Source organism: Protomyctophum parallelum (genome assembly GCF_964188405.1).
Source record: "Protomyctophum parallelum genome assembly, chromosome: 6".
In the NCBI taxonomy this organism is placed as follows: domain Eukaryota; kingdom Metazoa; phylum Chordata; class Actinopteri; order Myctophiformes; family Myctophidae; genus Protomyctophum; species Protomyctophum parallelum.
This window is the reverse complement of record NC_139701.1, coordinates 17396507-17458743: the sequence shown is the minus strand read 5'-3', so window position 1 is coordinate 17458743 and position 62237 is coordinate 17396507. Positions and strand designations below refer to the sequence as shown.

Genomic DNA, 62237 nt, shown 5'->3' with positions numbered 1-62237 from the left:
GTCCCAGAATGAATCTACCTGTTTCTAAAGCTAATGGTATTAAAGGTCCCAGAATGAATCTACCTGTTTCTAAAGCTAATGGTATTAAAGGTCCCAGAATGAATCTACCTGTTTGCTAATGGTATTAAAGGTCCCAGAATGAATCTACCTGTTTGTTTCTAAAATCTTTTGAAATGTCTATGAGGAAAATGAACGGAGAATCATTTCTTGGGCCCTGGCAGGGGGCGGGACTGCGACGCTCTATAATGGATGAGCCAATAGCATCCATCCAACCATTCAAACCATTATGGGTGGGCCAGTAAGAACCATCCAACCGTTTAAAGAACATTGTTTTCTAAATGGACCTGAATGGACCTGAATGCTGCTGATGATGTAAAGTAAGGTTGTCTTCTGAGTTCAACACTTACAATGTTTGTTATCTTGTTAAAAATAAATAAGATCCTTGAGTAAAACAAAGTGTTGTCTGAGTCCTCCTACATGTGTCGTGTGTAGAACAGGAAGTTGTCATGGGTTATGCTTTACATTAGATTGTGCATTACGTTCACCCACACATTATTTTTTTGTTTTCTTAAACCACATATGATTCCAGATAGGGTCAGCTCCCTGCTATTTGTCATGACATGCCCAGAATAGCGATGCTAAGGCTTTATAAACAGTAAAGCGTTATTCATAGTCTGGATTTTCGGTGGTGAGGTGACCACCGAACTACAACATGACATCACTGAGCTGGGGTGAAGAGCAAACCACCGCCACTGTCCCAGCCTTCTCTCTGTTTTTACTCACCACCGCTCAACGTTATTTCAGCTCCGGTGGTCACCTCACCACCGGAGCGGTGGTCACCTCACCATCGGAGAAGTGAAGCTTTTTGTCATATGTGTCACACACTGTTGTCGGTTTTGTCATGCTTCACATGACATCACAATATAGAATACAAACGGTAAGACGGAATTCAGTTCCGAGGACTCTATATTCTTTGTGACTCACGTCAGTGCAACCACACTTGCAATTCCCCAGAATTGCACCTTTCTAGTTGTATACAGTCTCTAAATGTTTTGTTGAATTGAACATGTTGGACCCTGTTATAAACAAGTGGAATGCTTTATTGGGTCGTCCACTCACAGTTAACAGTCTTTGTATTGAGTTGTGCTTGAAATGTACTGTAATTCTGCAAACTGTTAATAAATATATCAATCAATCAATCAATCAATCAATCAATCAATAAATCAAATAAATCAGCCCATACTAATAATAAAAGGAGGGCTGCCTGAACCAGAGCTATTGTATAACTTAAGTATAAATCCGTACAACGGTGTCGCCCCCCCCAAAATAGCCGACCTACAAGCTCACAACCAATCACTCGGTGACTTGTTGTGAGCTTGTAGATTGGTTATATTCTATGGCGCGCGACACCGTCGTACGACTAATTATATTGTGGTCAGCCAGCTTGCCTGACAACCATTTCTAGCCAATCGCGGCGCGAGGATCCCTCCAGGATATGGGATCACACTCCGCCCCGCCCCCTCCCTCTCGCATAATGTATGACGCTGTCTCGTGCTGTAAACACTGAGCTGCGTGGGGGGGGGGGGAAACCCATCAAAAAAGCTGCTACTGTACATTCAATATTAGGACAGCAGCAGCATTTAAAACGCGATTCACTTCGAGTCTCATATGCAACCAATAAAACAAACACGGTGCCGCGTCTCCCGTACGAAGTGCAATGGCTAGAAAGACGGACATTCCTTCTTACTATGGTGAGTCGAGGCGTCTTTGTTAAATCATGCTCTGTCTGCATTCTACTCAGTGTGTGTGACAAAGGATATTATGTTGTGCCTTATTGTTGATGTTATTATTATGCGCCCCCCCCCCCACACACACTCCAGTGGTTTTGATTTCTCGTTGTTGCCAACTCGCGTTTTACGCTCGCTATTAAACCCCCCCAAAAAGGGCTATACAGTAACAATTGATCTATTACTGTGTCGTCGGCTGTGTAGTGTTTTTAAACAGTTTGTTGCGCTTTTCGCGACAAAACATCAAGTCATTATATCATCATTAAGATCGTAATTCCTCCCGCAAAAATAAATTCGATTCATTGTTGACGTCTTAATGTGGCTGTCTGTGCATAGTTGAAGGAGAAAATCAGTGCTTTAAAAGTGGACACAACAATAAGCCACAACAACAATGACGCTTTTGTCACGTTCCATACTGTAGGGGGGTAAAACACAGCAAACTACAACTCCAATAATACAGCCTGACAATAAGGACAGAAAAACAAAGCCCCCAGTTCAGTCGGAGACAAAGGGATTCTTGTCAGCAAGTGGCATTTGGCTGCTTTGGGCATAATGGACATTCAATCTGTGGTCAACTTCTTTGTGTCAATTAGTCTTTTGATCATGTTGTTTACTTGTTTATCAAAGGGGTACAATCCTTTATTACTGACAGTCAGAAGCCATGCAGGCAAACAGTGTGTGTACCACAGAATGGTCCCACAAGGCTATGCTATGACACAAACATTGGATGCTGAATGAGGTATTTAGCCTACTGTAGGCTACATGAACATATAATACTCATCATTATTGCATTTTTACTGCTATTAATGGTTGTCAAATTGCTATATCATATAATTGTCTCAACTGCCAACAGTGCCAAAGGTGTTGACAGTCGTAAATGTCACCAGCCTGAGCTTTTATCCAAATTGTATGGCGCTGATTATTAGGTCTATAATATGACAACAACACGGGCATGCAGGAAGCTTGACAGTTGACACTATTAAGCTGTGTTCTTCTCACATTCGCTCATATTTTGACATGTTCAATACCTACATTACCTAGTCTGTGCTTTATGATTGTCGGGGGTGGGCCTTATAGTATCATGCCTATCATTTCCACACACTGACCCGGCATGTCACTTACTTCCCCCATGACTCCGGCTCTATGCCAGTCATGCTTGTAATCCTGTCAGTGCCCGTCCTAAAATCAACTGCAAAGGAGGAGATGCTCATTGCTCTCCTGAGGCACTCAGCCCCACATCCCCTCACTGCAGGATTTTTTTGTCAAACCCCAACACTTCTTCTTTAGGAAGAAAAAAAAAGACACAAGACGGATGTATTAAGTCTGAGGGCAAGAAAGCATAGTAGAGACACAGGAGAGATGCCCTGGCGTGCAGGAATTCATCTTAGCCAGTAGTGGTACATGTGAGATCCAGAGGCAACTACACCATCAACACCAGGCACCAAATTCCTCATTCCCTTTCCACAAGGGACCAGAGAAGGTACTGTTAATGTTTCATAGCCTGCCCCATAAATGTTGTGCTTTTATATATAGTACAGATTTTATGTTTTATGTCAAAAACAGCAGAGCAGATCTGTGTATATTCATTGCTGTTTTACTCAAAGTGTGGTGTCAAGTGATGCTCTAGAGGATTACATAGAACATAGCAAGGATTTTTCATCAAGGAACATAATTATAGTCTCTTTATACGACTTTAACAACAAGGCTAAAGGAATATCTAGCCACTGGAGCATGAGATGGAGTTTTCGCGTTGACTGCCTGTGTTCAGGTTAGCTGCTCGATTCAATTGGCTTTCAAGAGCTTTAGTTCAGTCAGCTCGCTTTGGACATTCTCAGAATTTCTTGTGCTGTCATGCAGGCAAAGAATGAATGTCCTGCCTATGCCTATACCTTCTTGTAGGGCTGGGCGATGTGGACAAAATTAAATATCACAACATTTTAGACCAAATAGCTCAATACTGATATTGTGGGGATGGCTGCTTTTACAAAATATTTACACATAGCGGATTTTGATTAAATCCTCAGATTCAGTAACGCAGTAATGCATCAAATACATAAAAATAGCATTTTGGATCAATTGGAGAGGCTTAAGTGCACATGCCGGTAGGCCAGTAAAGAGATATTACTTTACTTTGATGCAGCCTTTAAAACCAGGACGAGAAGACAACTGTTGTGCCTATGCTTTTCATTGCACATTCAAATGTTTTCTACTGGCTTGGTAACCAAGACGCATGTATAACTAGATATTTATAGAACTAACCAAAAGTTGCAGAAAGTGTATGGTAGACTTAACCTGTTCAGTCAGTCAGAAAAACTGAAAATACTTCATAATCTTTTTTGGACAGGTTTGTGAGTAACAATTTAGATATGAGTTCCATTCAACACAAAATGGTGAGTCGGGCACACTATTAATTAACAAATGTATCGCATGGGTGGCTTCCCTAAACGTAGCATTTTTCCACTGCAGCAGCTTCACAGAAAGAGGAGAGCTTTGGTTTTGAACCAAAGAATCCTTTTGGCCTCTCTCTGTGAAATTGCAGTCAGAGGATGTGGTGGTTCAAATGGCTCACTTTGCTCAGGAACAGGTACAACCGTACAGTACCATACAGGCCTTTCAAGTGTCTTGGTGACATGAGTAACATGTTTGTGAACTGTGAAGTATATGCCAGTGCCTGCTTAGTAGATTGAATGAATATTAACTGTATTCAATGGCTTGAGGTAGTAAAAATACACTATTTATGTTTGCACCAAGGATGTCATTGGATTGTCTTTGCCTTTGGAAATTTGGCCGTTAGCTGCCAGGGCGCCAGAGGCGACAACGAGGACACGTTACATTTCCAATGTGCAGCATGACTAGTTGATATTTGTGTGTGACTTGAGGACTGGCTGACATTGACAGTGATTTATTAGGGACTTTAAGCAACTACGGCAGTCCACTCCGGCAACCGGAAATTGATCAGTGCTCGATACATAAACCTGCTTGCCGTCGCAGCCCATTCTACTATGGCAGGACCTACACTCTACAACGCCATATCATAACCATGTTTATTGAAATTAGCTGTCATACATTTACACCGATTGCTCCATCACCTCTCTTATCCTGTGTAATGTGTTGACATGCTCTGAATGAAGAAATAACACTAATACCATATGTCATATTAACCATGTTTATTAAGAATAACAGATTGCTCCAGCACCTTCCTCTTTCCACTGCTGATCATGTCCAGTGCATGTAAGAATTAAGCAATATCTGCAAGTTATCTGACGTGCGACGGGGTGTTTAAAAAAAGTGTTTATGTTTGACACATGCTGCATAAACACGTCACCATGGGAACCAATGTCACCGTCGCCGACGGCTGTTTGCTTAGCGATTTATACAGATTGAGTCATAGTTGCTTAAAGTCCCTATTGTATACACAGGGGGACTGCACATTAGTCTGGCTACGTCGCCGGTTAAAGCGTTATTCATAGCCTGGATTTTCGGTGGTGAGGTGACCACCGAACTACAACATGACGTCACGAGCCACGGTGAAGAGCAAACCACCGCCACCGCCCAAGCCCTTCTCTCGGTTTTTACTCACCACTGCTCAACGTTATTTCAGCTCTGGTGGTCACCTCATCATCGAAAATCCAGACTATAAATGAGCCTTTAGACTCACCTCTCTCTCTCCTCAACGGCCTTTATTCTGGGGGAACCAGAATTAGCCGTTTTACGAAGACATAGCGTGGTGAGCTTGTAGATCTCCTATCTCTGGCAAAGAGGTTTGGTGGAGAAGGAAACGGGAGCGAATTCAAGTATAGAGGGTTTAAATGAGTAGTTCACCCAAAAAAATGACTTGTTTTCTATCAATGACATTTACACACGCCATGGAGATTGTTTTATTTTTGTTGCATTCCTAAGCAAATAATTTGATAACCGGCTGTGCAGAGGCGGAGACTCAAAGAAGACTGTCTACTCTCCATAATAATTTGTGCGGGACATCATGTTCACCTTTATCTGTCCTTAATGCTGATACTGTGCTTCTTTTAGAATATAAATTACAGGCTACATTGGTTATACATAGCATATTGTGTTTTTATTCACATTTATTTTTCTTTGATTATGTTGTTGTTACCTTTCTTAATAGACATATCGGCCTGTGTTGTTGTTGGCATTAAGGTCGGGTCATATCCACCCCACTCTTTGTACAAAGCTATTTAAATCCACACCAAAGCCAAGTTGAGCCCATCACTGATCCAGATTCAGCCACTGGTCTTGTTTCACTGAAATACAGTGACATGACCAGAGGCCCCCGCAGAGTTGGACAAGGTCACAAAGCACCCAGACGTCATTGCTTCCACATGTCAGCTTGCAGCAGCAGCAGCAGCAGCACACTGGCTGTCATTGCCTGACACTCAGAAAATACTAACACTCGTCAGTCAGTAAGGAGAACGCCCTGGGGGGGCAAGCCCACCCTGCCCACCCGTTGTATATAAAAACCTGGGCTGTGAATACAGCGCTCAAGTTTTACTGAGGGGAGTCAAAGTGTGTGTGTGTGAGACTATGTGTGTGGGTGTGTCAGAGAGAGAGAGAGAGAGAGTGTGTGTGTGTGTGTGTGTGTGTGTGTGTGTGTGTGTGTGTGTGTGTGTGTGTGTGTGTGTGTGTGTGTGTGTGTGTGTGTGTGTGTGTTTGAGAGAGAGAGACTGTGTGTGTGCATATGTGCGTGCTTGCGTGCATGGTCCATGCACACGCTTACTGTACTGTCTATACATTTATTGTAAATAGTTACAGTGCTCAGTGTGAAGCTCAACATATATTATACGCCCAGCGGTATTGCATCTGTTGAGGTCTCGTACTCATACATACTGTAACTGTACTGTACATAGGCTTAGTGCTCATGCAAACAGACACACAAAGTCAGTCATTGGAGTACTTGCACTGCTCAAAAAGAGAATATTGAAAGAAAAGCTGGAGGGGGTTGGATATGGAAAAGCTGTGGAGGAAAGGAAGGGCAGGGAAAAAGATTGGCTGAAAGCAACATGTAAAGAGGGAGTGCTTGTGGTTATCTATCCATGATGACTTGTATAGTATGGAGAAAAGAAAGTAAGCCATCTGGAGCGGCGGCCAGGAGTGTGTGTAGACACAGAAGTGCACTGCACCCAGTGCACATAAGGGGAACTCTCTGTGTGCGCGCACGTTAGTGTGACTGTCTGTGTGTGGGTGGCTCATCTGATTGAGCAGTGAAGACTTGCCAGTATATCTCTGCCCTAGACCCACGCTCATGACCCTCTCAGTCTGTCAGAGCCTTGCTGTCCTCTGTTCCTCCATGTAAATGACCTCTCTAGGCAGTAAGCAGCCTGAAACGCCTTTTGTCCAATCCTTTGTTCTGAGCTCTGTTCTTGCATGGGGACCTCAAAATAAAAGGGTTAATCTCTCAGAGTCTCTAGGAGGTCGTCATCAGGCTAGCCCTCCATCGTCGCCTGCAGTCCAGCCCGTTTCGCCATACATCTGGCCAGCTCGTCTATACCTCCACACTACATATGTTAATGTAGGATCATGTCCTCGAGACCAGTACTTTTGCGTTGGGTCCCACAGCACCAATGTGCTGGCTGGCAGTTCTTGATGTCTTTGGCAGTGTCCTGCTAGTCTATATTTGTCATAAAATAAAGTAAATTGTTTACCTGATCACCCGTCAATTCACACTCATGGTGTTTCTTTCCTCTCTCTCTCTCTCTCTCTCTCTCTCTCTCTCTCTCTCTCTCTCTCTCTCTCTCGGGTTTGGGGTCTATAAGGATATTTCCACATGTCATACTACTTTGACATGAGGGGGAGGTCGGGGCCACACCGGGGCGGGGCGTTATTTGCGGAGCATCGTAGTGAGCAACGTAGGAGTCGGACCACCCGGCTAATAATATAGTGTTTAAATTGTGGTGATTTATTTCCGAATGTAACTCGGTTTTAGTTAATCCACGGTACTTTTCCATTGCAGGAAGGGACATTGAGGGGAAATTGTGAAAATGTAATTAATGAATAGCCTAAAATAAGAACGTATTGTATTGCATGTGCGTTTGACGTGACAGAGAACCTTTTACATTTGCCGGAGCACAGCAGGCAGGTACGAAAGCTTGGATCTGTCCAGCTCCGGCACAAATTATTTCCTGCACACAAAATTCTGGTGTAGCACCAGTCTAGAGACTTGCAGGGTTGGTTTCAGGGTCCAGGATTCGCTGCCATATAATTGGAGAACGGACAATACCGTTGCATAGAAGAAGAAGCTGAGTTTGATTTGTCAGGGGAGGTTGGAGTTCCATACACTAGCCATGCATATATAAAAAAAATGCTATTGCTTCTCTTTAGACAGGCTTTTCTTGAGTATGCACCCAAGAGAGATGCAATGGAGACGTGAGGAGTGAGGACAGGTGGTGGTCATTGTCTCCACCAGGCCGAAGGCATGTGGGGAGAGTATGTTTTGCACTCCGTCCGTCCGCGTGTGTGTCCGTGTGTCCGTGTGTGTGTGTGTCCGTGAACAGCTAATCTCGGCCACCGTTAACCCGGTCGATGCCATATTTTGCACACACACTCCCTGGATGCCAACCATGAACCTCTGCCCCAAACTTTCCAGAACGGCCTGTTATAGCGCCACCAGGAGGCCGCTTTGTGCAAAACAAGTTTTCAATGCCATATTTTGCACACACACTCCCTGGATGCCAACCATGAACCTCTGCCCCAAACTTTCCAGAACGGCCTGTTATAGCGCCACCAGGAGGCCGCTTTGTGCAAAACACGTTTTTGCACAGTACACCTACAGATTTTGTCCAAACATCACGCAAATTGGTACACAGTCTCTCTAGAGCCATTCAACGAAACGGGTCTTTCAGATTTATCAGACTCCATCCTGATTGGTTAAGATTGGCTTCCAAAGTTCACAGGAGTGCTCAGTTTCAAACAAAATGCTGCAAATCATGAACACATCGCGTGATTTCCGTGAAATTGTGCACCCACATTCCCACTAGGCCGAGGACGAAATGCCACATGAACAATTTCAACTCAGCCTCAAGGTGGCGCTATAACTGGCCGAAAAGTGTTTTTACCTCTAACTGCACGGATCTGTGGATAACCTGGTGGAGACCTGTGCCCGGAAGGGCACTTTTTCTAGTTCTCTTTCTTTTCCCAGAGGCATCTCCGCAGATGAAAAATGATTGTTAAATATTATATTTGGAACAAAAAAGTTATGTTATTAACCGGTAATACCATAATCGACAGTTTCTTTAGTTTTTCTTTAAACTTTCAGTTTAACCCATTCTGACCTGAGATCAGATTCATACGAGGTTTCCGCCGGACACACACTGGTCTGATTAACCCATTCTGACCTGAGATCAGATTCTAAAAATGTCAGTCGCTCTTCGATTTTTTCAAAAATAGCAGACCTACAAGCTCGTATCGCGCCACTCGGTGGCGCGATATGAGCTTGTAGATCTGCTATTTTTCAATAGCTAAAGCATAACATGATGCCGACACCAAAATGGGTGCCCGTTCAGAATGGGTTAAAGAAAAAGTTGTTTTTTGCTGTGGAGGTGCGAGTGCACCCAAAAAGCCCTTCACTCAGGTCTAAGTATTTATGAATCAGCAGAGGGAGTAAAAAAGGAAAACCTTTCAAATGGCCTCTCTGGCCCAGCCCATGTAGAGCACCTGCAGTGTTCGAGCTGTTTGCCTGACCATGGCATGAAAGAGGCCTGTGTTTGACAGTGGAGCCAGGGTACACTGGTGCCTGTGTCTGTATACTGGATGTGTTTACGGAGACCAGTTGAGCATGGAAAGAAAGGGGGAGACAGCGTTGCAGAGGAGAGCAGTTCTGATACTGTAGCAACTGATGACAATATAGTGCGTATATGTGGGGGAAAGTAGTGCAAATGTTCAGATGTAGGCTATTTATGGATTTCACTAGTAATATACTATACTAGTAATAAAGAATCAAGCAAGCAAACACCAACGTCCACCAATCGAAATGAAATAAATAATTAAAATCACCCTAAAGGGCCTTGCAAACGTGAAGCGAGGAACACAGGCATTTGTTGCCTGGATCAACACAGGTCTCCTCCAGGTCTGTTGAAGAGGGGCGTAACAACGCAAGCTTAAACAGAATCCAGGTCTGGTGAGTCGCGGGCGTGTGCACGTAACGAGCATGTGCGCAACAACCGGGATGCTTGCGTTGGCACACCGCGATTTCTCCGAGCAAAAACGCAGGTCTCATTGAAAATGAACTATAGGTGCGTTTTATCGCTCCCCGTTTGCAAGGCCCTTAAGGCAGACTTGAAATTAGTCACGTATAAATGATCATACCACACCTTTGTGATACAGTATAACAAAGTGCAATACATGCTTTATTGTGCATAGAGAGATCTTGTAAACATCATCACCCAGTATGGTGTTTTTTGTGGTACTGTACTTACTGTCTATAATCTTTGGTCCCGCCTCTGCGTTGCTCCATGTTGTTGCCTTGCGGAGCCAGAACAAGAGCTGAGCCAGTATAACTATGACTCGAATTGATGTATGGCAGCAAGTGATCTAGATTTGCCCGGGTGCAGTGAATCAGTTTCAGCTGTAACTGCACCCATAACTCCTGTGTGAAGTCTATGCTGCTATCAGGGGGGGTTCTACGGAAAGGAGATAAGTGTGCAATTCTCTCCTCCAAAATGAGAAATACAAACTGATGGGAAAACAGCTTCTATGACTTCCCCCTGAAGCATTGAGCTTTATCACTCCATTCCGGGTTGTAACATTTGGTACCGTTCCCAGCAGTGGCGCAAGTACATTCTCTGCCACTCAGTCTCACGCTTAGACTCACTGGAAGGAGGGACGTTTGGCATTGCACCTAGTCACACATCCTTACTTTCATTCAACACCCATCGGTATGTAGGCACTTGATTTCCTCATTTGACCTTCATTAACTACAGCGTGTCACAAACATACACAAAGCTGTAAAGTCAGCCTCTGTACATCCATATGTCTGTTACTGTGGCAGACTAACTGCAGATGCAAACTAGACAAAGTGCCAATCGGCACAGGTCTCCACCAGGGCAGGTCAGGTTGTGGCCTCATGGTGGCGCTATAACAGGCTGTTGAGGAAGATTTGGGCCGTAGGTTCGTGTTGGAGGGATGCAGGTACAATGTTTTTCCATGTGTGCATACATAAGTTGTATACAGATCGATGCAGTTATAGCTAAAAACAGGAATTGGCCTGTTATAGCGCCATGCCACAAAAAATTGTGGCATGTCGTCCTCGGCCTAGTGAAAATGTGCGTGTATAATTTAACGGAAATTGCACACTGTGTTTGTGATTTGTGGCCTTTTTTCGAAATGGACGAATCGTGTGAGCTTTGGAAGCCAATCTTAGCCAATCAGGATGGAAGATGGGAAATGGTGCCGCTCCGTGTTGATCACATGACTATGGAGATAGTGTATACCGATTTGCGTGAAATTTGGATAAAATCTGAAGGAGTAATAATAGAAAATGTGTTTTACATATGTCGGCCTCCTGGTGGTGCTATAAAGAGCAGATGTGAAAAATTCCAGGCAAAGGTTTTTCCTTGGCCTCTAGGGAGTTGGCATAGAAAGTTATCCACAGATCCGTGCAGTTAGAGGTAAAAACACTTTTCGGCCAGTTATAGCGCCACCTTGAGTCTGAGTTGAAATTGTTCATGTGGCATTTCGTCCTCGGCCTAGTGGGAATGTGGGTGCACAATTTCACGGAAATAACGCGATGTGTTCATGATTTGCAGCATTTTGTTTGAAACTGAGCACTCCTGTGAACTTTGGAAGCCAATCTTAACCAATCAGGATGGAGTGTGAGAAATCTGAAAGACCGGTTTCGTTGAATGGCTCTAGAGAGACTGTGTACCAATTTGCGTGATGTTTGGACAAAATCTGTAGGTGTACTGTGCAAAAACTTGTTTTGCACAAAGCGGCCTCCTGGTGGCGCTATAACAGGCCGTTCTGGAAGGTTTGGGGCAGAGGTTCATCGTTGGCATCCAGGGAGTGTGTGTGCAAAATTTGGCATCGACCGGGTTAACGGTGGCCGAGATTAGCTGCTCACGGACACACGGACGGACGGACGGACGGACGGACGGACACACGGACGGACGGAGTGCAAAACATACTCTCCCCACATGCCTTCGGCCTGGTGGAGACAATGAGACTGGCTAGTACGGATTACTGGCAAAGGCTTTGTCTGAGACTGATGTATAATTCCCTTCCCAGTCCAATATCTGTGCCTTCAGACTTCAGAGGCCAACATGATTGTCCTGTTTTATGTAAATCTGTCATGGGAGGACATGACCGCAGCATAGATTATCGCCTGGGCTTTCATGATATTCCTGAGGTTGATTGCTGCCCAGGTGACGTTTGTTGACCGTGTTTGGCGGGGACGATTTTCATCCATGCTTGACGCGTTCCACTGCGAGGATGATGTAACAAGTTGGCCAGATATGCAGATCTACAAGAACCGAGCTTGCCTTGTACATCTGCTATTTCAGCTGTTTCTGAAATTGTATGAAGATCTTTCAGCATATTCATTCATGCAGATGAATGGAAATTATTCTGACAATTATGCAAAAACTAATTGTGATTATCTCAAATAGTCGCGATCAGGAGATTATGTAATTAATGTGACAGGCCACCTGTGCTGTCACACTACTTTTTCATGTGTGCAGTGTCCAAATAATTGCATCCATACAGCCTGTCACTCTGGTGTTCTGGCCTGCCGTGCCATCTAATGTGTGAAAATAAAGTGGCCCGAGGCCAAGCTTATACTTACCAACCCCTGAGGTGTTCTAAGTTATCTTATCTCCCACTTGGGCCCTTTATCATATTATAGGACTGGGTACTGTATGTGTTGAAAGGCAACATTATAGCTCACCACAAGTCCAGTATCGGGGCTAAGGTCATACGATTACATCATATCCTGTTCATTGGTTATTAAACATGATGCTCTTGTCTTGTCAGTTAGTGTGGGACTGACAGTCACTAAGAGTTATCTGTCTCCGTGTTCCAATGCCCACCAGGCTTTTCCCAAATGTTGTTGACTAGTACAGACACTCATTCAGCCTCACCACCGCCAGCAACGCACATCCAATTCACCTCTATTACAGTATTATATCTCTCTCCCCATCTTTCTACACCTCTCCCCAACCTCTCTCAGTCTCTGTCTCTAACTCTTCCTCTCTGCCTCTCTCCATCCTCTCCGTCTCTGTCTCTAACTCTTCCTCCCTCCCTCTCTTTCCCCCTCTCTCCATGTGCTGGTGGACTGCAGTGCAGTCTAAACAGTGGAGTCATGCGGAGCCTGGTGGTGGCCCAGCAATGCTGATGAATGTAGTACCTCCCGTGCCCCGGAATCAAATGTGTTTTCCTTTTTTCTTTTTACCCAATTTCACAATATGGTACATTAAGGTTTGTGGAGGTAGTCAGGCTGATGCACTGAATAAAAACATCACAGCAAATGACAACATTTAGTCATTTGTATTACAGCGGTTGTCGAATAAGCTGATAATAATACTGTAATTCTAATCTTTATTGTCCCTGAGGGGATATTTGTCTTCACAGATTGTCAGTGGATGCTCAGATTCAAAATGTTACTCTCTCAGTTGGTGTCTATAATTGTTTTGCTTCTTTTTTCTCTTGGTGCACAGAGAGTCCCCACAATCCTATATTGTTTTTCATGACTCTCCTCTGTAATTTTGTATTGACAGCTTCAATGGGGCTTTGTCCAGTATAATGACTGCCCTGGTTTATATAATGGCAGCAGAGGGAATGAGTTTACTGTTGTCCAACATATTGGCTAGTCTATAGGGCTGAACGATTATGGCTGAAATGGCAATCCAGATTATTTTATCTTAATATTAGGTATATTCACGATTATTGATGATGATTACTTAATGCCTGTGTTGCTTATTGTGTTTATCCGTGCTATATCTCATGGTCTGCAATGTTTTGTGTGATTTTACTTGAGCCTGAAAGACTAGACGGGGAGATGAAGATTGGTTGATATCATAACATTTGGTTATCAACCCTTGTGTGTAATGGGGAAGAGACGAGGGCAAGGTGAGCAACAGCTGACTACATTTGTTTAGTTTGAATTATTAATTGCCATAAAATCCTGATTTTCGAGTAATTGTACAGCCTAGGCTGGTCCCTTATCTCAGTGTAATGGCCCAGTGGCGGGACCACTGAAGCAACCTCCACCTCACTGCAATACAATCCGTCATCTCACCACTTGCTTTCCTTTGATCTCAGTGTGATCCACCATATGGACCATCCTATTTTTTATTATAATCTGGTCCCATACTGTGTGTGTGTGTGTGTGTGTGTGTGTGTGTGTGTGTGTGTGTGTTTAAAGCACGGTTCAGAATTCCAAAGGGGTTCTCCATTAACACTGAGTTCCACCTGGTGGCCGAAAGTGGTGGTGCTTGGGTGCCACCGGATCAGAATCTGTTTTAGTATGACGCACGTCCGGTTTTGGCTTCCACTTTGGATGCTAAATTGTTCAAAACCACGGACAGCGCCGTAGTTTCCGAGAAAATAGCATGCAAAGGCCCGTGGCTAATACAAGGGAATTTAATTCATAGGACGAGTATAGCCGTCCTTAGAATCCCGTCCTTAGATTGGCGTGGAATAATTCATGACAGGTGGGCTCTTGTTACACACTACCTAATACACAGACCCCATGACGATCAATGAAAGTATTTTGAGCTCACCCGTGGCCATGATAGCTTTAATTAGCTCTTATGAGAGTTACTGTGAGGCAGGCAAAACCTCACCTACTTGTGCTGTCGTTTTCATAGAATGTACAGGTATACTGAACATTATATTCTGATCCATAGGGCTGTCCCAAACTCCTTTCTGGGGGGCTTTGAAGTTTTTGAGCATTGCTTTGAATTAATTTGAGCATTTGTATTGAGGCGAGGAGGAGTTCGAGCATGGCCGGTGTGGATGCTGCTTAGCGCACTCCACCACCGGGCCCCCATAACTCCTGCTGCTGCTGCATCTCAGTGCACAAGATCCTGGCCAAAGTCTCCAAACCTATAGTCAGCATGAGCAGAGGAGAGGTTACAACTTACAAGTGAGGAAAAATCATTTGATGTTGGAGTTAAATTGAGGTTTAGCTCTGGTCCATACCTTACTGCTCTTGCTACCGTTGCATTTAGCCTATGGAACTGATTGGCTTCCTGCCTCGCATGAAATACAGACCAGCCTCTCTGTAGCGAAAATAAAAATAATGTGAATACCTACTCACCAATACAAAGACGGGTTGTGTAATTAGAAAGCCTACTTTCATTAGTGGACGCACTCTGAGACCACACGTATAAATGCACCTTTTGGCCAGAAAGGGATTTGGTTTTCACCGGGAAAAAACTTTTTTAGTTACTCCACTGTGCCCTCTACCGATATTGCCAAGAGAAAACCCTCAGAGAAGATTTTTCCTTCAGGTGAATTTTTTTTACACAACCTGTCTTTGTATTGGTGAGTAGGTAAAACACTATTTTTATTTTCGCTACAGAGGAGAGCATTTATGCGAGCCCCGGAATTCGACAGTAACATTAGAGCTATGGACCAGAGCTAGGGGGGAGTAAAAAAAAAAAAAGTGTGTGTGTGTGTGTGTGTGAGTGTGTGTGTGTGTGTGTGTGTGTGTGTGTGTGTGTGTGTGTGTGTGTGTGTGTGTGTGTGTGTGTGTGTGTGTGTGTGTGTGTGTGTGTGTGTGTGTGTGTGTGTGTGTGTGTGTGTGTGTGTGTGTGCGTGTTCTGTCACTATGACAATACTGTCCATCAGTGTTCACATGTTAGCCAATAGCCAATGAAAACGGTTGCTAGACTGCAGATTCGTCACACAACAGGGTGTGATTTTACTGGAACTGGGTTGGAAATTCCAACGCAGTTACAGCAAACCATGCTACCCTGCATAGCATTAGTACTTTCAGCACAACATTGATCTGAATATATACAGGCTCTTATGTAAAAGATGATGTGCCCAAGTGGGCAACGTATTCACGATAAAAGAGTACATGAATGACACAACAATGTGGTATTTATTTACCATACCTGGAGAGGTCCAGATGGAAAATGCAGCCCCTTGCGGCATCTTATTTTGGGGTTTATTGTTTGCTGTTGAAGATTGAGAAACTTTCTTGGTTAGGGTTGGCATCCTCACAGACATATTCCCAGGCTGAGATAGAGAATTTGTATCTCATGACATAATTTGCTGGCATGACATCACATATGGCAAAGGACTTACCACCATCCTCTTTTGAGGGGTGCTAGCCCTCCAAAGTCTGGCTTTTGGAAATTACATCATATGGACGTAATTTATGGACTTTTTTGAGGGGTGCTAGCCCCACATTACGTGCACACACATGGAGAGTGTTGATCTAAGGAATTCAGGAAAAAAATTTATTTTGATTGTATTGTATGAACTAAAGGTTCAAGAGTCATAGGCCTTAATGTAGCACCGCCATGGGGCTTATTTGAAGAATTTGCGGTGAAGGTTCTTCCTCGGTCTACTGCTCCACATCCAGTGTAAAGCGACTTAAAGTAGCTGGCTAATGGTGCATCACAGATTAACGGAACACATAATATCACATGATGTGATGCATGGTAAAGAAGAATCACACGTCTTACACTGGATTGGAATTTGTCCCCATTCATGGCATGTTTAGTGGAAGGGCCTAATAATCCCTTGCTGCCTGACTCACTTAAAGTGCACGCTGGTTTGCCTTGAAGTCTCTATGGTTTGTCTTCAGGTTAGGATGGCATATGGCATATGCCTCAAATAGAAAGATTCAGCTGTAGAAATGAATTAATTTAGTCAGTTATGAGTATGATAATGTGCAGTGTCTTCACTAAAATAGATAAACCATACAAGTTGTCTATCTTTGGTACATTCCAGCCTACATAGTGGAATAATAATGAGTAATATAAAAGTGTGCTCTCCCCTAAATAATTTATCTTTATTGCTCTCGTACCACAAATACTGCAGTGAGCACCTAATTCTTTGACACTTTGTCCTTGGCTGAGGAATCCGTGCACTCAACCCAGAAGATTGCCCATTTTTAGAAACCAAAAAGCAAGTGACTGGCTTCTGACAGAAACAAACTGGCTGTAGTGTGAACATAGCTATTTATGTCTTGAATGGAACACCTCTTAGAGTGTATAAAATACCTTTTCCGGTATACTTAATGTTGACCTACACATGCAGGGTCTTATATAACCATGCCATTTTTAATTAATGCACCTATCAAAACATAGATTGAATGTTCTATGTATATGTTTTTCTCATGCCAACTCTTTTATATATGAACATGTGTAGAGATTGGAACTGGCATTTATATGTGTAGTACTTCGTTTTTTTGCCTACTTTGTAAACCATTTTCAGATTCCATAATGTAACCCGTAGGAAACTAGGCATATACAATTTCATGCATTTGGGACCGGCCTACAGTACACTAGTAATTTTATATCGGTCGGGGGTTCGATCCCTGGCCAGGTCATACCACCAAAGACTCTGAAAGTTGGACCCAGTGCCTCCCTGCTTGGCACTCGGCATCAAGGGTTGGATTGGGGCTGCCTCAAACTACAGACACAGGAGATAGGCTCCTGCCCTATGGGCCTTATGGCTCGGTATGCTCCATGAGTGTGCTCCAGTTGCTCTCAGATACACCGTCATTCACCAATGTATTAGGGCAGAACAATAAGTGCAACATGAACTACTTAAATATCTTTATAATTAATTTATTTCAGAAAAGAGAGCGGGTGGAGCATGTCTGTGGGGCTGAGGTAAATTTTGAAATGAGTTTAAAGCCCAAACCACACCAATGGGTCGTGTTGCATATGGTGACCCATCAGTGTGGTTTGGGCTTTATAGTGTTTTAGTTCATATTTGGTCATGAATCAAGTACAATATTAATTTCACCCTTAAATGTATAGCCTACTAAAAGGACCATTCATTTTCGCATAATTAGCTCACTGTCTAGAAGTCATACAAGAATGAATCATAATCAGAAAGATTGTCACACCTTAAAAAATACTTTACAGTAAAAGAAGGGTGAAATTAATTTGCCAGGGCTCCTCAGGGCTTAGTGGCCTTGTGGTTAGAGTGTGTGCTCCTCTATTACGCTTGTCATGCGACCTCAAATACTACTGTATGCATGCACACAGATGGGGTGATTGAGGATCTTGCATGTAGTTAGTAGTAGTAGGGTTAGGGTCAAGTGGGGACGCCTTCCTCTGAGCTCTGACCCAGATAAAACTTTTTAGATCTGTCTGATGATTTATTGCAACCCTGTATGCAATATTGTTTTTCTCTTTGCTGCTGCTTCTCAGCATGTTCATCACCTTTCAGTGCAGTGATGATTCAGGTCCCCCAAATGAATGTGTATTTGGCCACGGTCGATCTGAAAATATTTTGTGCCACACAAGATTAGCATTTTTCCTCAATCCTATATTATCTGACTCACATATCCATAGCAATTTACAATCGGTGTGTGCAGATCGTAATTCTAAGAAAGTATGTCTTGCTCAGAGACTGGTATCTAGATTGATTTTAGGATATTACCATTATGGGACGTTACTGGAAGGACTAATCCACATTAGTGTTGTGTAAAACGTGCTGTAGTTTGCAATGGGTTTGCAAAGTTTTATTTATAATATTATAAATAAGCAGACATTCTGTACAATCTTTAAAAAACAACAATGGAGCACACAGAGCACCGGGTAATGTCTAGTTAGTTAGTAGCACAGTTTGATTGATGTTCTCTCACTGATCGCTGGTATGTCAACTGAGGTTCACTTGGTTTGATGTGTTTGTCTATAGCACTGTGCTGCCCTGTGCCGGTGTGAGTATCGTATTCAAATGCTACATCACAGGTTCTCCACGTTTCTAATCATGCAATTATCTGCTTGTCTTACAGGTGAGCCGCGCAAGTTTGACCCAACCTTCAAAGGACCAGTTCATAACAGGTATTGCATACAATTTACACCAACATTTTTGAGCTGTGCACACAGCTCCTTTAAATGGCTGTGTGTCCATCTGTCTGACTGTCTGTTTAGAGTAGGACCTATTGATTCACACTAAGCACTCACCCATTGACAACTGCAGAACTTTGAGAGATGACAAATAATCTTTCGTAATGAATTCCTACATTTATCAGGGATCCAAACCCTGTAACTCGGTGAGTGTGCAAATATACAAATAAGTGCTAATAATACTCCTAGTACAAATGGACCGTATCCAAGCAAGTATGTTGTATCGGAAAATATGTCATGAAGTCACTGTCTTCCGAATCTTGGCTCTTTTTCGTAGGATAGTATTATTATAGTATTTTGTGCATAACCTTGTCTGCAACTCTGCACACAGATAGATTGAACATGTGTCATGCAGCGTTAATAGAGAGTGAATCTGAGCGTTGGCAGCTCACTCTACTCAACCTCCTGGATCAATAATGGCTATTAGTCATCCTGCTAGCTGGTGTTAGCCCAATGACACATGTTATGTAGTTCACATATCACTGTGAGATGACACGGAGGGGGTATAAATGGTGACCACACACTGTATTCCATCAGCCAGCTTAGTGTCATCCAGACAACGTTTCCATATTGATGATGACCTGACGAAGATGTAACTTAAACATCTTAACGTTGTCACTTTTTACTTGCACCCTGTTATTAAACTAAGGGCCTAAATTGTCTGAGCTGCTACAGTGCCTTTTTGTTAGCATGTAACCTGTCCTTCTTCTGAGATGCACCAGACTGGCCTGCCATAGCAGGCTAGAGGCGTGGTTGGAACTCCCTTCAACGTTTCCATATTATTGCATAAATGTGACAGAACCATTGCCTTAAGCGCCTTGGGTAGTGCAGTATGACAGGGTCAAGGACAGCTGTCATATTGCCATCGTACAGACGTACATTACAGTGACTTCTGCCAGTGCCAAACAGTTTGGGCCATGTTTGTGCAATCAGTCATTACTGTACATCAGTATCATGGAATATATGGCATATAGATATTATCAGCTCCCTTTGGAAATTGCCAACCGATGTTGTGTGACAGTAGACTGTGTCCATTCTCCCTGGAAAGGCAAAAATCTGCACACAATTTTTAAGCTCCAAAAAACTTACTTGCTAAGACAAATATTTGCCTGATGAAATCCTAAAGGGTCCAAACGTTGGCGCCAGTACTTAAAAACAGCGTGCAGATGTTTTTTCGTCTCCTTGATTCTCGCCTTGTTGATGCCTTGATGTCCAGCACCTGGCCTAAATACAGGCCAGGTGCTGGATAAGATCTTCTCTGGCAGGGAGCAACGAGCTCACAATACGTCACAGTGTGATACATGAGCTTGTGAGTATAACTCACCTTACTCTTCATTTGAAGAACACAAGATAGCTATGAAAACAATTGACTGGCCAAAGACACTTAAGTATGGCCCAGGCCGTAGCGTAACGGTCTGGGCACCGGACTGGTGATCCAGTCGCGGTGTGCCGCGGGTTCGACTCCCGGACCCGACACGGCCTTTACCGCATGTCATCCCCCCATCTCTCTCCCGTTTCCTGTCAGCCTACTTTCTATCCTTTAAAAAATCAATAAAGGCGTAAGCCGCAAAAAAATATCTAAAAAAAAAAAAAGACACTTAAGTATATTGCTCCAATTCAATAAACCAAACGACCTCTGTCGTGGAAATCCACAGGTACACTTCTACATTTGTATTTGTACCCAAGAGCGAGATGAAATCACCTAATTTGTCTTTTGTCATTTTTTATGTTTGCAAGCATGGAGAGAAATGTTACATCCAAAGTGTCTAAAATGGATCTCTCAGAAGGAGAAGGTCATAAGGGGAGTGCAGAATGCATGAGATAAGACACGCCGGTAGACAATAACATCTTTCTTTCTGTATAGCCATGACAGATTGCAATGCCGTCATAAGATAAAGTGTTCACTGTTCACAGTGGACAAAGTATTTTGTCTGCACAGATTAACAGTTTTAAATGATCTTGGCAAGATGTAAATCCCATCGCACGTTCCCATGTTCACCCTCAGTTAAAATAAATGTCCCTTCTAATTCTTTGAAGATCATTTTAAAGAGATTTTTTTTTTTTGCGGCTTACGCCTTTATTGATTTTTTAAGGGATAGAAAGTAGGCTGACAGGAAACGGGAGAGAGATGGGGGGATGACATGCGGTAAAGGCCGTGTCGGGTCCGGGAGTCGAACCCACGGCACACCGCGACTGGATCACCAGTCCGGTGCCCAGACCGTTACGCTACGGCCTGGGCCGAAGATCATTTTAAACTATCTTTATTATGTTGTTCAGTGCATGCTCCACTTAGGTTGCATTCTCACCTCTACTTCGGTATACTCGATGCGAATGGGCGGAGAAGTTGCATCATTCTTGCATTTTTATTTTGCTGCATTTGCGTTCACACTGCGCTTTGTCCTCATTCGACCACGTCTATCCACGGTAACGTGACATCTTTGCGCTGTGTAAAATATTCCCTCTCCTCCGTCTCCAACAGTGTTTAATCCTCATACTCCTCACGTTTCATTTCCTTTATTTGATGCGATTGCATTCACACCTGCAGTGAATCGAAGTCAGGTGCGCTTTGAAGCGAAGCAAAACCCATGTTTTTTTAGAGAACTAGAATGCGATTGTTTGATCCGCATTAGACTTCGAATGAGCCTTCAGTTCAGACCTGCCAAACGAACTCACTTTCCGACACTACGCAGCATGATTCGTTTTCGGCTCACAGACCTTTCTCTTAATGATAACTGGGAGAGGAACTGACTCCACAATTGTCTTGTTTTCTTGCACAAGCACACTAACCACAAGCGCACTGCCTAAAATTAAATCTGTTATTGAGCAGACCAGACAGAATTGAACACACTGTGGAACTAATTCTACCTATACATTATATATATTACCGTATACTTCTTACTGCCTCACTGTTGCTGTTGGAGAGGATACAAATAATATGTGAATGAACCACAACTGTACTACTCACCCATACTGTATCAATGCTTGATCTTGTCTTATTCTACAGTATAATGCAATATAAATGTTCACATCACACTCTTGATTTGTCTACAAATTGAGTCACTTTCTTACTACAACACGTAGAAAAGGTTCTAAAGGAATCTTGTGTTCATCAGGCAAACTTCTCGTGCACTTGCTCCAACCAATATATTTGCTGGCTACACACACACACACACACACACACACACACACACACACACACACACACACACTCAAGATATCTTGCTCTCTTACTGCTCATAACGACATGGAGACAGTCTGCCGGTGAAATACCAGAATGGTACACACACAATGTTCCGTCAGCTGTGTCACCTTGGCACTTGCAGAGTTAGCAGCCCTGCAAACACAACAGTGACACACAGCTTCTCATGGCACCAGCCAGCCAGCAGACAGGCCTGCCAGCAGTCTCTCCTCTCTCCCCGCACAAGCACTTTGAGGATTCACAGCTCTGCCAGCGCAGCACGCGAACCGCAGGGTGGCATGCACTTTGGTCATCACATTTGAAATGGGATTCGAGGAGGTGGAGAGTTTGGGGAGCGGTAGATAGAAGATGGAAGTTTGGTTTAGAGGCTGGTCGTATTTACACAGCCAGCTTTGCCTGGTTTCTCTGAAATAACAAGACAATGCTTCATCAGCCTCCCTTCAGCTGTCACCTTCTAACGCCTCAAGGGTGGCTGTATTAAGTGCTGTACTGCTATGCTTGCACTTTGTCATAATGAGGCAGATGTGACTATACTATCATGAGGTTGGATGCAAAGCGGGCCTCATCGCCGCATGAAGGACGAGGAGAGTTGATTGTGTGGCTTTTGGAAGCTATTTGACGTACAGTAGAGGGAATGGAAGTTGGCGTTACCCAGCCATGGCAAGTTGGCAACCTTGACAGCTTTTTTTCGTGTGAAGGGAGATGATTCTTCTACCATGTCTCCTAATCCGTCTACCCTAGCTTCTACTAATGATAATGGAGGAACTGCTTTCCTCTGTTTCTTTGTGTTTTCAAATAAACCAAGATTTTTATCAGCTTGCAGAGCTGATCTACATTTACTGATGACCGTAGTGAACACTTTTTCATGATTGGCTGCCTCTAAGCCAATGGGAGACTTACCCATAAAACCCATAGTCTGAATGGCATAAAAACCCATACTCTGAACGCTGCAACGTGAAGCCGTATTGGCTACTGTTGTGTAAGGGGTTAACACCAGTGGCGTTGGAGAGCCTATGAGGACACTATAATGCTGCAAGCTGATATAATATGACTTGAGGCATTTTTCTTTCTTTCTTTTTTTATCATTCTTTGAGTCTGTCTGGGCCATTAAACGTGATTTAATTGATGGTTCCACTGATAATGGTGTTTTTTCCTGAAGGATGTGGGAGTGGGACTGATTGTATATGGGTCAGCCATTATCAGCGTCATAGGATGGGTGGCCAATGTCATCTGCGGTACTATCTTAGTTGTATCAGACGTCCAGATTAAGTGCAGTATGGTGTCTGCTGGCTTGACGTAATTCCCATGACGTTGGGGATGTTATTTACCACAAAGAAAGAAGAGGACAATTAAATGCATATACTGTTTGGACAGTACTGAGAATCTCATTCCTCTGTAATGCTAAAATAAGTCATTCTCCAAAGAGCAATGCATGTGTCATTCCAATTGCATTTTGCATATACTGTACACTGCAGTATTAAGAATTGCAATTCACATCCTCCAGTAACATCATCGATGGGGAATACAAGCTAATAGAAACTGCAGGCTTTCTAGTCCTGAAAAGTTGCAATGTGAAAATGGAAGCCATCGTTCTCACGACAATGAAAATCTAAACATTTTTGTAAAAAATCTTGTTTAAAAAGAATCTGCCTAATGATGATGTCACTGGAGGACGGTTTCTAAACTTCCCACAGCCCTCCTATGACACACAGACTGAGTAGAAGTGGGAAGTGGGCGGGAACCCCTTTTGGTGTTGGCATTATGTTATGCTCTAGCTATTGAAAAATAGCAGATCTACAAGCTCGTAGCGCACCACCGAGTGGCGTGCTACGAGCTTGTAGGTCTGCTATTTTTTTTAAATCGAAGAACGACTGACATAGCTTTTTCAGAAAACTGTCAGCATGTAGAAGACATTTTTGGAATCTGATCTCAGGTCAAAATGGGTTAATGGAACTGCTCTAAACAAACACATTGGTGTCTTAATAGAGGTGCATTAGTGTCTGCGTTTCTCACTGATTGGAATAGCGTTATCTTTCGTAGTATAGCATTTATATTCTGTGTGTGCATCAGCGACTCTGGTTTCCCACGACCATCTGCTATCTGCTGTTTAAATCATGAAAGTGTGTTCGCGGGCAGAGAGGCACTGTGCACATATGTGGCGTCTGGGTAAAATGGTGCCACCAGGCTGCATGCAAAACGAGTACAAGTGACTCTTCAAATAAATGAGTGAAGTAGAAACACTGTGGCATCTGTAGGCCCGGGCCGCCTCTTGACATTGGCTTTGCTCCTCTGGTTGAAAGGAAGGAACTGGAGGCAACATGAGTCCAAAGTCAATTGGTGTGGCACGCTGTGTAGGGTGTTTAGTATATGTGCTGTGTGTATGACTTTGCATGCTGACTTTGTTTCAGGGTTTCAAGTGAGAGGGCAATCAAATTCTTCCCAGAGACAGTGAGATGGAGATAGAGAGAACAGGACATATCAAAGCCTTCCTAGAAAGAAAGAGTGGTTGGCTGCTCTAAGGAGGGAGGGAGGGAGGGAGAGAGGGAGAGAGGGAGAGGGGGAGAGGGAGAGGGAGAGAGAGAGAGACAGAGAGACAGAGAGAGAGAAACACAGAAAGACGGCGAGAGACAAAGAGAAACACAGAAAGCGGCGAGAGACAAAGAGAAACACGGAAAGACGGCGAGAGAGAGAGAGAGAAAACACAAAGACAGCGAGAGACAAAGAGAGAGACGGCGAGAAACAGACAGAGGAGGAGAAAGAGCCAGCCTTCAAACTAGCTGTCAGTGTGCCTGTGGGGACAGTTAACTCTGGGGAGGATTCAGTGTCTCATTAGAAAGTCAATGGAGCTCTGTTATAGTTTCACTGAGAACTGAGCGCACAGATGGCACCTTGTCTTGCCTGGTGGCAAATACTGCACTCACGTTTAGAGTTTTACTGCAAAGTCACATGACCTTGAGTGGACTACAAGTGTCCAATTAATATAGTAAAGAAATTAATTAAGCTAGCGCTATAAGTATCTAGGACAACATAGCATCTGTCTAAACAACACGCTATCTAAATAACATTCTTAGCATTTTTGGACAAGAAAACAGTATACTGTATATGTCTATCTCACTAACATGCGTAGTGATGTGAATAAGTCACCAACTTACATAATGCATGTTATTCTATCATCTATCAAAAATTAGGCAACAAGAAGTGCTAGGTAGATTCTGAAGAGAAGAGTCTGCAGTCCTGACTGGAGGGGGCTCAATGCTGACAATATGGAAGGGAGGGACAGACATCCTGTGCTAGCTGAAGTGTGCCAGAGGGGTGTAGGTGTGTCTCGTGTAAAGGTGGTGCCACAGCCAAGCCCTTCATTGGGTTGTAGGTCGTCACCACTCGCCAGTATTCTGAATAAGGTTGCAGTGTTTTGCTCACACTGTTTTGTTATGTTATGTTGCATTACGTCATGCATTTTTAATCCACCCTTTTCCTCTGTTTTCTCTGTGTCTATATACGCCTGTCTCAAATTATGTGAATCTTCTCCTTCAGGAGCTGCACTGATGTCGTGTGCTGTGTCATCTTCGTCATCGTCATCCTCGGTTACATTGCTCTGGGCACCGTGGGTGAGTTTGACGCGATGCTGATGATTCATCAAAGTCACACAAGGTTTTATGATTGCACACGCACGCATGCACACACACACACACACACACACACACACACACACACACACACACACACACACACACACACACACACACACACACACACACACACACACACACACACACACTCTGTTGATGCATTCTGCATCTCAACCCAAAGTTTATTTATAAATCAGGGTCAAATTAAATGAAATTCATCCATCCGTTGTGTGCAGGTGTCGCACACTGAAAAATAGTCAATCAGAGTCTACAAGCGTGAGCTTGTAGACCGGCTATTCTTTTGGTGCAGAGTTTAGAGACCAGGATTACTGCATGTTTCTTTTAGGGTACCTACCCTAGGGGACACGGGGAGAACATGCAAACTCCACACAGAAAGGCCCTTTCGAATATATATAATATAATAATAACTTCATTGATTCATTCAATTAATTTTTGGTGAAAATTATCATTTCGCCGAGCATCACAGTCACATGACAAAGTATGAACATTCATCATGATGAAAACCTCGAGCTTGCATAGTTGGGCTGTTCTCCCAGTATAATATTTTACTTAAAATAATGAGAATCATGTATGTTCCATCTCTATGTTGGGTCAGGCAAAAATCACACTTGTGTGAAGTGAGGGGCGCAGCGAGGGCAGTATTTATATCAGTCAGATGACGTCTTATATTGTCATTTACTGCCCTAAACAAACAAAGTCTATAGACTTGGCTGGCCTATGACGTAATTTCGGAAAGCCATGCATCATCTTCATCATAATCATCATCATCATTTTCATCGTTGTCGTCATCATCAGCCCATGATCCTCCTGGTTAAATGTGTTATATTAACACCAGCCCAATCGCCAGAGAAGAAACGTTACCATTGTAGGTTTCTGCAAACCACTGACACTGCATCTCAGCTTTGCAACTTAAGGCTCTATGCACTGTCAGCAGCAGGCTTGAGTCCTGTGTGGGGTGCCCCAGAGCGAGTGAGTGGCCACACTGAGTGGTGCAAAGACCGCTTCTGCCAACTCAGCACCATTCGAGATGCATACTGTGGTGGTTCTCATAGTGGGATGGGGAGACCCGAAGGGGTCCTTGCGGGGGTCCAGGGGGTCCCCAGATAAATTAGGAATAGTTAGTAACTAAATGGATTATATATATATATTTTTTAAGATATTTCTTTGCGGCTTACGCCTTTTATTGATTTTTGAAGGGACAGACAGTAGGCTGACAGGAAACGGGAGAGAGATGGGGGGATGACATGCAGTAAAGGCCGTGTCGGGTCCGGGAGTCGAACCCGCGGCACACTGCGACTGGATTACCAGTCCGGTGCCCAGACCGTTACGCTACGGCCTGGGCCCACTAAATGGATTCTTAATGGGGCGATAACTCTTGAGAGTGAACAAATGTGCCAAGCATATTTTTACAAAGAAATAAGTATTTCCCCCAATGCTTAATGGCAAGGCTGATGGAAGTGCAGCTCATATGAACATTACTCAGGTATCTAATTTGTCACCGTCCAGTTTTCCTAGCCCGTGTTATTAAAGAGAAGCAGGCGACAATGGCCAAAACTCAAACTCAATCGAAAATCGGCGAAAGATGTTTTGCCCATTATCTCTGGAACAGAATGTAGAATCTGCTCAGTTCAAAGCTTGTTGGCATGCGTGACTTTGAGAACATTAAGCACACAATGACTTAATTAAATGACACATTTGTTCGCCGCTACAACCTGCCGGCCTAGGCAATAGCCTAGTTCGCCAGGCTGTAAGCATAAGTTTGACACTCTATGTTTTTTAGGCTGCATCAATTTGGGGTCCATGACAAGAAAATGTTTGCGAACCACTGATATTGAAGCTATGTTCCGAAAACTGTTTTTGATTATGTATCTAGTCCCTGTGATTAAAATAGCTCAGCAGGAGACTCTTTTGTATTACATAAATCAACAAAACCCTGAAACACTGGAGCTAGTACAGAGTTCCAATGTTCCCTGTCAGACAATCTCATTGTCTGCACCATGAATCTCTGTCACATTTTCTAAACGGCTGCTACATACGATACGGTACATACTGTAGCATGGCATGACAGAATTGTTGATTTATTCGTTAAAAACATAATATGACAAGTGTTGAGCAAGTATTCTTCGTTACTGCCCTTTTCACACAAATATACTTAATAGCCTAATGTTCGGGATGGGGAAGAACTCTTTCTGTTCCCCAATTACTTTCAAAGCACATGCGGCCATAAACACAGATCTGACTTCTTGTAGACATAACACTGGCATGTCTGCATTTAGCTGAAGAACTTTCCATTCTTTCACTGCTTACCCATCCTCTTTTCTCACGCATATGTTTTCTACTATCTCATCCAGACTGTGTTGGCAGTAAAGGCTGTTTTTATTTGCAGCGTACCAGGTTCAACACAATCCTTCACAGACTGTGCAGGGTGGAAGGTCCTTATAGAGTCTTATAGAGCCAAGCAAACAAACAAACGCAAAGGTGTGCCGAGTAAATTGAATTTGGGGATACCTACAACTGCTACATGGGGTGTGTTGATAGAACAGAACAAACTGAATGACATTACCAAAGCTTTAAATTGATTTTGCACAAACAATTCCTCACAATCAATAGGTGTGTTTCCTAACTTAAATAAGTTTAGTTGATACTCGCTAGTCCTGGTGGTTGTGTATGTACAGCATATAATGAAGACAATACAATAAATCTAGGGGAAAGCCTGTGTGAATAGGTGGGTTTTTAAAAGTGATTTAAAAAGAGCCACTGAGGTTGCGTCCCTCAGGTTCTGGGGTAGGGCATTCCACAAGTATGGAGCCCTGGCTGCGAACGCCCGGCCACCCATGGTGACTAGTTTGGTTTTCATGGGAGTCAGGAGACCCCTTACCGATCTGAGGGTATGCGGGGGGTTGTACGGCTTTAGCATGGCAGAGATGTAGGTAGGAGCCAGGCCTCACACAGCTTTAAAAGTTGTCAATAAAATGTAAAAATCTATTCTAAAATGTACTGGCAACCAATGAAGGGAGGCCAGTACAGGGATGATGTGTTCATGTCTTTTCGTGTTTGTTAGCAGTAGCACCTGCACCTATGATGACAGTCATCGTTTCATATCGTGGTAGAAAATGTAGCCTTTAACTTGGCTGTTTATATCCTGTGGTTATGTGTAGTTAAACATGTAGAGTACTGAGTCATTCATGCAAAATTGAATGCTGTCTCAGTGGTAAAAAAAAAAATGTGTCCAGCACGAGTTATGTTATGTTGTCACGGTTGAATTGGAACTCACCGTTGTAAAGTTTTGCAGTTCTCTGTTGTTTATGATAAACCACTGCTACATGTTTTGAGTAGCAACAATAGACGTAAACTGAACTAAAGATAACTGTTAAAAAGTACTGTTAAAATTGTGGGTGAGTCCTAAAATTCTGAAATACTGGCAGGATATCCACTCCACAGACCATTGGAGACCATTCTGTGCTTTAAGGTACCTCAGACTTGTTCCTCTTTATTGCTGGGAAATATCCCTGAAGAGTTTCTAATACATGATAAATATTTAATCAAGATCCTCTTAGCAACAAGTAAGAAAGCGATCACACGACACTGGTACCAACAGGACCCACCAACGAAAGAACATTGGATGAGCATTACGGAGGAACTGTATTTCATGGAAAAACTAACATTCATACTTAGACTACAATAGGATAAGTTCTATGAAAAGTGGGATCTCTTTCAGCATAGCGATAATTTATGAGGATTTCAATTAATCCTGGTTGTAATTTAAAAAATGCTTTTTGTTTTGTCCCATGCTTTGTTTTTGTTTTTTGTATTGTCTTTTTATGAATAAAAATTAAGTGAAAAAAAAAGAAATTGTGGGTGAATATTGTTCACAATCATTGGCAAGTTGCAACCATGTTAAATCAGTAACACAATCATAGGTGTGATATAATCATGATATATTTTATGATGCATTGCCATGTATTTGTTCTTGCTTAATGTAAGTCTGGATTCAGAGTGTCTGCTAAATGCCTAAATTGTAATTGTACCTGTACGGTAATTGTACGGTAGCCTGGTTAACCAAGGGGGAGTTAATAGGGATGTCCCGATACACTATATCGGGACATATAAAGTCAAGGGTTGACATTCGTCTAACTTTTTTTTTTTTTTAAGATATTTTTTTGCGGCTTACGCCTTTATTGATTTTTTAAGGGACAGACAGTAGGCTGACAGGAAATGGGAGAGAGATGGGGGGATGACATGCGGTAAAGGCCGTGTCGGGTCCGGGAGTCGAACCCGCGGCACACCGCGACTGGATCACCAGTCCGGTGCCCAGACCGTTACGCTACGGCCTGGGCCAACATTCGTCTAACTTGACACAAGCTTTGACCGTTCAGCTGCGTTGCATTCTTCACATGTTGGACTAGTAGGGAACCATCGCAGACAACATGCGACAAAAGCTATCTAGCTATATATCTCGTCTTGTGTTTATAGTAGACTCCTCATTTGCAGTTTGGGCAACTCGAAAGCAAACTACACATGCCCCAACATTTTATTTACCTGCCATAGTGTCAACCCCTTACCCCGTGTCGGTTGGTGGTTAGTCTGGCATATTCGCAGATACCGATATGACCAAGTTAGGGCATATCGGGCAGTGTTCCGATACCGATACAGTATCACATTATGTCAAACTCAAGGCCCGGGGGCCAAATCAGACCCGTGAATGAATTATCTTTGGCCCGCGGGATGATATTTAATTAGTATTAGAACTGGCCCTCTGGTATATTGCACGGACCACCATAATACTACAACACAAGTCCTGCTTTGTGAGGATCATAGAACAGGAAACTGAGCTTAATAATAATGCATTTTCAGTTTTAAATGCATTTACTTTTTTGCTATTTGCCTGGGACGTCCTCCTGACCGCGGTGCCCGTGTGTTGAAACACAGTCCGGCCCTCGACTTCTACCAATTACTTTATTTTGGCCCACCGTGTATTTGAGTTTGACATCCCTGCAGTATCAGGACATCTCTAGTGCTTAAGTATAATATTGTATGGCATGCCGTATAGTATTCTCATTTTACAGTATGTTACTGTGCAGTCTTTTGGACAAGAATGTATCATAACATATATGTGATGTTTTCAGCTTGGATCCATGGTGACCCCAGGAAGGTGGTCTATCCAACAGACAGCCACGGACAGTTCTGTGGTCAGCAGGGTACCCCTAATGCGTGAGTTAACAATCTAAATAAACATCCACATTTGTATTATTTGATCTTGGAATAATTGTGTTCAGCATGTTTTGCACAAGACAGCCATCCGTCCATTGTTATCTCTTGGCGCACAAAAGGCTAGTTTGAACAGAAGGGATGGCTCATGGTTAATTATGAGAGGCGTTGCTGTGTGTGCAGTGCACACTGTGTGTAAAGACTGGCTGCTAAAACATCCCTCTGCCGTCTTCTAATCCACCCACTTTGCTTTTCCCCTGCTCCTTTGTCTGCAGAAACAAAGCCATACTATTCTACTTCAACATATTGCAATGTGCCAATCCTGCAGTTCTAATTAACCTCCAGTGCCCTACAATCCAGGTAAGGACCCTTCATGCAGGACTCATTACACTCCTGTGTGATCCTGATCCCGTCCATGATTTGCAAGATTGATTCTTTCTCTCATTAAGCGGATTAGGAGTGCAACACTTAATCAAGCTAATCAATCTAATTGTATTATAAAATATGATCGATAATGAACAATTTAGATCAGTGGTTTTCAACCAGTGGTCCTTGAGGAGATTCCAGGTGGTCCCCAGCTAAATGATGCCGAGTTGGTAACCAAATGGACCCTCATAGATCTTAGACTCAGTTGAGAGTGTAAAATGAAACCAAATGAACCATTACGGTCCATTTGGTTTCATCTTGTATGCTCTCGAGAGTTAAATTATTGTTTAACACCCGCATTACTTAATTTACAAGAAGACTACACAACCACAGCACCTCAAAGACCCTTAAAGCATCTAGACATACCAAATCAAACTGGTCAGGCTACTACTTGGCCTTATTCCCAGAACCCACCTTACCCCTGCCCATATTGATAGGTTGTAATGGTTTAGGATTGATGACAAATACAGTCAGCAACTTGCAATGGTCCTGGTCTACACGATTCACTACACCACTTATGGGTAGCTGCAATTCAAAACTAGCCCCTGTAAAAATATATGATGACTTGAAAATGGAGGAACCTGATGTAAACAAGTCTTAGTGCTTTTTCTGCTTTTATCCTCTTTGCAGTTGTGTCTGGTACCACATCAATTCAGCCTGGAATTGTGGACAAAATCTTACATTTTGGTTCTGAGAGGCTACTGTAAATGTCATCAAATGGTGGTCTATGGCTCAAATGCTGAATAAATAATGGACCTTGATATGAATTCCACTACGCGACCAACCACAGTCTCAAAGTCACAATAAAGCAGGGATAGCAGTTTCACGGAAAGACATCAACATGCCCACAAACACACCTCCGCCCAGCAAAATGTAGAGTGGGTTGCGTGGCCGCAAGATACCGTTTAGCGGATAGTGGAAGGTTCTAAATCCACTATATGCGGCTATGGCGTGGCATACCTTAGGGCCCTAATAATAAAACCCCTATTTTGGGGTATAGATGAAAATGCTAAAATATATCTATTATATATTGGAGAACTTGTACCCAACACATGGCAAGAAACCCAAAGTCACAACAGCTACGTCGCTATTGCCACACCCACAACACCATCTTACACACTACACCCACACACACTCACACGGCAGTGACGTCACACACTTACCTTCGCAGTGTCCGGGACCTATCTCCTCCTATCGCGCCCAACGCCAACACTCGACACCACCCGCCAAAACATGTTCATTGCAGTGCCACCAAAGATGCCTCCCGTCCACACTCACGGCGGCAATGCATTTGTTTACTACAAACATTATCGCCCGAAGCACCCACACCCCCGGAACACTGTTGCCCTTTCACCACGCTAAATTCGCCAGGTCTATGCAAGTGAGCACAAATTACATGTGAGAAAATTCATTCACAAGCCCACAAATGCCATTCAACACACACTACGACTCGCTTACAATTCGCAAACCTGGCAACACTGCCCTGTCTTCTAATAGGCCCACACTAGCTCTCACAATCTGATTCTGATCTCCCGCAGGAGAAGAGAAACGAGGAAGGGGAGAGGAATTGTAGCCGATTTTGCTTATTCCTTCTAAATCTCTGTATTTAAAATATCGCTCTCTCAGCAAATCTCTTAGTTCCATCAACATTGTACTTTGTCTGTAGTTTGTTTGTGCCTACATATTACGATTACACAGAACGCTTTGGCTATTTTCGCCTGCCAGCCAACTGCCGAGTACACACGCCTGCACACACACGCACACACACGCCTGGCTTGCACACACACACACGCACGCCTGGAAGCCACGATCTCTCGCCACGCCTCTCTCTCTCTCTCGCCACGCCCCACACACACACACAGGCTATACACGCACGGCGGCGCCACGGCGGCGCCACGGCAGCGAGACAGGACGTTATAATCTTGAGTTTCATTAAATAACTGTCTTTCTCCACACGCGCACGTGCGCACACAACATTATTCAAGTGAAATGCATAACGCCAATATTGGGCTAATATAGGCTACCAATAAACAACCAGCTCATATACCCACCAAATAAAACTATCATCCCATTGCAGAAAATAGTTACAAAATGTAATTGAGGCTACATACAGTGGTGTCCCCTTCGTCTGTACCAGACTGACTTCTATAGGTTTTGAAAGGTACCTTTCTTCTTTCTTTTTTTTTTCTTCTTTTTTCTTTACCCAGGGAAGTAGCTGAGCACAGGTGCTCATTTTCAGCAACGCCCTGCACATAGAAACACACACACACACACACACACACACACACACACGCACACACACACACAAATGGGAAATAGAGGGGGGGAAATGGAAATGGTAGGGTTTTTATTTTTGGTATTTGACTTTGCTACTGATGATTGTACGCAACAACAACTATGGCATTGTGTGTTTGAGCTGACAGGCCCTTTTTTATGTCAATCAATCAAGTCATCTCAGGTCATCTCAAGCGGCAGATGCAAAAATAGTTTTTTATAGGGCCATGTCATGTGCTCTACCTGCAAAGCCTTTGTGATCTATAACTTTTGGCCACCGCTTAACGTCAGATCAGGGGTTTTGTCGGCCAGCGCCAAAAATGCTCCCTGACAGCATAATCGGAGCAAATACCGGGCAGTGTGTATGAGCCATAACGTGTTGACTACACTACACTACACTAATAAGGACACATAATAATAACTAATAACCCATCCGTTACTACATGTGGAGTCAACTCCCGCAATTTCCTTCTTCCCATAGTGCGCGGCAACGTAACTCTGGGATGAGCGGCCGCAAAGCGGCCGCGAAATTCTAGTATATATATATTTCTTTTTACAAAATGACATGGTAATAATGTACAATGTAATGTACAATCTAAAACCAGTGCCAAGCGTTGTGAGCTTGTAGATCTTTATTATTTTTTGCATGACACCATTGTGCGACAAAACCGAGTCGTTTTAAAGAATATAAAAAAAGACTCAAGTCTCAATGATTCGACTAATTGACAAAGTAATCAATACAATAATAATGGCTGAGAAGATAATGGATGACCCTGAGGATGTGTTGTTGTCGTCTCCAGCTCTGTGTGTCTTAAGGATGTGTTGTTGTCGTCTCCAGCTCTGTGTGTCCAAGTGCCCTGACAGATTTGCCACTTACCTGGACGTGCAGTACAGCTCCAGGTACAACAAAAGCCACTGGGAATATTACAAGCAGTTCTGCAAGCCGGGCTTCGACAATCCAAAAAAGGTAAAGGTCTTTCACATAGTCTTAGTTACAATGCACTGGAAAACGTAAGGTGCCGAGCAGTGTGTAGGTGAAGGAAGGCTTGGAAGCACTTAATTTGAAAGTACACCATAAATGAGTTGCTAGCATGACTATTAGTCATTTATTGTCTCCGCCAGGCCGGACGGCTGAACGTCGAACCGCTGAAGGGCAGAGACAATGTTTTCATTTTTCACTCGCAGGGCTTAAAGTTCTCAGTCCTGGGGATGGATTTCAGTCCTGAGGATTTTAATGAGATCAGTGCAGATTTGCAAAAAATAAATTTCAGTCTGTTACAACACATTACACACATTACTCCTACAGATTTTGTCCAAACCTCATGCAAATCGGTACACATCATCTCTATACTATAGTCATTTGATCAAGAAGTATCTGTTCCAAATCTTCATAGTCCATCCTGATTGGCTCAGATTATGGTCATGTAGGACTACTACTGGTTGACAAGTGGTTAATCTGACTACAGTCGATTTAGTCATATATCCATTTGAGAAAGTGGGATAGTGTGTGGGAACCTAACAACATGGTTGCACTGCTGGTGCAGTCATTGATCAGTCCACCCACGCTCATATCTGCTCAGTACCCAGTATAGAACGCTGAGCTGAAGGCTGGCAGTGTTAAATGGATATTTCACTTTAATTATTTATTTATTTATTTATTTCGTCTACTCAGGCGTATGTGAACAGTTTTAGTGGCAGACAAAGATATTGGAAAGTTACATGCAAAAATAAATGGAAATGGGTGCAACGGTGCATACTGGACACAATCTCAATCAACTACTGTAACAAATACAGAACATCATATTGTAACAATGGGAGCAGTGGATTGGATGACCAGTGTCTTTCAGGTCCCTATTCTGGGCAAATCATTTTAGGCAAAAAAAGTTAAATTATTATTTTTTTAATAAAAAATACCAGACCTATAAGCTCACAACGTGTCGCTCACAACAATTCTTTGGCTTCTTTTTTCCTCATTTAGTCAATTCACCAAGTCCTACGAGATGAGGACTGCCCATCTATGATTGTGCCAAGCAGACCCTGTAAGTACTGTAGCACCATCTGAATCCACACACCGGACACTTCATTGTTCAGTTGTCAAACCCATGGCACTAATTGACCAGAATAAACCTTGTGGTGTGTTTCAGTCCTCCAGAGGTGCTTCCCCGATTTCATTACCAGAAATGGAACTTTAACGGTGGCCAATAAGACTAACTTCAAAGATGGTAGTGGCAACACCAGGAGCGTGGTCGATCTCCGAGATGCGGCCAAGTAAGTCATGCTCTCCTCCACTGTGAAACTGCACAGTGAAATCTAGAGAGTTCAATTTAATCTCATTGATTAGCCTGTATGGCCAAAGTTCATTGATACCGTACTGTATATCCCACAAGATAGAGTTACTTACGTTATATTGTCAATAGGCCTACTACCTATGCACCCACGCCTACTCCGTATACACCCAGAGAGAACTGGACAGCTACTTCTGGGTAGGACAGATGGGCAATGTCACCCTTGCCCATTAATGTGTGGTTCAAGCACATTAAAAAGCATGTTTGTTGCATGACGATACCGCTTACAGTGTCGGCAAGCTTAATACTGTAGTAAAGCCTTAAAGGTGCTTAAGTGCTCCTCCATTAGCTTGCGAGACAGTGATGTCAACATATCGATATACTGTAGGAAATTAAGAGAAAGGGTCAGACTGGGGACCAGATGTATTTGAGCGCTTTAGCTGTCATTATTTATGAGCACACACAGTTCCATGTTTGCACTGATCTAATCCACTTTGACTCCTGACACCAGGAAACATCTTACTGTATTCAATGCCTTTTTTCTTTGTAGCCAAGTAACCGCCATGCAGCAAGGAGTGGAAAGGTCTTATGAATTATTGTTTCAAACTTTAACCTAATGTAGCCCCCGAGAGCTTTGTGCAGACTAACCTTCCTACCCCGTGCTGTTCATCAGAAGATATCTGGTCCTTACTTCTCTTCAACTTAACTGTGGAAAGAACAGAGGACAGATTATCTCACAATGCTTTCTGTGGGTTGTGTTTGTGGTATCATTGTGTAAACTTAACTAGTTGGTGCAAACTGGAGAGTGATATGGCACCCAGGGCTGTGTCTTTAGCCTGTATTACCTATAACCCAGTTTGGACTGAGGCCGATTCTAAAAACACCTTCTAAATCCTGATGTAAGTTTTCTGAAAAACTTCAAATAGCAAAAAGCAGCTAAATATATTTAAACAAAATGAATACTGTACATACTGTATACATCAAGAGGGGTTCCCGTCCAGAAGGGTTATAACAACAAAAGGGGTTCCCGCCCAGAATGGGTTTGATTTCCCCTCAGCTCTGGTGATGCAGCTTAATTTAATAATACATTTTTTTTTTTTTATTACCCTTATTATTACTTGCGCAAGCAGAGCGCGGAAGTAATAGTTTTCGTCCAGTGCTTCAATGCGTATGTCGCCATTTGATGCGTACAGTATGCGCCGTGCCAGCGTATGACGTAATGACTACTTGTGCTTGATATGGCAGTGGTGTCAGATTACATACATGTATTGTCACGGGTTGCTCCCATGGCTCGCTACTTAACAACAATATAGGAGCTTCCCTGACCTAAAAGACGTGGATGGACGTGTGCGTGTGAGCGTGCATATGTCAAACTAAATCAAAAACGGCACCGGCCCCCGTATCAACAACACCCCCGGTCCACTCACCTGCTGGCTACGGCCAGCTCTGTCGTTGGCCCACAGCCGAAGAGATGTGCTGGATCGGTAGTCGTTCAGGTGCGGGGATAACAACCCGCGTAGGTATTATTTTTATAGCTTTAGTTTGTTTTCTTCTTTTTTTGGTCCCCCGTAGGGTATTTTCTCTTTTTATGTATTAGTCTTTGCACAGCGCCGACACAGGATGGCAACAAGTGACCGTCAGTAAACTTTCCCACTACGCGAAGCTCCACTATACTCTCAACCCACTTTAAACTATAAGCCTACGTAGGACAGCGCTATCCATTCGTTTTGCTTATCTTCTAGTCCAGTGCAGCTGGTCGGTGGCCTTCGTATGTGCGGGTCGGTAACACTGAGTCGCGTCCTCCTAACAATTGCCTCACTCCCTAAACACCATGCTGTCCAAACATTTCCTCCGTCTCCCGTCCCGTTGTGATGACGTCTATTTTATGACGTCGTGCTTGCAGTGGCCGGCCTCCCATGTTGTGACGTAGAGGCGGTGCCAACACAATAAAACAAATAAACAAACCATGTGTGCATGAGGTGGAATGATATGACTGATATATGTGAGACCCTCTGCTGCCCCAGAGCACAATATCCTAACATCTCCCCCCATAAAAAAAAGAAAATTCGACTTTTCTTTATCCTGCACGTCTACTCTACATCTTCCTATTCTCTTCAACTCCCCTATCACCGTTTCAGCCCGCTGCCCTAGAAAGTGTGTCAGCAATGACATTATCCTTCCCTGCTACATGCTGTATGCGCAGATTGTATTGCTGCAGAACCAGACCCCATCTGAAGAGCCTCTGGTTCTTGGTCTTAAACTTCTCAATGAAAACCAGAGGGTTGTGGTCAGTATACACCACAACCTCCCCACAACCATTGGTCACATAGATCTCAAAATGCTGCAACCCCAACACCAAGGCCAACCCTTCCTTTTCTATAGTTGAATAGAACTTTTGGTGTCGATTCAGTTTTTTCGAATAGTAAGCCACCGGTCTATCCATACCATCACAGTCCTGCATGAGCACCCCTCCGATTCCCACATCACATTCATCTACCGCCAGTTTAAATGGTTTCCCAAAATCAGGTGCCGCTAACACAGGCTGACAAGTTAAGATGGCCTTTACCTGCTCGAATGCTATCTGACACTTCTCGTTCCAACTAAATTTCACCGTTTTCTTCAAGAGATTCGTGAGGGGTTCTGTAATTGCCGCAAAATACGAACAAACTTTCTATAGAATCTGCACATTCCCAATACTATCATGAGCTGCTTCTTTATCTGAGGTACAGGCAGATCCATAATGGCGTGTACCTTAGCGGTACGTGGGCGGACCTGACCACGACCTACCACGTGCCCCAAATACGTCACTTGAGCCTTGCCAATCTCACTTTTTGCTAAGTTAATGACTAGGTTGGCTTCTGTCAACCGGGCAAAGAACTCTCTTATCTGAGCTACATGTTCGTCCCACGTATCATGGTACAAAACCACATCATCGATATAGGTTACACAGTTCAACAGCCCTCTGGTGACCTGGCTCATCAGACGCTGAAAGCAGACCGGAGCATTTCTTAAACCAAACGGCAGGACCCGAAATTGATATAGTCCATCGGGCGTCACAAATGCTGAGATCTCTCTGGCCCGTTCCGTCAAAGGCACCTGCCAATATCCTTTCAACAAGTCATTTCAACAACATAGGGGCATTACCTTCAATCCTCCCGACACTAAAACATATCGTCATTACGTCACCATCGAAAACCAATTACACCCTGGCATTGGGTCCTTTAATCCACATCTTTATTACATCATCATTGAGAGCTAGTTGTACCAGTTATACCCTGACGTCATATGCTGCTACGATACATACGCATCAAACGGGGCATACGCAAAGTAACCACATTATACCGCTAATCAACTTACAAAATACATATACTTATACATAGAGGCATTTCCTTTAATCAACCCGACACTGATCGACATATACGTCACCATCGAACGTATATGATGTATATGTTGTTGAAAGAGACAGAAAGAAGAGGAAGATTGCAGATCTGTCTCTGTTGTTGAAAGAGACAGAAAGAAGAGGAAGATTGCAGATCTTTATTATTCCCAAACACGTGTTCACAGGAAAATTCTAGAAGATCCTGGAAACTAATAATTCAATATTTCAAACGTTCTTTCACAGAGAACCTGAGATTTGACGGTTTGTAGCGGTCGACAGTACTTGCGCGCTCTGCTCTCTGATCTCTCTGACTTTCGGGCAGTTGTAATCAGGTCATTTATCATAATTATGCGTACTCTCAAGAGAGCTTTGTTCACCTTGTTTTGTCTGTACTTGTCCGAGTCATCACACGACAGCGTGTCGGGGGTGTTGCACACTGTGACATCCATTCTGCAGTACTAGTGTCCTGATATTGCCACAGTTGACTTTCTATTTGCACTGATGGTGTTTTCCAAGCCTGTCTCCTTTCAAGGTTTTTTGGAGATTTTCCTTCCTGTCCCCTGTGGTTTTTAGATGTCAAACTCTGGGGGGCCTATCTTGCACCATCCCTTATCCCAAAACTTATGTGCGATATTTTTACTATTTTTAAAACATTCTTAAATAGTTCAACTAGCCTATCTACATTGACACGTTGATAGCTTGTAGATCAGTTATTTCAACTATTTAAAAATGTTTTAAAATTGGAAAAAATGGCAGATAAGTTTAGGGATAAGGGGCAAGATATAGCTAATTACTTAATGTAAAAAATCACATGAAGTTAACAAGGAACCAAATTTGATTTGATTGCATAATTGTATTGCAGCACTGCAGGTTAATACAAAGAAATTATATGAGCCATACACAGTACAAGTATTTACAAGTATTATTAGTAGTCCACTTTTCTGGGCATAGTCTATGTCGCCAGTGGCCAATAAGGTTACATAGGTGTCTAATTATTTCTGAAATAAGCCTAGAACAGAGACGGAACACATCGTTTTCTTTATATCAAAGAGGGACTACAATGATGTCTCCAAATAAGATTTGAAAAATGTATAATCTCCATGTCCTTGTAAGGACCTGCACAATATGATTACACAGGCAGTTCTATAATTCTCCACACATATCTCTGCTATTTATTTTATACCAATACCATTATTATGATAAACACAGCATTCTTACACATTTTGTCACAAGCATATCGGGACCTTTTAGGTATTTCTTCCTAAATGCCAAGTACTTCATCATGTCTGCCAAGGACAGATTATCCTCTCCAACAAACACTTCAACAACAAATCAGTTCTCTTCCTCTGAGTCTGTGGGAGACCGGCGAACATCCACATTTAAAATGATATGAGCAGTGCCGTATACATACAAATGGATGAAGGGGATTAGAACATCCATAATAATATTGTCAGGAAATGGATGGATAATGTGGCCTTCAAATTTAACTGAGATAAGTCTGCCTACAGTGTATAAACGGTATTCAACACAGCCATGGAGTCTTTGGTCCAGCACTAGGTTGAGCCTTAACCACATATATCCTGGGGCTTGTCATAATAGGCAAATATTGAAAATACCAAGTCTACGAGTCTTAGCTTGTAGATTGGCTAAAGAGATTTGGTGGAGAGCGAGGAAAAAAGGAGGGGGTACAGACCCCTAGTGGACCCCGGTCAACAAAGTATATAGTACAGGGGCTGTATATAGTAGGCTACAGGGGTTAAGTGGCTAAAATGCAATACATTGGTTCAGCTACTAATTTTTGAAAAAATATCTGATGATCTAAATTTACCCTCTTAAGAGTAGCTAAACCAAGAGTGTTGGGAATTTTAACAATTGTGCTGTTTCATGCAAGATGAATAGAAATAGATTAACTCTGGAGATAACAACAGTATAGTATTCATTTGTGTCTTTCCAGCAAACGCTCCTCATAACTTGTTGTAAGTCACATATTGCAGTTGTATTTAGAGTTATAGTTGGCTACCATTAGAGCTATAGTGGGCTACCATTAGAGCTATAGTGGGCTACCATTATAGCTATAATGGTAATTAGAGCTAAAGTTGGCTACCATTTGAGCTATCGTGGGCTACCATGCAATAGCAACTATAGCTTTCTAGTGCTTCAGCAATACTAATGCTAGTGGCTCATCATTAATGAGAGAGTTCTGCACACAACATGTAGATCTGTTGTTTGTACAGAAACCCATGACCTCATAGCCTGCGGCAAGAGCTACATTCTCTAATGCATTTTAAGTGCAATCTCATCTTTGTTTCATTGTACTGTAAATGAAGTGAGCAAAGATATACAGCACTATCTCAAAAGATGCATTAGGGAATCCTTAGCAGCATCCATTGTGTGCTTAACAACCTAACCATAGATTTAATATCAACGACCACACCATTGGTTAACTGTCAGAACAGTGTTCTCATGATATTACTTTTGTCTCTGTCTTCTTTTTCTCCACCACGTCTCTCCTTCTCTTGCTGATATTCTGTCACAGTGGCATCACCAGTTTGCTGGATGCCAAAGAAGTGGGCATGAAAATCTTTGAAGATTATGCCAGTTCCTGGTACTGGATCCTGATGTAAGACCCTTTTTTATATACCAAATGCCACCTTTTGTCTAGTTATTATGAGGGGACAGCAAAACCAATTCAAGAACTGAAATTGTCATTAACCCCTCTGGAAAGCATCATGTCATTTTAGAGTTTAGTGTTGGCTATTCAAAAATAGCAGATGTGTGAGCTTGTACATCTGCTATTTTTGAACATTTTTGAAAACTCTTGAAATTGTTTTTTTTTAACATGAATCTTCTCTTCTGGGGGTCTCTGACACAAAACATCTTCTGATGTGTGTCCCCCCCCCCCCCCCCCCCCCGATGCTGTCGTCTATACTCTATACACTGTGTGTGCTGTGTGTGGTTGCAGTGGTTTGGTGATAACCATGGTGGTCAGTCTGCTCTTCATTCTTCTGCTGCGGTTCACTGCTGGCGTTCTCCTCTGGCTCATTATCTTTGGGGTTATCACTGCTGTGGGCTATGGTGAGTATGTACTGCACTGTGTGTGTGTGTGTGTGTGTGTGTGTGTGTGTGTGTGTGTGTGTGTGTGTTCAAATATGATTATTTTGCTACTGTTGTAGCCACACTACCACTGTTACTGTGTTCTTTTCTCTTAACACAAAGTATGCCAAGAACGCGGGACCTTGTTCTTCTCTCCACAACCCGCCTTTGCCACGGCGAGGAACCTTGTCTTTCTTTAATTTAATTTAATCCAGCAAAAATAATATTTAATTTCTTTTTTGTTTTTTTGCTGTTAGACAGTCTAGATACGGATCCGACGTGCACGCGTGCATGCTTATTACTCCTTTGTCTGCTTAAAATGAGACAAAATCCGGTGTTTGGAAGGTTATAAATCCCTGTTCTTACATCGTGCAGACCAAAACAACGCCTTCTCGGGTCCTCCGCTGCCTAGAGTGAAGCACACACATATATCTAAATGACGGAGCGGTTGCGCAAAGACCCGCCCGGCAGCACTGTCTAATGCTATTTATTTGTGCGAGTTATACGTATTATTTGTTGAATTACTCATGACAAAGTTGTAAAAGTCAACAGTATGTATATCCATAAAATAAGCAAGCAGCACACACAGACAATACACTAGTTCTTTCTTTCAATCATTTTATTATTATCATTTATTATTATATTTTTACAATCTGATACAACGCTGATCTGATACTTTCTAATGTTTTGATAATTTGCGCGACAGATGTATGCATATGACGGTATAGAGTTTCAAACTAGTGTATTTAAGCCAGACAGAGGGACACAGCCAGACTAGACAGACTGATTAAGCAAGCAGGCAAGGTGACAGGGACCAAGCCTGACTTTGTGGCGGTGATAGCAGAGAAGAGGACTCTGGCCAAGACACTAGCCATCCTGGACGAATTTGAATTGTTTGCGAGTGTGCTGCTTGTTCTCATGTTATGGATATAGAGAGCAGAGTGGAGTCTGAGTGTGCCAAGGTTGGCCTTCGGCTGAATGCCAAGAAAACTGAGGTGATCACCTATAACATCCAAACGGAACATCCACCTCTCACAACAACAGTAGGCACTGCTCTGAAGGAAGTCACTTCAAGTAATTGGGCTCATGGGTCAACTCAACAGAGTAAGATCTAAAAGTGAGGAAGGCACTTGCATGGAGGGCCCTGAATGGCATGGCCAGTGTATGGAACTCCAACCTCCCCCGACAAATCAAACTCAGCTTCTTCTACGCAACGGTAGAATCTGTTCTCCTATATATGGCAGTGAATGCTGGACCCTGAAGCCCACTCTGCAGAAGGCTCACCAGAATGTTACGTGTAGTTCTCAACATCATCAAAACACATACATACATATTGTTTCATAACAGAGATTGTGGGACAATCCTGAAAGACAAGTGCATGTAGACAGACATGTCTCTCTCTCTCTCTCATCCTGTCTGTCTCTTGTTCTCAGGTATCTGGCACTGCTACTGGGAGTTCAGTACACTCAGAGGGAAGCCAGATGCTGATGTCACCATTTCTGATATTGGTTTCCAAACAGACTTCAGGGTTTACCTCCAGCTTAGTCAGACCTGGCTGGTGTTCAGTAAGGATCTTTTCATCACTGCTTTTCCCTACTTGTTCCTCTGTTTAAAAGAAATATAAGGTTTCTGAAGTCCTGCTTTATAAGAGGCAGGCTCCTCCAGGTTAGAGTTTTGAGGGTTTTTTTAAATAGTTAAAAGCAAAAAAGTACATAACCATATTGTGTAGCACAAAGACTTAGAAGAGACTTATGGGGTAGAGAACTTCCCCATAATTGTGAAATTACAAAAATATAAAAATTCTTAATTATTACACATAATAGACATTGTTCTAGCTACAGGCTGTCCTTAATAACAATACAGATTTCAATTATAACATTCAACATTTTCGGTGTTGAATTTTGAATGCTGAATGACTCAGCTGGTATTTGCTTCTGGGTCACTCATTACTACGGCTTCTCCCAGTTTCTGGAGTAACTTTCTGTGGTATTACAAGGTCACGTAGATGGTACCAACACAACGTTTCTATTTAAAGAGTGCATTGCTCTAAAATGTGAATATATTGTAATTGTTGGTAAGCAGCCAAGGTATAAGCAGGATTGTCATCTCAGAGCTGTGCAGTTATCGAACTATCTGCAGAGGCAAATCCTCTGACCTGATTTAACCTCTGCATCATGCATCATTATAGGGCATCATATATGAGTTTGCTCAAAAACCTTTTTTTCTATGTCAGTGGTTCTCAAACCTTTTCATGTAAAGGACACACAGAATCTTTATTTGGCAGTGGACCCCCATTTGTTCCAGGGACCCCCCAGGATCAAATATTTGAGTTAAAAAACGTTTGCTGTGAAAGAATATATATTCAAACATTTGCGACACTTTTTATTTTTTAATTCAAAAATAGCAGATCAACAAGCTCGAAGGGGGGCACTCGGTGCCGCGCTATGAGCTTGTAGATCTGCTATTTTTCAACAGCTAAAGTTTATAATAATGGTTAAGGTGGTTAAAAGCTATAAGGCGACACCGAAGCGGCCTCAGAGCCAATGCTACTGTATCTTTTCCCCCTGTAGTAACATGTTTGCTTTGCATTGCAGTGATCTTCCTATAGTAACATGTATGCTTTGCATTGCAGTGATCTCCCTATCTGTGATTGAGGTGATCATAGTGATTATGCTCATTTTCTTGAGGAGCAGGGTTCGCATCGCAATCGCATTACTGAAGGAAGGGAGCAGGTGAGATTGCATAATTACGTTCTTGTATGTGCTCTGTTTGCGCTCAGAAAAGAAACCTCAACTGTTTCCTCGTCTCTGTTTTAAGGGCTATTGGTTACATCATGTCTACGCTCTTCTACCCGATCATCACCTTTATCCTGCTGTCAATCTGCATCTCCTACTGGGCAGTCACAGCTGTGTATCCTCCTACTGTGCTGTGCACAACAATGTAGTTAACCCTCTACTCAAGTTAGTTGATGTTTGTGTTAATTGATGGATTCATCTTGTCACTCGTAAGATCTTGAAATGTTGCCTCAACTTGCCTGTTATTCTAAAGTTACTATAGAGAACATTCATGCTGTAGTATACATTTTCTCTAAAGGTTCTCATCAGATAATTCAACTGAAATGGCAATTTCTGTGTTATTTAAAATAATACCATTGAATCTCCTCTTACAACAAAAGACACTGGAAAAACCTTAATAACATTATTGTGACATCTTTGAAACTGTGAATATCAAGTTTGATAAATGGCACATTGATATAGCACCTTGTCCTTTACCCAAAGTGCTTTACAATGTGCATTACATTGTAAAGCATGACGGACGGTGGAGGAAACCTGCTCATCGGGAGCAGATAGGAGTTCAGTGTCTTTGTTCCAATTCTTTCCCACTGTGTTGCCCTTAACTGAATGACCTCCAGCTTCTTAGCATCATCTGGGCAGGCAGTCTACAAGGTCATGTCAACGCAGCCTAAATGCATATATGCCAACCTCACATGTGATCCTGAGGTTAGCTTCTACTTATGATTTTTTCCTGATGGTGTGATTTGCTGATATCTTTGAAATTATGGTCTTTATGGATATTTAAAGGAAAATCCGCTGTGTCATTTCATGGCACCTTCCGGCCCATTTAATATCTTATACAGATGTTCTCTCATCGTCAATCAATGCAAAATCAATAACGTTTAAGAAAAAGCACAGACGGGTCCTTAATGAGGACTAGCGTTTGAATCAGACTTGGCAGGAGCATTATATTTACCATTAGCATTGAAAGATTCTATCCTATCAACTGAATTATTTTCAGCTTGTGTACACTGTTTTAGTATTTAAAAGTGTGACATTCTAAAAGGTGTCATGGCCTTCTGAAGAAAGCTACATAATCCAGACAATAAATCAACAGGAAATGCTTAGTTTAGTCTATTAGTCCATTGTCAATTGACTATTACTACAGTAGGCTATGCTTGACATTCATGCCAAACATTTTTCAATGCATTCAAGACTTTGGATTCCATTAATTGTATTATGATATGAAAATGTGCAGAGATTAATGCATTGTTTTTTAACCAACATTTGAGACATTTATTCAGATAATTACAGTTGAATGACTTTGTATTCTTAATTTAATGACTTTGGAGAATGTATACCATAATCTAAGAAATACATAATTATGTAAAACCAATCAAAAGCTGTGTTAGACAATTTGAAGTAGTTAAAATGGCTGTAGAATAAAATGAAAGAGCCAAAAAGTAAGATACAGCAGTATTTCCCATTCAGCTACAGTAGTTGTTTGGAGCATTTATTGTAGCACTAGCATCCCTATTCTGGGCGATCATTCAGTAAAAACAAATGGCAGATCTACAAGAAACGCAACGCAATGAGTTTGTACAGAAGACCACTTATTTTCGGCAAACATATTTGGTGTAGAGGGGAAAAAGAGGGGACCTAGTATAGACCCCTGCAGTCATCAAAGTACAGTAGCATCAAGTAGTTAAACAAAATTCACGTAAATGGCACGGCTCAAACATCACATTATCACTAACACTGTTGTTAACTCTACCACAATGTCTAATTCATGCTGTTCCCCAGACCTTCAGTCAGTCCAACGTCACCAAAGTGTGCCCGGGTTCTCAGTGCACGTTTGCCTTCTATGGCGGAGAGAGTCTCTACCACCGCTACATCTTTGTGCTTCAGCTGTGTAACCTGCTGGTGTTCCTGTGGCTGGTCAACTTCTGCATTGCCCTGGGCCAGTGCACCTTGGCAGGGGCTTTTGCCTCCTACTACTGGGCCCTGAAGAAGCCCAACGACATCCCCACCTGCCCCCTGTTCTCCTCCTTCAGTAGAGCCATACGGTACGTACTGTAGCTACATGCCCGGAGACATGCAGTACTGTATGTAGTATTAGCATGGTTCTACTTGAGTGTTAGAATGCAGAGATGTTCACAAATCTGGCCGGTGCAATCTTTGTTGTAATGTGTTGGATCCTAGTCTGCATTTGACCTTCTTTGTCTGCCCCACATGGACTAATACAATGCTGTTACTCTATTCTCTTCCACTGCATTGCATTCTATGCGCTATTGTTGTATTGTATTCCATATCACATGATAGAAATGGGCAGAGAGACAACTTCCATTGCACGCCTGTGTAATATGGTGCCATGGTGCCATATTGGATGCGTGTAATTCTTTAACAGCAGTGCTTATGCATCATTAAAATGGCTTCACCCAAACCTATTTCATAATTGTTTTCTTAATGGTATGATCAACCACGATCACCTGTCATGTGTAGAAGATGGCAGTACTATTACTATTACTATAAGTTGTCTCCATTAGTTTTTACTCAGGTACTATTCTCGTATATCCTAGGTATCACACAGGTTCCTTGGCCTTTGGCGCTTTGATCCTGGCTGTGGTGCAGATGTTCAGAATCATTCTTGAATATCTGGATCACCAGCTCAAAGGTATAGTGTAACTATAACTCATAGACATTGATAGCCCGTACACGCTTTTCTGTACTTTCAAATTGTGCATACAAATATTGGCTAAATTTCTGTCTGACAATGTTTTTCTCCAGGTGCTCAAAATGCATTTGCTCGATTCCTGCTTTGCTGTCTAAAGTGCTGTTTCTGGTGTCTGGAACATTTCATCAAGTTCATGAACAGGAATGCTTACATCATGGTGAGTTATGGAGCAATGGTTGGCCATTGTTTGGATTTTTCTTTTTTGAACTTCAATGCTGCCATCCCGACCCTATTCTGGAGGGAACATTAGCCCAAAATAGCAGTTCAGTCAGATAACTCACAAATAGATTGAAAACGTTTATATATACAGTAAAATGTAAGTACAAGTGTGAATATTATTTGATGCCTTTAAGGATCTGCTATATATTACTCCCTGCTCAGCACACTAGTGACTAGAAGACAACCATTTAAGAGCAGGGAGATATACATATAATATGTAACTTGTATAATGTATAGAAATATCCCCCGATGGGAAAGCATAACTCTTAGGGAAAGCAGAGCCCACTGGTGGTGCTGGCTGGGGTCATAGCAAACAAGCGCATTCAATCTTCTGTGATACTGACACAAGAAGGAAGAGCAATGAATGAGATGAGCTTAAATAGACCAAATTAGTCGGTTGCTTGATACGTCGCATATACATCGCCCTACATAGTGGTGCATGTGTGTAAACCTCTATGTGCCTGAACTAGCTCATAGGTTACGTACAAGCTTGTGAGCTTGTAGATCAGCTATTTTTTGCTGAACTTTGTTAGAGGGGAAATGTACAGAGCTCACCCTGGTCAACTATTAGTACCATTAGTAGAGGGTTTTAGTGCTTAATTCCTTCTCTCTGTTAGCAGGAAAATGTGTCTTTGGTCAGTTTTTTGCTCTTTTTAAATCAACGTATGCACTACATTTTTCCACCTTTACAGATAGCAATATATGGGAAGAACTTCTGCACTTCAGCGAAGGATGCTTTCTTCTTGCTCATGAGGAATGTTGTGAGGTAATGCCTTTGAAGGTCAGGGCCACCCGTTGTTAAAGGGAAGGCTAGCAGCTTCTCATAATTATGTTCCTATCTCAAGCAGGATAATCATTTAAATAATACATAATGTATGATCTTAGACTTTCACAGTGTTTATGTGTACTTTGACACACTTGACACATTTTGTCAAGCAAGCCGTTGCTGGCAAAGAGCATTGTCTCTGCTGCTCAGCCAACTCCTCTGTTAAAAAAAACATAAAACAATACAAAATTCTCACTGTCCACAAACTGAAAAACTATCATTTCATCATAAGGGTTCAAAAGAAACCGGAAGCAATGCCAGTGAATTAAGTCTGATTTATACTCGTTGTACGACTGTGTCGTGCGCCAAAAGTAGACCGATCTACTGTACAAACTCACAACTTGGTGGTTGTGTGTGTGTGTGTGTGTGTGTGTGTGTGTGTGTGTGTGTGTGTGTGTGTGTGTGTGTGTGTGTGTGTGTGTGTGTGTGTGTGTGTGTGTGTGTGTGTGTGTGTGTGTGACCGACCGACCGACCGACCGACCGTATATTTCTGTCCAGTGCCTGTGTTTGATAGTTGAGCTGCAATGCTATTATGAAGCTATTGTAATGATGGTGTCTATAAATGTACATACATACAATACAGTATGTCACAATGACCTAGCCTTGGGGACCACATGCATTTTCCAAATTTCCCATCATCATCACAACACAAGGCTAGTGCAATTTTGATGTCAAAGCAGAGCGATGAACCATAAGGCTCAACTATTAGCACACCTCTCCTATAGGTTAGAGTCTCTGTTTTTTTCTTCCATTCTCTCTGATTTTCTCCTACACTCTGGGTCTCTGTCTCTTTAGGGTGGCTGTCCTTGACAAGGTTACAGACTTTTTGCTATTCTTGGGGAAACTGCTAATTTCAGGGAGTGTTGGTGAGTTTGTCACTACTGCATTCTGTAAATTGAGTATTGCGTTATCAGGGGTGGTGTTCATGTTACGTGTGTAATTTCATTTACAATTTCCTGTTTTGCAGGTGTTCTCGCGTTTTTCTTCTTCACACGTAAAATACCTGTGATTCAAGAGGAGGTACCATCCTTAAATTACTACTGGGTCCCCCTTCTGGTAAGAAATGGAAAAGCATTTATTGAGAAATTGGACCGACACTGCAATATAACAGCAAATGAGGCTTGTTCTTCAATATAACATAGTGATTTAGGCTCGTTCTTCCTGGCAGACGGTGATATTTGGATCCTACCTGATTGCACATGGCTTTTTTAACGTCTATGCCATGTGTGTGGACACATTGTTCCTGTGTTTCTGTAAGTATTCATTGTTTATGCATTTATATTACACAGCATAACAACATTTCATTACTGTTGGGCAATAATTCCTATTAAAGAGTAATCAAACATTAACTGAGCTTTAAACATAACATATTTTATATGGGTAAACGTGTCAATCTTAGTCATAACATTTCCAAGAAGATGCCATAAAACCACAAATATGGTGTAAATATAAGTTGCCTGCCTTCTACGGGGAGAATGTTTAACCCCTGCTGCACGGTCACAGTGCTGGTTTTCCGTTGTGTATACTTAAATTGATTTCAGTGTGGTGCAAATTTTAGAAGTGAGGGAACACACCTGCAACACACATACATGCACGCAAACAACATGAAAAACATTATGCACACGCAATATGAAAACACTGTGACAGTGTGTAGTACGTTTGACTTGCGTCGACTATTGGCCCTCGCTAAAAGAAAACTACAATCAAAATGGCTGCCAACGCAGGATCAACATGCTGAGCTCTTCTGTCCTATTGGTTGGTGTGCGGTCAAGGTTCATCAATGTTGAACACTCCCCTCCACACAACCCCCAACCCACTTTAGTTTATTTTCAAGTCTGCACAGTAGGCCCCACAGGCTGAAAGTGTGTGGTTCATTGCTCTTTAAAACCTTCAGGGACAGTGACATTCCTCTCCTCTTCCAAACAACCTCTTAAACTAATCACTAAAACTGATGCATGTCAGTCCACAACTTTGGCACTTTTGGCGTGTTTCTTCTCATTTAATTATCTTGCTTGGACCTCTAAAATAATTTATCTAAGCTAATGCCTTCTTTGTATGCATTGTGCTCTTTCTTTTCCACCTGCTGTCTTTCTTGGCTATGCCTCCTGTTCGTCCTGTTGACCAGGTGAAGACCTAGAGAGGAACGATGGTTCTTCCTCCAGGCCCTACTATATGTCTCCTGGTCTCCACAAGATCCTACGCAAGGGAGAGCAGGGTGCAAAGTTGTATGCTGGCTCCTGAGCCACGGTGCGGGACTAGACACTAACTGACACTCCAAGCAACCGCTCTCTCACTCCCTTTTCCGACTATCTGTGTGTGGGGGTGCCTGGATATTCTAGAGCGAGGTCTGTAAGGCTGGACTTCTGAATGGAGGTGGAATGGCCTGGTCCATATCTGGACATGATATGGCATGGGGCCCATAGACAAATGAGCTCTATTCACATTCTCCCCCGAGCCAACTATTGACACTTGCCTTTTTTCTGTTTTCAGTTGAAATGTATTTTTGTTGTTGATTCTCTGCTAACCTCTGCCTTAACTAGAGGACATTACAATATAAAAGCAAAAAGACTAGGCTGGGCATTTTAAACCCAGTGCTAACAACATAACACAAGGACCTTTAAATGTACAAAATAATGTACCAATTTTTGTGGCACAATTCATGGAGGAAAAAAATATACAGCAAGTTAAAACAAGAGTGCCCCCTTGTGGCACTTCAGTCTTTTAGTGTAAAGTTCATAGGCAGTTACATGTATGGGAACAATACCATGTAATGCTTCTTTTCTTTGTAGCATGATTACTTTATCGGCTGTGCACTGTATGTTTACCATTGAGGTGATATATATTTATTTGGCCCACCGTATTTACACGGACACAAAGTTCTGCAGCTGCTTTCACTTATTTAACTATTCTATAAAGTCACACATATTGAGCAAGGTTCCCTTATATTCACTCATGTACTGTATAAGAGTTACTGTATCTTATGGGAGGTCAACCTTCTAACCACATTTTAGGCTTTTGCTAAGGATGAGATTTGAATAGAGCCTGACAACCTTCAGGAAATGTCTCTGAATGCAGTTACTAGTTTATGTGCCTAGTTGTGAAAAAAGAAGAGATACTGTAACGTGGTTTTGACCTAACACCGGGAACCTTTGAGATACCATTTATAATAGGATGTCAAAGCCATTTTTGGTAAGATTTTGTATTGAATGGTCCAGATGTAGTGCTGTTACTATGTGAAATACACACATCTGTGTGGAGGTGATTCAGTGTTCTTTTTGTACAGAATAATCATTTTTTTATCGACAAAATCCAATGAAAATGTGAATCTTTTTTTTTTTAAATAAACACAAATGGTAGAAGTGTTGTGCAGTGGGCACTGTACTTTTCCATTCGATTCCACTTTGCATTTGGTTTGAAGTGCTTGCATTCGTAGTGTTCAAATCCTGCAGGTTTTAGAGACAAGTAGACAACTGACTGGCAGTGATTTAAATAGTTGTTAACCTTGAACTGCTACTGCCCCCTAGTGGTGGACCTGGAGACAAACAACGGTTCAGCTTCCAGACCATACTACATGAGCAAATCCTTGAAGAACATTCTGAACAAGAAGAACAGCAAGAAGAAGGGGAGAAGATAGAAGAAAGATGGCAGCCGAAGGAGAGAAAAAGTCACCAAAGCATGGTACTTGCAGTAGATCGGTCTACTTTTGGCGCACGACACAGTCGTACAACGAGTATAAATCAGACTTAATTCACTGGCATTGCTTGTAATCTTTGTTTGGTAGTGGCACAGCAAACCAATTTATAATGTATAGATTGTAAATAAGAGTCTCCAATGTTGACCCACATACAGCTCATACGGTTTATCATTATTCTCCTGTTGCTGGTGCTTCTGTATGATAATCCCTGGGAGCATGATCTATGTCATCACACATGCACATTACACACAATCCCAGATGAGCACCCGTGCTGCTCTTGTAGTTAAAACATGATGCCACTTGGTGGCACCTGAGTTATCCAGAAGTCAGTGGCATAGTTTGTGAAGATACAAGAATGTTCTAGTGTTTGAATGAGCTTTGCCATGAACTGCACCGTCCCCATTATCACCATGCACTGTGGTTATAGCCGTTGAACCTGGTGTATGCCTTTATAGGCATACATGGTCCGAAAGTGTATTTCTGCCTCAACATCATAGTATTATGAAGTATAAAATAGGGCTAAAGTGGTCAACCTCATGTCTCATATTGAGAAGCATATTTTCCACACAGTGTCCAGTGTTCTAATACCAAATTACTGTCAAATGCATAATGGTACAGCAATTTAAGTGCTTCAATATAAAGTGCCTTACTCTGTTCACAGAGAGTGTAATTGTGTCTTACTGGACGCTAGTTTAAATTTGTAGATTTTATGTTTTTATTATTATTTATTGTGAAACTCAAAGGAATTAGCCATGGTATAAGTGATTGAGGTCTCTTTGTACCATAGGCTGGTATTTCACAAATGGAAGGTCCATAAATTAGAGCTGAGGGTGGATGTATATTAAAAAGTATTTCTTAATTTGTTTTACTCATACCAAAGGTACAAATTCATATTTCTCCCCTTAGTCTTTTATGGTTGTGTTGTCAACCTCCAGATAAAAGTTACTGCCATGTTTCTGTTATGATGGCTCTCCTGTCATTTGGTCTAGCAATTCCTTCCTATACTTATTAAGTGACTACCGTATTTGTGTTTTTGTAACAGTCTTTTTATTATTCAATTATACTAGTTATTTTGTAACAATTTGGGTTAGCCTTCTGTCTAGTCTTGTGTAGCCAGACAACTATTCCACAATCCCTGAAAGCATTTGCAAATTGTAGGAGGCAGTGCCAGTGGCCACATGAGACCTTCTTTCATAAACACTCAATCTAGTACAATGCACTATATATGATTTTGTGTATTTTCAGATGATCAATAATGAGGGAGAAACTATTTGAGAATCTGTCTATTAAATAGTCTATTTATGTTAAGTTAAATTGTCTTTGAGTTTCAATTTATTTATAGGCCTACCATTTGAAAAGAAGTATGTCCTCCTACAACAAAATTAACTTTTTAAAACAATAACTTGTGTTATGTATTTGTGCTACAAAAGCGAGCACTTTTACTGACTGTATCCTCTATTTTAGAGCAGTTCACAGCTGGTGTGCTGGGGACACAAATTATGTTTAGATTCTAGCCATCAATAGAGCACCGAAGTCTGACGTCACTTTCAGTAGAGGGCGTCAGTCCCCAGGTTCATGTATTTGTTTAGTTGCATTGAAATCACCATAGGAGGAGTTTTAGATTGATTCATATAAGAACTGTGTTTGAAAAATGAACATGTCATCCCGGCCGCTTCACTCACATGGATATGAAGAATCAACTGACTGAGAGAAAACGCTAATGTTACTGCTGCTGAATTAGTTAGATTTTCGCTAGAAGCAGACTGTATCATATATGAGTGACTGACTGTTGCAAACGATACAGAGACACCTCCCTGACAATAACGCCGAGACAGCTTGTTTATTTTTGGACCACAACGCTTATAGTAGACGATATTAAGATCACCCCATGTTATTCTCCATAGAGAAACTACTTCCGTGAACCAGGGGAATCGTCGGGATGAGCGAGTTACGTCAGGACTTCGGTGCTCTATTCAAGGGCAGATTTAGAACTGGTGAGGTGTCTTTTCTTTTCTGAAGAAACAAAAACCAGCGTGCGGCAGATGTGGGAAAAACCGGGTCAGGATACAGATGAAGTGAGTTTAAAGCAGACGTCTTTATTTGCATTCAAAAGAGCAATCCACCGTCAAGACAAAGGCACAAAGGGAAAAAGTTAAAAACCGTCCTCTGGGAACTCTGGATTAAAAACACACCAACTCGTTTAGCCAAAAGTGAGCAACCGGATCCAGCAGAACCTCGATCAACCCACAAACCTGTCCTTATATTTGTAACTAGGCCCCTCCTCTCCCGGACATACGGAGCTCTTTCCGGTTGGAGAGAGGCGGGACCTAGGACAAAGGAACCTGATCCTGTTTTAACTGGAGCCCTAATTTTTAGACGATAAACCGTTTAAAACCGTTTGTAAACTGTGAACAGACATATGAACATGGTTAATCATAACTTAAAAGTATATGAAACGGAAACACTTAGTGGAAATGGAATGGAAGTGGAAAAAACGTAGTTAGGAAATGTTTAACGGAACTATAAAATAAAACTGAACATTCTCTTTTAAGAAGTGAATTAACACGGTTTAACCCAATGGAGCGAAACACTATAATCTTATAGCACATTCTAAATGAGTACAAGTTGCACTCACTATTAATAGTTTCATGACCGATTGTTGAAAGTCATTTTTTAAGTTTAACTGTCAACTGTCAACATCCGTCATGATTAAAAAAGTCACACCCGTGGAATGAAAAGTGAATACATTCAAAGCAAACATATCTAAAGTCAAAGTGTATCAATCAGGAAAACCAATTTAAAAACACCCTGAATTTGTTAGCAAATTCGAAAAAATATGGAAACATAAACACAAAATCATAACAAATGCAGTATCGACATACTTTCTTTCTCCTCCTTCCCAAAGTTCAATGAAATTTCTGCGTTGACGGTTCACGCGCATAGACTCCTTTTTTTTCGACTAAAAATATAAACGCATATGACTCCTGTCTTTGGACTGTCTCGTACATCCAACGGGAATGGTGAAAACGATGATCTTCATTTCGGTCACAAGGGCGTTTTGCGCAAAGGATGACTGAAGGTTGTACCAGCATTCCTCAGGACCGAATACTCTCCTCTCCATGTAGGATTAGCCTACCTATTTCTGAACAATCAGAAACGACTGTATACCAGCCTTGGTCATGACACAGCTGAGGTGCAGCAGAGCACTTGTGTGGAAGTGACCTGAAGATGGACTGAAGACTGAAGCCTTGGTACCCCATTGATGACGTAGTATTGACAATTAAGTCTTCTGGTTAACCGCTTAGGGCCGATTCATACTCGTATTTTACCGCTGTTTCGGCGCTGTAGTGCCGAAATGATTTCGGCTCGTCAGAAATTTTCAGTAGCACCGAAGAGCCGACTTTAGAACGGTACCCGCCCCCCCGAACCTCAAATTACGTCAAATTGTAGGCTTTACAGCGCCGAACCGACTTTTATTCGGCTCTAAAATAGGAGTATGAATCGGCCCTTAGCCGCTGTCGATGACGTGGAGCACTGTACTCAGGATAGCTGTTGTAGAGTTGATGAGCACCCTGTAGTGTAGCAGAAGTAGACAGACAGCCTCCGATATTGACACGATGTCGGATGTTCACTGGCACACCCTCGCATACTCCAAGATGCTGCTCCAACTTTCTCTCCATCATTCTCCTGTTTTAGAAATCACACCAATCACGCAAAAGCACACCCATCTATTGAACCATTAGTTCAGTTAGTAGACCATTCAGTGTCACTCCCAAAGTCCTAAAAATCATCCACTCATATTAAAATCAAATTATTCTTATTCTGTGAGGTCCTTTTTATCTCGCCAACTCCTATTAACTTTAACAATGTAGTCTCATTTTTCGTTTGCCTTATTAATGCCATGGTTATTTCTTGAACAACCCAAATTACTCCTATCTGTGAATAATGCATCCTAAATTAGACTGCACATTTGTTGACAAAAAGTCATTTCTCCAAGCAATTATAAGCCACAACAAGTTCAAAATTTAATGCATGTTCCCTCTAACTCATATATGTCAAACTCAAGGCCCGGGGGCCAAATCAGGCCCGTGAATGAATTATCTTTGGCCCGCGGGATGATATTTAATTAGTATTAGAACTGGCCCTCTGGTATATTGCACGGACCACAATAATACTACAAGTCCCACAATGCACTGCGAGTGCATTGTCACGTATCGAGGGCCCACAAGCGCAAGCATGCGTCTTCTCTTCACTATTGATCAGCAGTGAAAGTATATCACTTGTGGTCAACTTTCTGCTACCCCTCTCCCCAAAAATGGCCCGTGTGTTGAAACACAGTCCGGCCCTCGACTTGTGCCAATTTCTTTATTTTGGCCCACTGTGTATTTGAGTTTGACATCCCTGCTCTAACTAAACAAAAGCTATTTATCGTGACACTCTGACTCCTCCTAAGATGTTTATATATATTTTTTAAAGAATTTAGTCAAACTGCATTGAATAAAAAATACCCCTCTTTATTAATTTGACCTTTATGATATCCTCCCCCCTTCTGTCACTCAAAAAGAGTGACAGACTATATATACACATACTGATTGCGTCCACACGTCAATGATAGCTTTCTGTACAATTCCCTGTCCCACTGCCCCCCTGATAGCATATCCTGTGAACGCTCTTACCAATGTTGAATCAGAAGGAAAGAAACCATGAAGTATTTAGAAATTGCACACTTCAACCAGGGAAACATTGTCATTGCCCCTCCCATTATTTTTTTTTTTTATATATTCACCAGTCGCCCCCACATTTGCCCAGAATGGGGTTTCTCTTTTCCACATTTTTGCCAAGAAAGTGGTTTCTCTTTTTCCCACAATCCCTCATATGTCCAAAGTCAACAAAAACCACCTTGAAAAATAGGACTCACTGTGATGCTCTTGCTGATAGTCTGTAATGATGATAGTCTAGTTGCGGTGATGAGATCCCCACTGGTGTTCTGTCTAGAACCTAGGGGAATCCTGAGATGTTTCCAGTTGCTCCACCCTCATTACAACTCCTCTTAAAATGATTCAAACTGCCGCATTTGTAACAGCCAGAGAAATTATGGGGCCTTACAAAATCCCTCCCGGTGTGGTCCTGATGAAAACCTTGGTCTGGCTGATACCTGGTATCCTGAGGTGTCAACGTCATGCTTGCCACCTGCAGCCTCAGATGCTGTAACTGGAGCCTCGCTATCTGCCTGACAGTCTCTGTATGCTTACGCTGCTGGGTTTCCTCCTTGGCACGGACCAAACCAACATGATGGACGACCAGGCCTGTAAATGATGACAAAGATACAAGTGCCAAGTCTACCTCCTTGTGCAGTCCAAGCTGTACAGTGCTAATCATAACTTAAAAGTATATGAAACGGAAACACTTGTAGTTAGGAAATGTTTAACGGAACTATAAAATAAAACTGAACATTCTCTTTTAAGAAGTGAATTAACACGGTTTAACCCAATGGAGCGAAACACTATAATCTTATAGCACATTCTAAATGAGTACAGATTGCACTCACTATTAATAGTTTCATGACCGATTGTTGAAAGTCATTTTTTAAGTTTAACTGTGGAATAGTTTAAATCAGTAAGAGTTTAATGACAAAGTGGAAAATGGAGAGTGGCCAGCTGGTGACTCACTCCAGGGGAGTGAGCTTCAAACAAAGTGAGAACAATAGCTTCGGATTCAGGTGTGAAGTGTAAACTCAAAGTAGTTTGATGAGACATTCTAGTGACTTATTGATAATAGTACTTTTGGTTCATGGAATTATACGACACTGGGACATCAAGCGAATGTAATTAACTAAAAGAGGACATCCAGGTGGTGGGAGCACAGGGGTTCCTGCTCAACCACCATGGAGACTAGGGTTGGATTCCTCCACGGTTCCTCCGGCTTGGCCAGGGGCTCCAAACGAACAGTTAGGCTGTGTTACTGTTCACACATGGGAAGCTGGCAGGGAAGGCCGATCTCTGATCTGAGCTGAACTGGGAAGGATAGCGTGTTTTCAACCAGTCCGTTATTTCTCTCCTAAAATGTATTTAACTGTCTTTGTTTCTTTTACCACCCCCCACCCCCACAATAAGAATTTGTCCTATATGTACTAGTCTGTGTCACTGTGTCACCCCCTACTTTTTGGTCTTCAGGATGGGTGTGGACAACCGCCTCTCCTCCGATACACATGGAGTCACCAGTGGGGAGTTTTACCGGGTGGGTGTAATTCATGCGGAGGAACCATAGTTACTTAGTGTAACTTCTGTACGGACGGACATGAGAATCTGTAGAACCCCATTAGAGTGCACAGCCTGTGAGAAATCACTGTTTTAACAGTGTTGCAGTGTTTAGGTTGTGTTACTTTGTTGAAACAAAGTTCAAGAATAACTTGAAATGAATGAATAGCATTTATTCTTGCTTACATCATGGCGTGTATTGTGTGCTTCTAATCAATGACTCATATTTGTCTCTACTCTCCTAGCTGAGTGTTTGTCCTATGATGTCTTAGTCAAAGGGTCTGAGAAAATGCCACCACTGCCAGGCTACCTCAGGGTGACATCACTGTCAGTTGTACATGTATTGTGCCCCCTTTGTAGCACAGCACGCTCACACATGCTCAAACCAGTACACCTTTACTGCTCAATAAAGGTAAAGTGGTTTGGCACATGTGAAAAAGGGAAAGAACAATGTGTAGTGTTACATACATTATAATGCATGTAACATACTTTGATTCTTATTCTATGTAGTTAATGTCTCAATGTACTTACATTATGTTGAAAAGGCAAGCAGAGCTTTGTATCTTTCTATGCATGCAGCTCAGATATTGTTTTATCCCCCATGAAGCAGGAGACCTTCGATCTGATAAGTGAAGTAAAAGCAGTGTTTTCGTGTGCCTTCCCCCCTCCCTTTCATGTTGGAGAACTGGATTCCTTTGGTCAACCACAGTCAACAAGTAGACACAAGTGAATTCTCTAACTTGGTTTAGAATGTGCATCAGTTTCCTTACCACAACATCTTGAAAGTTAAATATTTAGAAGCCTAACCTTAAAAAACCTACACTGCCAAAAGACAGAAAACATCTGGCTATATATATATATATATATATAAAAAAATAATTGTGCAGTACAGGTTGCATGTGTTACTATATGAAGCTTTAAATGACAATGTTGCACAATCTACTTTCTAAATAAAGTGAGTATTTCTACTATTTGCATCTCACCATTAATCATTTAGTAACGACTTGTTTAAGCAGATTTTGATCATGTATTGTGTGTGGTCTAATGGTTAAACAGTTGTTTCACCTGTCATTGGATACATTTTGTTGCATGTTTAGCTCTGGTTGAATTCCCATGATTTTCTTAAATTAGACATTTATTTTCAAAACAGACATCTCAAATACGTACAATAAATAAATTAAAGCGCAATATACAAACACTGATATTATACAAACAATGTGAAACATATTTCACATTCATCTTTCATACTCGCATTCCCCCCCCCCCCCCCCCCCCCCCCCCCAGTAGCACTGCATTGTCAAGCTGTGGCACTGCAACAAGTACACCAAGAAACATTAAAGTATGTTTATAATGCATTATAGTGTGTTATATAATGCTCTATCCCGGATTCCGATGGGGTACACAGAGATCTTTTCCATTTCCACAAAATACAGTATACATTTATGATCAGAATTTAGTTACTGCCATCCATAACATCACAATTAATTGTTAATGTTCCAATAGCTCAAGAAAGAGTGTATCACAACTGGGCGGGGGGTGGTCTGGGCCCGAAGATGTTCAGAACTGCTGATGGCGTCTGTCACTCTACAGTGTGTTCAGGCATGGGACACGGGCAGAGAGGTCAGGGTGTGTGGAGGCAGCAGAGGCTGGAACAGCATGGAAGGAGGAGAGTGTACTGTGAAGACACAAGACAGACAGCATACTTGTCAGTAAAACCTCACACACTTTCCTGCCGTCTTTACACTAAGCTGCAGATACAAATCTATCCTTTTATTATTATTTTTGCTTTTTGTTTTACCCCTTTCTCTCTCCAATTTAGTCGTCATGCCAATTGATTCCTCCTCACACATTTCTGTGAGTCAAACCATGTGACTCCCATTGGAAAAGCATTGTGGTGGCCCAAAAAAACGACCAAACATTGCTTGATTGGTGTTTGGGCCTCATTCACCACTTAATGAGGCCACCAATTACATTGCATTACATGAAAATTAATGTTGATTGAGTTGGATACTGTTTCTCCCTCTAACATTTCCTCATATTTCTAGTTTATTGAAATAATGGCATGCACATTTATCCAGTGCATAGCTAGCCTACTGCAGTCTGCAGGCCTTGTTGACTAGATTTAGAAGATATTTGAAGCTCTTGCTACTGAAATGATCCGATTATTTATATGGAGAAATCCTGTCATTTAACAAGCATCTCAATGGCTTAGTGAAGGGTCAATTAGTATCATCGGTAGCACCTGTGTGGAAGTAGGAAAGGGGCATGGAAGCAAGCCCACAGAACAGCTGGTCAACGTTGAAGCTGCCGCTAAAGCTGGAACTGCAGTACATTTCGGGACGTTCATGGAGGTGGACAGACTTTCAGTGACGTCAGGTGCGTAAAGTGCATCAACCCTGACCTCAAATTTGAGACCACTTACTATCAACTTCCATGATACTTCCGGCAGTCTTCCGGGTGTTTCAAACACCACTGAGGAACTTCCATTGAAATGAATAGCGGGTGGCGGGGCTGTCGCTCCTCATCCGCTCTCTAGATATTATAACTGCCCGGAACCAAGGAAGCTTTGAGAAGGAAGAGAAGTGGTCACGTGACTGGGCTGCGCCATGACACTTTCATGGGAGCCAAACTCCCCTTGAAGTTTGGCAGAATGCACTGGAGTCAATGAGAGCTCAGTGACCAGCTCATGAACAAACATTATTGACCTTTTGTAAATTAATCACTTCTGTAAAATAACAGAAGACATGTAACACATGCTGTGTTGCTTTTCGATGTGTACACTATGTCATTTTTATAGAGGAATGGTATCTAAAGAGCACCACGTACCTTTCTGAACGTACCAAGTATCGCGATACTTCCCACCGTTTCCTGTCTGTCAGCCAAATCTCGTGATACTTCGGAGCCAGAAACGATACCTGCTGCTGTTTAGATTTTCAGATAAAATTATATACTTTGCACTACTGCACTCTGTGCACATCGAAAAGTAAGTGATTAGAAAACAACCTGTGATATGTCTTCTTTTATATTCCTGAACCGAATATATGACAAAGGTCTCAATTGTTAATAAATAATGTTTGTTATGAGCTGGTCCAGCCGGCTCCATTCACTGCCATGTATTCATTGCACTTCCGGTGTGAGTTTATTCATTGCACTTCCGGTGTGAGTTTGGCTCCCATGAAAGTGTCCATGAAAGTGTCATGGCGCAGCCCATTCACGTGACCACTTCTCTTCCTTCTCAAAGCTTCCTTGACCGGAACCAAGGACTATCTAAAGAGGACGAGAAGCGAAGACCGTACAGTGGTTGCCATGTTGCTCCATGGAAGGAAAGAAACATGCGCAGTTGAGACCAGGAAGTTGTACATGCCCAAATCTGTGCATGTACAA

The 62237-nt window shown here is 42.3% G+C and overlaps 2 protein-coding genes across 3 annotated transcripts in view; one reads left to right on the top strand and one right to left on the bottom strand.

Annotated features, from left to right (window-relative positions):
• The first annotated feature begins 1602 nt into the window (after positions 1-1602).
• On the top strand, positions 1603-53922 carry slc44a5b (solute carrier family 44 member 5b). Its single transcript, XM_083766938.1, is given in 23 exon segments — positions 1603-1751; positions 18721-18769; positions 25569-25642; positions 30811-30895; positions 31168-31252; positions 34431-34559; positions 35571-35631; positions 35737-35860; positions 41793-41876; positions 42219-42331; positions 43783-43914; positions 44982-45081; positions 45167-45259; positions 45762-45849; positions 46927-47189; positions 47703-47797; positions 47911-48014; positions 48769-48842; positions 49698-49768; positions 49870-49958; positions 50071-50155; positions 52427-52515; positions 52517-53922. Coding segments are annotated over 23 exon segments (2274 nt in total). The 5' UTR covers positions 1603-1717; the 3' UTR covers positions 52670-53922.
• A 6228-nt stretch (positions 53923-60150) lies between these two features.
• The window catches only part of LOC310860310 (LIM/homeobox protein Lhx8), a 10091-nt gene continuing 8004 nt past the window's right edge, over positions 60151-62237 (bottom strand). Inside the window, exon 9 of one of the 2 annotated variants that reach the window (XM_083767159.1) lies at positions 60151-60528. In XM_083767159.1, coding sequence (XP_083623285.1) covers positions 60449-60528 — 80 coding nt within the window. In that variant the 3' untranslated portion in view covers positions 60151-60448. Of the gene's footprint in view, positions 60529-61308; positions 61418-62237 lie in introns of those variants that run through there. The other variant, XM_083767160.1, reaches the window with a different exon arrangement.